Here is a 60,976-nt window from a genome sequence, read left to right on the forward strand (position 1 = left end):
CAGCATTACCAGTGACACAAGACGTAACTTCAGTGTTTTTCTATGGGAAAAATGTTGCAAATAACCTTTCAACAATTGAAAAATTCCAACCATATCTGCAAAGGAAGCCATATTGATTGTGACTCTGTTAGTCAGGGCTCCCAGATCACCTGACATGTGTTACATTAACGTGAAAGAAAGCAGTATAATACTATAATTTCCCAGCATGCAAATGTGTGGCCTCCATAGCAGGAGACTATCTCTTAAAGGGGGGGGGGATTGTCCTGATGACTCTTTGATGTCTAAAATCTGGAAAGCAGGTGTAGGAGAATGTTTCCAGTGTGAATTGCTGGAATCTTATGTGCATATCAGGATTCAATGCCTATTGATAATCTTAATAAGTATGGGGGAGATTTATCAAAACCTGTCCAGAGGAAAAGTTGCCCAGTTGCCCATAGCAACCAATCAGATCGCTTCTTTCATTTTGCAGAGGCCTTGTTAAAAATGAAAGAAGCGATCTGATTGGTTGCTATGGGCAACTGGTCAACTTTTCCTCTAGACAGGTTTTGAGAAATCTCCCCCATGTGTCAGTACTCACTGTTCTGTTCTGTTCTGTTGTGCGGATCTCATGTGGAGACTGGTATAGCTCGTGCTTATGGATATCCAGATCGGTGCACTAGCATATAAGCATAAAGTCCTATATCCATCACGTATGTAGAGAGGACGCGGCAGCTTAATGGGTAAGTATCCAAAATGTATACAGTGACCCCCCCCCCCCCCCTGACCTATGATGGCCCCAACATACGATCATTTCAACATACGATGGCCTCTCAGAGGCCATCGCATGTTGAAGGCAACATCAACATACGATGCTTTTGTATGTCGGGGCCATCGCATAAACGGCTATTCAGCAGCGCAGACTGCTTCAGCTGCCACCGGATAGCCGTTTACGGTGCCCCGTGCCCTTTGCTGATGATCACTTACCTGTCCTCGGGGCTCCGACGCGTCCTCTTCAGGATCCCCTGCATTGTCGGCGCTATCCATCGTCATCATCACGTCGCTGTGCACGCCGTCCCGTCATCCAATAGGAGCGGCGTGCGTAGCAACGTGATGGCGGCGACGGAGAGTGAGGATGCCGGGGAAGCAGAGGCCTTGCCGGAGCGTCGGGGACACCTCAGGGACACAGCGACAGCGATGGAGGGCGACATCCAGGGCAGTGGTGACGAGCGGTGACGGTGACGGAGGTGAGTATAACCTCCAATACCAGTGGTCTTCAAACTGCGGACCTCCAGATGTTGCAAAACTACAACTCCCAGCATGCCCGGACAGCCAACGGCTGTCGGGGCATGCTGGGTGTTGTAGTTTTGCAACATCTGGAGGTCCGCAGGTTGTAGACCACTGTCCTATACTTTACATTGCACGGATCCCTCAACATACGATGGTTTCAACAAACGATGGTCCATTTGGAACGGATTACCATCGTATGTTGAGGGACCACTGTATTCACTTAATAGAATCAATAGTAAACACCATTTACAAAAAACAGTCAAGCGGGGGAGAGACAGGACAAGAAGACTAGGAGACGTGCAGTTCAGACAGCCATTTTGTGCCCATAATGCACTTCTTAGGATCACTGATAGTGATCTAAAGTAGTGCAATTTGGGCACAAAAGATTTTACTTTTGAAATTTTTTTTTTTTTTTGTATATTTAAAAAAAAAATTTTTTTTTTTTTTTTTTTAAGAAAACATTTTCTTTTTTACGGAGTGTGTTGTGCTTTAGTACATATGGGAGTTTGCAGTAGTACATATAAGTTTGTGATGAAAGGCAGATGATCATGGGATGTACTGTAAAGTATACAACTTACAACTCTGCACAGGCTGAGAACAGATGTTATAAAGCAAAGACAGGATATTGAAACGGATATCATAGAGGAATTATGTTTATTCAAAGACACAAGAAAAATAGGCATACTTTATAAATAATAGTTTAAAGAGGATATCCAAGATAAGAACACAGGGTGGGTTTTCTTTTCAGAAACAACTGACCATCATTTTTGCTCTAGAACCCACATAATAATACCACACAGTGCCCAATGTGATTGTACTCCACCATTTTCAAGAACAGGAAACAGTCCCTAATCCCCCCCCCCCCCCCCACTATATGCCTGTCGACTGCTCCTAAAACATTCAGCATGACCAGGGAATAGCCTAGAAGCTGCGCGCGCGAGATTATTACTGCTAGCCAATGGTATGTGAGTTCTCTCTGGAGAAGGAACATGATCTGCCATACTATTTGCAGCAGCAGTGCAAGATGCTGCAGTTATGTTCAGGGGAACAAAGCGACACTGTGTGGTGACCCGGTACAGAACATGTTACTCTGCCTGTCCTCTCAGGTAGATGTTGCCTCCGGTGTCTGTTTCGGCCCATAGCTCCCTGGCGTTAAGCAATTCTGTGGATGTTACGGGAAGTACCCCAAGTCTGTGTTAGTTGTCTCCCAAGTCAGTCCAAAGCCAGTTAAGCCAAGTTAGGTTGTCACAGCTGCACCACAACAACAAGTCCCTCTGATTTATAAGTGACATCCTATGCACCGTTACCACAATTATTGCACTAAGAATGTTTGCTGCTAAAGTGCATGGACTGTAACATATGCCTGCAAAGACTTTTAAGTTAAAGTTTCCATAACCCTGAATCTATGATATTTATTGCTCCAGCGCTTGACCCAGAAAGCTTCAATCTTGAATTTTGGAGGTTAACACTACCCAGGCGTCACAAACTCTATTTCAGTCACAACACCCTGTCAATTCACTACACGTGCCACCCTGTTAGCCACCACAACAGAAGTACCCTTCCTGTCCGCTACTAACAGTACAGCGGTGCATATACAGGTGTGGAATCTGTTATTCTGTATACCTGCCCATCCTGTGTGGCAGCTTCTATCCCAGTGTCCCCCTGGGCCCACATGCCTCCTAAGGACTATAAAATCTCAGGTTATGTGTTGGTTAATCTTTTTAGGCGTTTGCCACTTTAAATAATGTTCTTTGGTAACCCTGATGTGAAGGGGAGTATGCAAGGTGAACAGGTGGCTTACCAGAGACCAATGGGAACTCTCTAAACTGTCCCCCTTGTATAGTGAGGTCAGGGTTCAGCTCACACTCTCTCTCTCTCTCTCTGGTAGCTGAAGTACAGTGGAGTGAAGAGCTGAGGAGTTTGTCTGTGTGATCCAGAAGGAGGCCTGAGGCCTAGTCCTGCAACCATGCTGCTACTGCAAGTTAATCCCTGCCCCTGTAGTGAAAGTAAAAGCTGCAAGGTAGGACCTGAACCAGTGGGGATTCTAGTCCAATCCAGTCCAAGCAAGTCAGTCAAGTCTGTTAACATACGTGCCTGCCTCAGTCAAGTCAATTACAACTATAAGTCTCAACAAGCTGATAAGCCTCCTGAAGTTCACCCTGTATCTCCCTGGTGTTGAACTGAGCTTTATAGACTGTAACACGTTGTCTGCCTCAGTAAGGAGCCATTGTTCCGTAACCTTAGTCGGAGTGATTATTTGCCCTGTGCCTGGTCCAGGAATAATCGTCTATAATCGGGTTGTGAGATAGGTAAACCACGCCCTGGCGTCACAATTACAAAGGGTTAATAACATCTGCCCTTCCATACCCATCACCACACAGGAAGAAATAGACTTTGAAGTTGTTGCACTCACATGAGTGCTGCAGCCCATTCAAACAGCTAAGCTGATCCATGGGGTGCTGGGAGATTGGTATGTTCAGATCTCCGCAGCAAATACCGGGTTCAGTGCCACCTGAACCAGCCCCGCCGGCACATGCAAGCGCCCACAGGTCAGCCCACCACAAGGGCCCTGTGAGGGGTATTTCTTTGCATCAAATGTTGGTGTGTATTTTTTTTATAATAAATTCATTCATTTTTGATATTTTAGGCACAGTCTCAGCCTACTGTCCTTGAGGTGTAGGCTGCTCTTAGGCTGTTTTCCAGTGGAGTACCCCTTTAACATATCTTAGTGGGTTATCTTTATCATGGGAGGTCTCATGGGATATTTTGACGCATTTAGACTGCAGCTTTTATTATTTTAAATGGGTTGAATGTTCGGTTTTCTCTCCTTTTAATCGTCATAAAATAGTTGATGGGTACAGATAGCTCCCCTAAATATTATGAAGGGCCGTTTTTACATATGCATGATGTACCGTATTTTTCGCCGTATAAGACGCACTTTTTCTTCCCCAAAACTGGGGGGGAAAAGTTGGTGCGTCTTATACGGCAAAAACACATTAAAACCTGTCCTATCGCGGCCGGTACCCGCGGCTAATACAGGACATCACCGATCGCGGTGATGCCCTGTATTAACCCTTCAGATGCAGCGATCAAAGTTGACCGCCGCGTCTGAAGCGAGAGTGACACTAACCCGGCTGTTCAGTCGGGCTGTTCGGGACTGCCGCAGTGAAATCGCGGCGTGCCGAACAGCTTGCAGGACACAGGGAGGGACCTTACCTGCTTCCTCAGTGTCTGCTCCGTGCCGGGATCCCCTGCATCCGTGCCGGGATCCCCTGCATCGTCATCACGTCGTCCCCTTCGTCGTCATCACGTCGTCGCGCACGCCGTCCCATCATCCAATAGGAGCGGCGTGTGTAGCGGCGTGCATAGTGGCGTGAGTAGCGACGTGCGTAGCGACGTGATGGCGGCGACGGAGAGCAAGGATACCCGGCAGCAGAGACGTTCCGGAGCGATGGGACACCCCGGGGACGCGGTGACAGTGATGGAGGGTGTCGACATCCAGGGCAGCGGTGAAGGGTCCGGAGCAGCAGGGACACGTGAGTATTACCTCCTATACCAGTGGTCTTCAACCTGCGGACCTCCAGATGTTGCAAAACTACAACTCCTGGCATGCTTGCTGGGAGTTGTAGTTTTGCAACATCTGGAGGTCCACAGGTTGAAGGTTCAGAATCTTTTCTTTCTAGATTTTCACCCTTTTAAAATTGGGTGCGTCTTATATGCCGGAGCATCTTATATCGCTTTGAAGCTACTCTTCAGCATAAACTTTTAGATTTTTTTTTGTGGGGGCCAATGCTCCCAATGACAATAAAAGGTTTGTTGGTCCTCAGCTCTTGCACGTGTTCTCTGTGGTGAGGAGTTGAGAATTCCTCTATCCCCCTGGGGTTGGCGGCCATAGATGTAATAAGACACAGTCCTTCAGTAGGCGCAGACAGTGTGTGATTCAGCTGCAGACCTCACTACCTCCATTCACTGCAGCACAGCTAGTATCCTGCGCCTGAGCCTGCAAACTTCCTTCTCTTCTCTCCATCTTCTTCTAAGATGTTTTTTCTTTGGGTTTCTCTTCTGCTGATGTCGTGTCATCTTCTCCCTTCGGAATCTGAGCCTGAAAACCAAAGGGTGAAGCAGAGAGCGTTGCGACAGAAGGACCTGGAGATCATAGATAGAGTAAGTTCAACTTTCTTATATATCCCCATCAACCATCCATCCTATCCTAAATGTATTTCAGTCTTTCCATATAGAATATCTTTAGATGGTCATTTTTGAAGATGTTGATAACTTCTACGGCCTTCGGCCGTAGAAGTTATCAACGTCTTCAAAAATGCATACGAGAGAACAATGTCCACAATGCATCTTTATTTCTTCACAACAGAATGTCTAGTATAATGCGGCCTTGCATGCTTCATACACATTAGGTATGTATAGGGATACGTGGGTGGAGGACGTGTCCTAAGTAAATGCAGATGTGGTTATCATCCTACTCCTTCACGGTGCATAGTAAGTTTCTGGCTACTCAACAACTTCTATGCATTTGCTGATCCTCTTCCCCCACTATTAGTAGTCACTTCCATGAAATAAAAGGATTGGACCTTCTAGAGTTCCCTGAGACTGGAACATATCAACCTTCACAGGGGCTTTACCATTAACCCCTTTACTAACCTAAACTACTTAAATTGGCCCTCTTATTAAAACTCATTTTTGCTATTGCACTCCTTATGGTAAATTAAAAAAAAAATTCTAATGTTCTTTAAGTTTTCTATGTTTTATTTGTGTTTAAAAAAGATGCCACCAGGTGTCTCCCTACTTGTCAAGAGCACATTTCCCCCCATCTCTTGCACAAACTTTGGACTCCTGCTGGCCTGGCAGAAGTACAAATGAAGGAAATGCAGTCTGGAGTGCTGAGGGGGGTGTGAGCAGCCTTAGCCAATCATAGCTCATCTCATACTGAACTGCTCTGGGATGTGTGTAGCAGGGTGAGGGAGGAAGTTCTCCCCTGTATGGCTTCAGATGATGTCCCGTCTGCTGGGTAACGCCCCTTCCCAGTCTGTGAATCTGACTGAGATTGAACAAAAAATACAGAGCAATATCAAGGTAGAAAAAAAAAAAAAGACAGGGGGTGGTTTATCATGATGGGTGCAGTGAACTGGGAGGATTACAAAATTTAACAAGATCATGAGAGGTACACTTTAAAGGGTAACTTTTATCAAAAAAAGCTTTTGATATATTATGGATTAATGTATGCAGAATAACTTTCCAATTGCATGTTACATAAAAATATTTGAAAAAATGACCACTAGAGGTCTCCCTACCAGTCCTTTTTTTTATAGATTTCAGACTCAAGCTGGAGTCCTAAATCTCAGACTGCAGCCGGGACACAGACAAGCTCAGCACTGCTCCCTGCCTGTCAATCAGACAGGCAGGAGCCAGCACTGTGCTCATAGCACAGCAGGGCATACTCCTGACTCTGCCTTACTGCATGCCCTCATTCATTTTACTGAGATCCAATCTTTCTTCTCTCTGCACATGCAGTTGTAAACAGAGGAGAAGATTCAGAGCTGCCAACTGAGCTTGTCCGTGTCCCAGCTGCAGTCTGAGATTTAGGACTCCAGCATGAGTCTGAAATCTATAAAAAGGACTGGTAGGTCATTTTTTCAAAGTGGAAAATAAAATAGAAAGAAGCATATTTTTTAATAACATGCAATTGGAAAGTTATTCTGCATACATTAATCTACAATATATCAAAAGTTTATTTGATGAAAGGTACCCTTTAAGTATTTATAGGGGATTCAGAGGTTACAATGGCACGAGGACTGTAGAAACCCAAAGATCTCAATCAAAAAAAAAACATTATTATAAACGATACTTTGTAAATGGGCGTCCCTGTTAACAATTTTGTATTGCGGCCAAGGGGCTTCAAGCTCCCCCACTGCTGTAGACCAGCAAACCTTTTACGACGTACCTCTACAATAAGCAATGTATAGGAGTATTGTGTGGGGAATTTATGGTAGCATTAAGCTGGCACTGGAGTATGGTGTTCTTGGTTGACTACCATATACAGTAATTATTCAGGTGTAGTATGGTGGGGTTGTTTAGGCACTCTTGTATGGAGGTATTGTGTAGGTACTACTGTATGGGGTATGTGCAGAACGTTTCGCCACATATCTGAATCATACTGCACTATAACAACTCATGTTATGAACAAGCATTAACACATGGATGTAAAAGGGCACCTTCCTGTGTACAGTATTCTAATTATTGTAAAAAAAAAAAAAATGGAGGTAATCTTTTTGATTGTTCATTGAGTTTTAGTATCTGGTAGTTTATGTATTGATGTATGGAAGATGGAAAGAGGTCATAACTTTAGGAGTTGTTAAATAGAAAAGTGATTATAAGGCTATCACACTTGATGACTATGGAAGAAGATAATGGTGGTTGTCTGAATTACTAGTAGAAAAAGCGTAGGAAGCTTACATGGACACAGTCTGGGGCAAAGTAAAAATATATTAGGGGTACTTGACTGGAAAATTGGTGCCAGAAAGTTAAACAGATTTGTAAATTACTTCTATTTAAAAATCTTAATCCTTCCAGTACTTATCAGCTGCTGTATGCTGCAGAGGAAGTTCTTTTCTTTTTTAATTTGAATTTATTTTCTCTCTGACCACAGTGCTCTCTGCTGACACTCTTTTTATTAGAAAAATACAAAACTTATCAAATACAAAACACAAAGCAAGCTTAACCAGCTATAACATAAATAAGAAATACTCTAGAACCAAAAACAAAACCTCAAACAAAACCCTGCCTAACCGGCCAGCCCAGCTTTACTAAGATACTAAAATACTAAGATATTAAAATATACCCAAAATATCTAAATCAAACACTCACACGCTTACCGAAAATGAACATAAGAAAAATAAATAAATAAATAAAATAGCACAACTTGGCTTGTCAAAATATAAACATAAAAGTTATCATTACCCGACTATAACTCAAAACCATCCATACTTGGGAACACGCAACAAGAAAACTAAACAGAAACCTCAAAAAAAAAAAAAAAAAAAATTATTATGTTTTTTTACTTTTTTTTTTATTTATATATTTTTTTTACTTATTTTTTTACATTATTTATATTTTTTTTATCTTTTTATATATATACATATATATATATATATATATATATATATACATATATATATATATATATACACACACACACACACATTTTTTTTATAAACAAAAAAAACAAAAAATAAAAAATAGCAATAATAATAATAATCAAAATAATCATATCACACATACATTCACTTACAAAATGTCCAAATTAACTGGATCCTCTATCCGGGACTAATGAAAATACCAAAGAAAACATAAAACAGACCAAATAACTGAAATAAACAAAATAAATCACATATCAACACAACAACTGGTCCGGCTACCATAACGCTATAACATGAAACAATATGAAACAATATAGATATAACAATATATACGTACAAAATTACTAAATATACTATATAAATAAAATATAATATAAACAAAATATATGCACTACAGAAAACACCTACAAGATCAATAGAAAACCCTAGGAAAAACCCTACACTAAAACTGTACCCTCACCCATACCACCCCTCCTGTACATGGGTCAGAGTCCATACCGTTCTTACAGTTCACAAAGTCCAGTCCTTAACTGACCCATGTCAGGTCCCCCAAAGATGAACACCACCACCCACAAGCACACCCTCCCCACCTAGCACTCCTCCCAACCAACTTATACACAAACTTATACACACTGAACCACAAACCACTTTAGGCCCAAGTTTGGTCGCCTGTAAGCCCTTCATACCATATCAGCTTAAAAACAAAACAAAAAGCTAGCGTGCACATGCATCAGCCCACCACCAGGGAGAAGGATGGCAGACTTGATACATTCAAAATAATTTTACACTCTTTCCCTAACTCCCCCTACAATTCTCCCTAATCCTATCCCTCCATTCAAACTAACCCTGTTCTCATCCTATCTCTATCCCTATAACACTGTCCCTAACCAAAATAAAGGTACTCTACCTAAAAGGTCTAGTACCTAGGGCACATCAAAAGAAAACCCTCTCCATAGGAGAGAAGCCCTACTGGTACCAAGACTGCCATACTCCAAAGACCTGATCTTCCCGAGGTCACCAGTGATGTTCCTACAGACCTCCACCTCGGAGAGGATTTTCTGTTGGGTCGACACTAAACACCGTGCATTCCACGTGTAGTACCTAACCACTAAACTAACTAAGAATAAAGTGCCCCGATCTCGGCCACCCAGGTTCCTGAATGCCCCATAAGCCCACTCCTGATAGGTAAGGCCGGCAAGTTGACTCCAGCCGATGGAAGCGCCCACCCTGTTGTAAACCCCTATATTAAAGGGACAATGAAGCAGGAAATGGTCCATGCTTTCCAGCGTGTCCCCGCACTCTTCTCGGGGACATCCCCGGTCATCAGAGTTCCTACACTTCAAATTGTCCCTCACATATAGCTTCCCCTGAAAGCAGCGCCAGGCCAAGTCCCAAAACTTCTGGGGGATCCTTTTCATGTTTAAAAGGTACAACCCCACCCTCAGATCCCGACCTGGGCAGTCCCTGAGCGCCAGAGGCTTCTGGAAGTGGGTCAACAGAACCCGTTTGTCAAGGAACTGCCTTGACTGGGTCCTGATCTCCCACACTCCCAGACCCCACCGACGTATCACCTTCAGAGTCGGGGTACCGTAAGCCGGAAGATGCCCATGGGCCGTACGGAGGTCCTTCACTTGCCCTCCTGTCTCCCATTCCTGGAAGAAAGGCCGAAACCATTCCCTGCAGGAGAGTACCCACGGAGAAGCCCTCTCTGACCAGAGGTTTGAGATGTTAGCTTTCAAGAAGGTGTTGGTTAAGAACACCACAGGGTTTACCATAGATAAACCCCCTAGTCTCCTCGTGCGGTACGTAACCTCCCTCTTGACTAGGTTCATCCTGTTTCCCCATAACAGTTGGAAAAACAGGCTGTAGATCCTAGTGTGGTAAGCCTCTGGCAAGATACATACGCTGCCCAGATAGATAAACAAGGGGAGCAGGTACGATTTGATCAGGTGTACTCTTTCCCTGAGGGTCATAGACCAACTCTTCCATTGGTCCACCTTCTGAGCGGCATCCTGGAGCTTACCATCCCAGTTTTTGGTGGGATAATCATCCTTGCCGAATATGATGCCCAAAACTTTTGCTGACTCTTGGGGCCCTGGAAGGGTGTCCGGGAGATCAAACGTGGGATCTCCCCCTCCCAGCCAGAGACTCTCACACTTATCCCGGTTGATCTTAGACCCGGATGCCTCCGAGTAGCGGTCCACTTCCGACATCACCACATCGACCTCCTCTCGCGAGGACACGAAAATGGTGACATAGTCAGCGTACGCCACCACTCTCTGGGCGACATCCAGCTCCGCCAGACTCATCCCGACTCCCGCCAACGGCCCACAATCTACCCTCCGGACGAAGGGATCGATTGCGAACACATATAAAAGCGGGCTCAAAGGACAACCCTGACGGACTCCGGACCCCACCTCAAAAGAGCGGCCAGACCAACCGTTCACCAGTGGGAAACTCTCTGCCCCTGCATACAAGATCTTAAGCCAATTAACAAAAGGACTCGGTAAGCCATATCTCAGGAGGACGGACCAGAGGTACTCGTGGTTCACCCGATCAAACGCTTTGGCCTGATCCAGGGACAGCAAGTACCCCTTCCAGAAACCCGCACTACTCCGCTCCACTGCCTCCCTGACACTAAGGACCGCACTTAAGGTGCTTCGGCCTGGAACAGAGCAGTGCTGGGCCCGCGAAAGGAGCCGGGGTGCAAACTTCACCAGCCAGAAGCTTCCTGTCCGTATTGAGAAGAGCTATGGGCCTCCAATTCTCAATACGGCTGGGATCTTTACCCTTTGACAAAAGAATCAGGGCTGACCTCCTCAATGACTTCGGCAGAGTGCCCGAGGAGAGACACTCATTGAATACCTCAGTCAAGAGGGGAGCTAAAGACTCCTTAAAGGTCCTGTACCACTCGGATGTTAAGCCATCCGGACCTGGCGACTTCTTAGGGGCAAGCCCCTCGATCGCCAGTCTCACTTCCTCTTCCCTGATTTCTTCTGCCAAAACATCAAGAGAGGGGTCTACCCCTGGCTCAGGAATGGTTTCAGTCAGGAAAACCGACATCTTGTCTCGATCTAGATCCTTCCTCCCCAAGAGGTGCGAGTAGAAGGATCTGACGACCTCCAAGATCCCTGATCTGGACCGATTCAGAGATCCTGTACTATCAATCAGTCCTGAAATGACTTTACTACTAACTGACATCTTACAGTTTCTGTAAGGGTCGGGCGAGCGGTACCTCCCGTAATCCCTCTCAAAAACCAAAGATGCGTGCCTATCATACTGACACCCCATCAGCAAGGATTTCACTCTGGAGATATCCTCTCGGCTACCTCCAGTGGAGACGAGAAGCTCGAGTTTCCTCCTCAGTCCCTGATACAGGCGATACCTGTTCAGGGACCTGAGGCTCGAGAGCTGGTGGAAGAACCCCGCAACCCGCTTCTTGAATATCTCCCACCACTCTGACTTACTACTACATAGGCCCAGTAAAGGTACCTGACTCTGAAGAAAATCCTCAAAGGACTGTCTTACCTCCACTTCCTCCAGGAGGGACGAATTCAGCTTCCAGTAACCTTTACCCATCCGGGGGGTCTCTGAAACATTCAGGGAAAACAAAATCATACAGTGATCGGAGAACTCCACCTCAACCACGGACACTGCGGAAGAGACGGCTTCCTCCTTTAAATAAAACCTATCTATTCTAGACCTGCGACTACCTTGATGATAGGTGAAACCCGCGTGGCCCGAGGGGTTCCGGATGTGGGCATCCTCTAGGCGAGCTTCTCTAGCTATGCTAATCAGTGCCACACTATCACAAGTCAGCGGACCATTGGAGCCTCTCCTATCTTGGGACCTCGTGACATTATTGAAGTCCCCTCCAAAGATCACCTGCCGACTCGTAAAAAGAAAGGGCTTAATCCTCATAAAGAGATCTTTACGGCCCCGCTTAGTTTGCGGGGCATAGATGTTAATGAGCCGGAGCTCCTGCCCCTTCATGAGGACATCTAGGATCAGGCACCTCCCCATTTCTAATTCAATAACCCGTCGGCATTCAACAGGAGCGGTAAAAAGGACCGCCACCCCACTATACGGCTCAGCCGCAAGAGACCAGTGGGAGGGACCGCGCCTCCACTCTCTCCTGGCTTTTACCAGGGAGGCTAGATCTGACAACCTGGTCTCCTGTAAAAAGAAAATGTCGGCTTCAACGCGGCCGAGAAAATCAAAGGCTGCAAATCTAGCCGTATCAGATTTTATGCTGGCACAATTAATAGATGCCAGCGTCAATGGGGTGAGTGCCGCCATACAGGGTGATTGAGTTAGACGGCCTTCTATCCCTTACACCTTCTTCCTCTCCTTTCCCCCACCCCCATCTGAGTCAGAGGAAGACCCCTTACCCCTTTTAAGGCTGTGGGATAAATCCATCCCAGGATCTTTACCTTTGGAATCCAGAGTTGCCTTTCCCCTTGAGGAACCCACCTCAGGGGTGGAAGGCTCGGCGCCCCCTTGAGGCTGCACCACTTCCCGCCCCTCTTCCTCCCCCTCAAGAGGAGGAGGCGAGATAGTATCCCCGAGGGCCTCATACCGATTCGAGAGGACGATCAGAGGGTCGGAGACTGGGATGTTCCTTTTCAGGTCTGGGGCTGTAACAGAAGAGAGGAACAGAACCTCCTTACTTTTTCCCCTTTTCCTCCTCCTCTTCTTTTTACGGTCACCATTTAGTTTCTGCCCTCCCTCCTCCTCCTCATCCACTGTTTCGTATTGGGAAGAACTGGAGGAGAGGGCAATCTCACCCTCCTCTCTGCGAATTCTCCCGACCTCCTCATCCAACTCAGTCTCACCCAAAACCTCAGATTGCTGACCAACTGAGCCCGTGCCTGGAGAGGGACCCAGAGCTACCCCTGGCACCTGGGAAATCTCCTGGACCCTCTCCAACCTGCGCTTCTCCTCTCGCCTCAGCTTAGAGGGGGTCTTGTGCTTCTCCCTCACTGGTTTTGGTGCCCCTTCTCCATGGCTGGTCCCCTCCCCCACTGAGGCAACCGACAGGCTCTCCCCAGCAGGAGTGGTCGCAGCATAGGAAAAGGAGCGCGGACACCGGCTGAAAGGGTGACCTAAGTCACCACACAAGTTACACCTAATCTGCCCACAGGTGGCTGCCAGGTGACCCACCCCACAGCAGAGGGCGCATATCTGCTGAGTGCAGTTTGCACTAAAATGGTTGGGGTCACCACACCTGTGACACAGCTTCGGCTGCCCTTGGTAGAAGACCTGAATCCTGTCGCGTCCAAGGAAGGTGGCCGAAGGGATGTGGGTGACTGTGTTCCCTGAACGCCTGAGACGGACGGAAAACGTCCAGGCCCCAGACCAGATCCCGTGTTCATCAAAATTCTTTCGGGGGACGTCCGTCACCTCCCCGTACCTGCCCAGCCAGGTCATGAAAGTGACTCATTACGGGTTAATACGGTCACCTTCTTCAGCATGCTTTGGCGGGATACCGCTTTTACAGCAAAATCACGCCATCCGGGCTCGTTCTTCATCAGCTCATAATTAGACCAGAAAAGATCAAGTCCCTCTGGCCTAACAAAGCTGACGTCAAACTCGGAGGAGCCGAAGGGGTGAATCAGGGCAAAGATGTCCCTAGCCCTGAAACCCATCTGGAGCAGAAGCTCCACCACCTTGCCCCTTTGGGGGCACGCATCATTGCCAGTCCACACCAAACGGGCCACATTCCTGCGGCCAGCCTCCTGCCCGGGTGTATGGAGGGACCATACGATCTCCCCATCTTTTTCTCGGAATGCTCCAAGACCATGTCTCTCCACCCAAAAAGACAGGTCCACCTCCTTTCCCTCTACCTGGAGCGTCCTCTCTCCTAAGCGCCTCCAGGAGGCGCCGCTGCAAGTGACCATTTCCAGATTCCAAAGGTAAAGAACTCCCTGAACCTCCCGAACCCCCAGCCGCCACACTTGCATAACTCCTGGCGACTGGGGGGGCAGCCGGACCAGACCCCGACACACCAGAGCCACCAGCACTTACACCACAATCATTCCTCCCATCCATGACACTCCTCCTATTCATACCACTACCATTCCTCTCATCCACAGCACTACCACTCCTCCCATCTGCACCACTACCACTCCTCCCATTCACACCACTACTCCTCTCATCCACAGCACTTCCATTCCTCCCATTCACAGCACTACCACTCCTCCCATTCACACCACTACTCCTCTCATCCACAGCACTTCCACTCCTCCCATTCACAGCACTACCACTCCTCCCATTCACTCCACTACTCCTCTCATCCACAGCACTTCCACTCCTCCCATTCACAGTACTACCACTCCTCTCATCCACACAGGTATTACTAAACCCTTTCAGTGCAGTAACTTTTTCACTCTTACTTTTGGCTGAGCTGGCCGGGATAGACTGTAATGTTGCTGGTGCCGATGTCACTAACTCTGCCTCTGGCATCACATCTCTGCCACTGATGTCACTAGTTCCATCTCCTGACGTCACTTCCATGAGCAGGGCCGCCCCTCCTCCTTCACCATGTGACGTGTAGGAAATCCCCTCCCTCATAGGGGAAGTTTCCATTATGTCAGCACTTGCACTGAATGACCGCATGGACTGTCCAGCTGATGCCCGGACACTCCCCCCCCCTCACAGGGGAGTGCCCTGCAGCACCAGCAATGCCCAGGGGACCGCCCCCCACTTCAAGCCTGTCCTGCCCTTCCCTACCGACAGGACAGTAGGGCTTCTCAGCATCTCCCTCCGCCATCTTGGATTTCACACTGTACCCCCCGTGCTGGCCCCGCTCCACCTCAGAAGTGGGGTCTTGCAGAGTGGGGGGCCCAGCAGCCTGTACCGACTTCTCAGCCGGCCCAGACTGCTGGAAAGGACTAAATACAAAACGGGTGACTTCTCCCACTTTCCTCTTCTTTTTGCTCCTCTGCCCTTTCTTCTTCCCTCCTTCAGGGCCCAGATCATCACCAAAAGAAAAGTTCTGGAAATGAGTGGGGGATTCCTGCAGGATGATGGCCCGGAGCACCCCGCCATCACTGTCCTCCTCATCAGCAGATGACACAGGTAAGGCCACCATTTGAGCAGCAGCAAGGTGGTCTTCACTGAGGGGGGGGCTAGGGGTGACACAGACAGCAGGGGCCCCACCATCCAGCACCACACTCTCCACCCTCCCCTCAGCCTCTCCGACAATCTCTGACTGTTCCACCTCCTCCTCCTCACCGCCACTACTCTCCCCATCATCCACCACCTCCTTACCTGGGGATTTCATGGCGGTGAATCTGTCCTTGTTTAGCAATTTTTCACGGAAAAGTCCACAGCCTTCCAAAAGGACCTTTCTCCTTTCTTCCAACGCCTTAATCTCTGTTTTCCGGGCTTGTATTCTCACCCTCAGCTCGGGTCGTTTTTTCTTGGGACCCCTGTCAGCCAGGTTTTGGGCCAGGCGCAAATCCTCCCTGGCTGCCTTTAGTTCTTTCCCACAGCGGTCGTACTCTGTAAACCGAGCCGTCATCCTGGAGCAATATATTTCCGTGGACTCTTTCGGGTCTCGGTTGCCCCACATCTCAACATTCTGCAGGCTTTTCTTGGCCTTCCTGCCACTAGTGGCCTTTCCACTACTCGCCGTTGCCTGGGGAGCAGGGACCACATTACTGCGGTCCCTGCTAGATTTTCTCACACAGGCCGGAAGACTGGCTGTAGTTGGCTTCTCTCCACCCCCCGCCAGCCTGGAACGGGAAGTGGAGCCCCGAGATTCCCGGGGCTCCATGCAGTGAGGCTCTCCCCAGGAGTCTGCCACCCTCCTGGGAAAAGCTGTTAGAACACCTGCCTCTGTAGTCTGCTTGGAAGTCCTGGAGAGCTCAAACAGGGACACACCCGCACGCTTCTCACACTGAACTGGTGTGTTTCACAGGAAGTGCTCTCTGCTCACACCTCTGTCCGTGTCAGCAACTGTCCAGAGCAGGAGAGGTTTGCTATGGGGATTTGCTCCTGCTCTGGACAGTTCCTGACATGGACAGAGGTGTCAGCAGAGAGCACTGTGGTCAGACTGAAGAGATCCACACAACTTCCTCTGGAGCATACAGCAGCTAATATGTACTGGAAGGATTAAGATTTTTAAATAGAGGTAATTTACAAATCTGTTTAACTTTCTGGCACCAGTTGATAAAAAATAAATAAAAAGTGGGAAGTGGGAATTCAGAAGTTTGAATGTGAGTGGGGAATCCCATAGAAGTCTATGGGCTTTAATTTAACCCCTTAAGGACCAATGCAAATAAACCTGTACGCCCCTGAAAGACCAGGCCTGTTTTTTCAAATCGGGGATTTCTGTCTTTATTAGAGAATAACTCTGGTAAGGTTTTGCCAATCACGATAATTCTGACATTGTTTTTTTGTCACAAGTTGTCCTTCATGTACATAGTAAAATTAAGACGATATCATTTGTAGTTTTTTTTTACAATGCAAAAAATCATGAAATTTTTACAAAAAATTAAGATTTTTTGCTATTTTAACACTAATTGGTTGCATATATTTATACATACTGACCAAATAGTTCATGAAACTTATACTTTCAGATATCTACTTTATTTTGACGTCATTTTTTAGTTTTTAATTAACATTTTAAATTAGTTAGAAGCCTAACAATTTTACTTGAAATTTAGAAAATTTAGAAAATTTTAAAAGTACATCTTTTTTTGTGTGCTATGCAAGGTTTGCAGAAATTAAAAGGTAGTAGAACATAGGAACACCCCCCTAATGACCCCATTTTAAAAACTAGACCCCTCAAGGTATTCGCTAGGGGGTACAGTGAGTATTTTAACACCATAGTTTTTTGGCAGGAATTATTACAAAGTCAGTGTTAAAAATTTGAAATTTGCAATTTTTCACAAATGCATCATTTGGGGGGCATATTTTTGTACATCACTTCTGATAATAAAAGAAATGCACCCTATATTTTATTTAGCTGCTTGTCCCATGTTCGGAAATACCCCCGCTTTGGCCATATATGGTTCCTTGGCCGCGTGGTAGGACTCAGAAGGAGAGGAGCGCCATTTGGCTTTCAGGGCAGAACAGTACCCCCACCCCCACAAGTGACCCCATTTATATACCGCACCCCTACAAGTTATTTCCTGGACCAGGGACCTCTCTGATTGGTCCTTGGTCGGCTGGCAGTATAACGCGTCTGTCTGTGACAGTTAAGGCTCCTGATGGATATATCCGCCATGTTGTGGGAATAAGCACCCGCTCATGGCGAATATATCCATTACTGCTGCGGCTGGGTAGCTCAGTGTGTCCGCTCATGACTGCTGGCGGGAAAACCGCCGCTATGAGTGGACACACAAAGCTACCCAGCCGCAGCAGGGAGCTCATTACCGTGACTGCTGCATAATGTGTAGGATCACGTGGCGGGCATCCGCAGCATATTACATGCTGCGGATGTCCGCCAATGCGATCCTACACATTATGCATTTTTTTTTATTAGATTCATTTAATAAATGTATTTTTAATATTTTTTTTTTTACACTTTTATTAAATTTGTATTTATTTTTACACTTTTATTTTATTTATTTATTTATTTTTACACTTTTTAATGCTTTGGAATACTTAGTATTCCAAAGCATTGCAGTTATATGCTGCCTGCCAGTTTTCACTAGCAGGCAGCATATCAGGACGTGCCTCTGGCACATCCTACAGGCAATACCCAGGGCAGACATGGGGGTCTTTGTAGGACCCCCGGCTGCCCAGGTATGCAGCAGCACCCCGCGATGTTCCGGGGTGCTGCAGGAGAGACAGAGGGAGCCCCCTCCCTCTGTCAGAACTCCTTACAGCGCGCGGTCACTTCTGACCGCGGCTGTAGGGGTTAAACTGTCGGGAGTGAAGTGAACTTCACTCCCGGCAGTGTGGCCACACACAGCACCCTGCGATCGCGATGCGGGGTGCTGCAGAGGAGACAGAGGGAGCCCCCTCCCTCTGTCAGAACTCCTTACAGCACGCGGTCACTTCTGACCGCGACTGTAAGGGTTAAAGTTCACTTCACTCCCGGCAGTGCGGCAGGCCCCGGCCAGCCGCGTATTACACACAGCACCCCGCGATCGCGATGCGGGGTGCTGCAGAGGAGACAGAACACTTACAGCCCGCGGTCACTTCTGACCACGGCTGTAAGGGTTAAAACTGCCGGGACCGAAGTTTTGGGGGCATTTCCACTGTTTTGCGAGTGCTCCTGGAGCTTATATGTCCCTATATTGAGAACTGGCAACAATACAATAGTCCAATGTACAGACATAAACAATCTCTTCATCTGGTATAAGATATCATTTGTTGGCCTGGATGTATCATGAGATGCTGTCAGAGAGAAAGAATGAAGGTGGAAGAGGGACATACTAGATAGTACACATGGCTGTGTACAGCAGATCCGAGAGTGCTGTGTACAGGGATTACTTTTAAAATAACTTTGTCAGTGAATGCCAATTTAACTTACATGTGCCCATGTCTAGTTGAGGTGGTATCAACCACTTACCATAAAATGGGTCTTCTTTGGGTCCTTCTTCAATTAGCTACCACCATTGATTTCAATGGGATTCTGTGCTATTTGTTAGCAATTAGTTGGGTTGCGTTCAGGCATTCATCGCCTGTGATGTGCAGAACAGGGAATTCATATGTGTCAATTGAAGTCTGTTATTAACAGTTTGATTAAAGTTATGTCTTCCATAATAATCCATTAAATACATATCCTTCATGGACTGGACATAAATAAACAGTGTGAACACGACCTTAATGCCCTTTTACAAGGTGAAATTATCAGTTGAAGAAACCGTTCATAGGAAGGTCCATTCCAGATTATTGTCTTGTGTAAAAGCTGACGAAAGAGCAAACGCTCATATGTTGGAAGCATCTTCCCATGTAAACAGAGGATGTGCTGCCCACAATAATGGGTCTTAAAGTGTACCTGTAAAATCACAGAAAAAAATGTTGCTTCTTTATGTTACTCACTAGGTCATGCAGATGCTTTACATGTATTTCTTGTGTGTCTAGCTTCTGTATTTGGCTCACAAATTCCTCTGTTCTGCTGCTCACTCAAGCAAGCACTAAGCCTGCCCTCATGCACCATGCATTCACTTCCTCCCTAAGTCTGCTGTGCTGTGCTCGATCTCTTTATCCAATCACTGCAGGCTGCTCTGTAACCCTCTCTGTTTTCATGCTGCAGTCTGATAGGACAGGAGTGAGCACAGGGAAGTGCTTGTCCCACCCTCACTTTCTGGACTATTTCCCAGCCTGTGCTTCAGCTGGGACAAAGATGATGCTACAGCCAGATGGGATTATGTTCTGCATGGTATGGGGACCCCTAGTGATCTTTTTTTTAATGAAGTATATTAGAAAGACTAATGTTTTGCCAAGATGTACAACGTATAAAAAGTGTTTGATTACGACAGTGTCCATTTAATGGCATAGATAGTACATGCTAATGTTTACTCCCAACAAATGGTCCATCATTATGGTTTCCAATCAACTTGAATATAGTTAAATGCCTCTTGTAAAGAGCAATAATGTGCCCCTGTAAATGGGCACTTATAGTCCTGGACACTGACACCTCTGTCCATGTCAGGAACTGTCCAGAGCAGGAGAAGTTTGCTATGGAGATTTGCTCCTGCTCTGGATAGTTCCTGACAGGTGAAAGCAGAGAGCACTGTGGTCAGACTGGAGCTTTGCATGGATCAGTGTTATAGGGGGTTGATTGCTCAAGCCTGTAGCTCAGGCTTGGAGCAATCAAATGCCGATCGGACGCGACGGAGTAAGTTAAGGGGACCTCCACTCGTGTTCTAGCTGATCGGGGCATTGCGATTTTATTGAGATAGTCCCAATCAGCCCGACTGAGCTGCCGGGAAGCTTTTACTTTCATTTTAGACGCGGCGATCAACTTTGATCGCCGCGTTTAAAGGGTAAATAGCACGCGGCACAACAATCGGTTTAGTCCTAAATTTCTAATAAGAAAAACGGAAGAGCTATGAGAAACAATTTCAGAATTGTTATTGCATTTAACTCACAACCTGTTAATACATCTTATCTAGTCTTTTGTATTGTTTTCAGGTTATATATGAAGATCTGATAAGTTCATTACATATTGATATAGGATTTTTGTTATATATTTGGTGTATTCTAATATGTTCCACAGTCATGATTTTCATAGAAGCTCAGAAATTTATTTTCTTGGCAGTTTTGGGCACATATATTTTATCCTAAGAAAAATCAAGTTTTAGCTAATGCATATCCTCAATACTTACTCGTGGTCTGATGCGGAGGAATGTTTGTAACTGGGGAGCAGCACCTTAAATATGTGTGATAGCCTGGGGTAGTTGTGTATATGGGATGTAGCTGTGCGGTGACTAAAGGGTGTTTGGTTAACCCTTGCTATTCATTACGCCAGGGTGGGGGCTCCTCTGTAATGCTTGTCCTACCGCCACCCTTCCCAAGAGCGATAGGGAGGTATGGAATAATGGAATGTCCACAACCGGAGAGTTTGCTGAAAACAGTTGGAACTTTTACTGCAGATTTTATGCAACTTCACAACAGGAACAGTCTCTACAAATGCAAATTCTCTTGGAGATTGACAAAGGTTGGGACCTTAAGCAATTTAGAGTCTTTAGATTGATATGCGCTGTTCCACTTTATTTAGGGAAATTAGTTGCGGTCCAGTAGTCACGCTAGCTTTAGCGGGGATTAGATTAGAACTCACGGTTTAGGTTCTGCTGAGGCCGTTAGGTTGTTAGGCCTAGTATGTCTTTGAAAGTTGCGCAGATCCGTCCTGCTAGTCCGGCATCCACGAGAGCAGCAACCCAAGAGAGCGATAATTGGCTACAACTCTCTGATATGGGCAGGGGCTGGACTAGTGCTAATTGGTCCAATACTGATGTCAATCACCTTCACACAGGATTATGGGTAACATGTGACCCAAGGACCTCCAAAGGTCCTCTAACATACCATAGAGGATTTAACATGGTCACATGACTGAATGTCCTGCAACGCTAGACAAGGTAAGCATACTATACATTATATTAAATATACATTATTGTTAAATATGTACATATGTAAACATTACAGAATTAGAGTAGAGAAGAGGCGACTAGGGGCTGTCCCACCTGGGGGACCCTACCTGAGCGTAGTTACTCTGACTTTGGGGACCACCATACAAGGTACGGTATGCAATACGGTAACGGGACACCACATATGTTTAAAACTATCAATATTTGTGAAGTGTTGGTGTGGCACCATGGTCAATCTACTCTGAGGCATCTGGCATTGGTGGCTGGAAATCCTGGCTGATCCATGCCTGACTCATTTTCACAAAGGACAGTCTCTCCATATTTTTCATGGACAGACGAGTTCACCTTGGGGTTACTATGGCCCCCGCAGCACTAAACACCCGCTCTGATGGCACACTACTGGCTGGGCAGGAAAGCTTTTCCAGGGAAAACTCTTCTAGTTGCAGCCAAGAAGTCCAGCGGATCTTCAAGGTTTGTTGGCATGGTCATGTCAAGGTATGCCACCATCTGCTGGTTCAGGTCCTGCTCCAGGTCTACCTGCTGCTGATGAGTTGCTTCACTATGTGGGTGAAGAAAGCTACTCATCAGCGACTGTAGACTCAGGCTGCTGCTGATGGAGCTAGTACTGCTCCTGCCACCCCAGCAGCCATGGCAGTGGAAGGTGAGCGCAGAGGGCCCCCTGAGTCAGACCTGCGAGAGGACAGACGATGGCGCAGATAGGCATCGGCCAACTGACTACGTAGGATGTCTCTGTAGTACAAATATACTCAGTGAACAATTCCAAGATTTTGCTAAGGAGTATTTAAACTAGGAAGCTAGTTCTGCCAGGAGTACAGATATTCTAAATTCCCTACTGGGATTATCAACAAGTGGTTGAGGAGCCAACGCGGAAGGAGGCCATTTTGGATTTGGTGTTCACAAATGGGGATTTGGTATATGATGTTATCGTTGGCGAAAGCTTGGGATCTAGTGATCACCAATCAGTGTGGTTTAATATGAGAACAGTGAAGGAGTCACACCACACAAAAACAAAAGTTTTAGATTTTAGAAAAACAGACTTTTCAAAAATGAGATTAGTCATAAATGAGTCCCTATCAGACTGGAACAAATTACATGGAGTTCAGGAGAAATGGGACTACTTAAAAGACGCTTTATTGAAGGCAACAGAAAATTGCACTAGATTTGTCAGTAAAAGCAGAAAAAGGAAGAGACCACTGTGGTAATCAGCAGAAGTGGCCAAAATCCTAAAAAACTAAAAACTAGCATTTAGTAATTATAAAACAACCCCTAGCAATGAAGATAGGGAAATCTACAAGACTAGGCAGAAAGAGGCCAAGCAAGTTTTAAGAACTTCTAAAGCACAGGCAGAAGAAAAACTAGCTCAGTCTGTGAAAAAAGTGGATAAGACATTCTTCAGATATATAAATGAAAAAAGGAAATTAAAACAAGGAATAACTAAATTAAAAACAAAGGAAGGAAGGTATGTAGAAGAGAATAAGGGGCTAGCCGACTGCCTTAGTGAATACTTCTGTTCAGTTTTTACAGAAGAAAAAGAAGGAAAAGGACCTCCATTAGAGAGGAAAACTAAGGAATCATTTGATGCATGTGTCTTTACAGAGGAAGAGGTTCTGCGTTTGCTTTCTAAAGTGAAGACAAATAAATCACAGGGGCCTGATGGGATACACACAAAATTATTAAAAGAGTTTAGTGGTGAACCAGCCAAACCGTTAACAGATTTATTTAACCAATCAATGGTAACAGGAGCCATCCTGGAAGATTGGAAATTAGCAAATGTTGTGTCCATTCACAAGAAAGGTAGTAGGGAGGAATCAAGCAACTATAGGCCAGTAAGTCTGACATCAATAGTGGGGAAATTAATGGAAACCCTACTAAAGGATAGGATTGTGGAACATCTAAAATCCAATGGATTGCAAGATGAAAAACAACATGGGTTTACTTCAGGGAGATCATGTCAAACAAATCTTAGTGATTTTTTTGACTGGGTGACTAAAATAATAGATGGCGGAGGGGCAGTAGACATCGCATATCTAGATTTTAGTAAGGCTTTTGACACTGTCCCACATAGAAGACTTATCAATAAACTACAGTCATTGAGCTTGGACTCCAATATTGTTGAGTGGATTAGGCAGTGGCTGAGTAACAGACAACAGAGGGTTGTAGTCAATGGAGAATATTCAGAGCACAGTCTTGTCACCAGTGGGATACCTCAGGGATCTGTACTGGGACCAATATTGTTCAATATCTTCATTAGCGATATTACAGAAGGTCTCGATGGTAAGGTAGGTCTTTTTGCTGATGACACAAAGATATGTAACAAGGTTGATGTTCCTGGAGGGATACGCCAAATGGAAAAAGGATTTAGGCAAACTAGAAGAATGGTAAGAACTCTGGCAACTGAAATTTAATGTGGATAAGTGCAAGATAATGCGCCTGGAGCGTAAAAACCCTCAGGCAGAATATAGATTATTTGACACAGCCCGGACCTCAGTATCTGAGGAGAGGGATTTAGGAGTAATTATTTCAGAAGACTTAAAGGTAGGAAGACAATGTAATAGAGCAGCAGGAAACGCTATCAGAATGCTTGGATGTATAGGGAGAGGTATAAGCAGTAGAAAGTAGAAGTAGAGGTATAAGCAGTAGAAGTGCTCATGCCGCTGTACAGAACACTGGTGAGACCTCACTTGGAGTATTGTGCGCAGTACTGGAGGCCGTATCTCCAGAAGGATATAGATACTCTAGAGAGAGTTCAAAGAAGAGCTACTAAACTAGTACATGGATTGCAGGATAAAACTTACCAGGAAAGGTTAAAGGACCTTAACATGTATAGCTTGGAAGAAAGAAGAGACAGAGTGGATATGATAGAGACTTTTAAATACATAAAGGGAATCAACACGGTAAAGGAGGAGAGCATATTTAAAAGAAGAAAAACTACCACAAGAGGACATAGTTTTAAATTACAGGAGCAAAGGTTTAAGAGTAATATCAGGAAGTATTACTTTACTGAGAGAGTAGTGGATGCATGGAATAGCCTTCCTGCAGAAGTGGTCGCTGCAAATACAGTGAAGGAGTTTAAACATGCATGGGATAAGCATAAGGCTATCCTTCATATAAGATAGGGCCAGGGACTATTCATAGTATTCAGATTATTGGGCAGACTAGATGGACCAAATGGTTCTCATCTGCCGACACATTCTATGTTTCTAGTAGGTCAGTTGTCCTCCCTCTCAGTGGGTGTGAAAAAGGCTCCCATTTTGTGCTGGTAGCGAGGGTCCAATAAGGTGGAGAGCCAGAAGTCATTCCACTGCCGAATGGTGACAACCACATGGTACACCACTTAGATGTACGTATGTGGTATGCACTTATGAAGGGAGGACAATGCACTCCAGTACGCTTAAAACAGTATTTGTCTACAACACCAGCAGGTGTGTACTTTTGCCTGGCCTTTCACAGTATCTAGGCCCTTAAGACTTTAACAGGAACAAAATGGTACACCACTTAGATGTACGTACAGGTTACACTTAATAGAGGACAAAGCACTATTAGTGCTCTGCTCACCCTAACTGGCTGTCTAGTATTAGCTTTCAGTTGTTGTACACATCAGAGCTGCAGCACACAGTCGCTGTGTACTACACTCAAAATTGCACTCTCTCTCGCTCTCACTCAAGGGGGCGAAAGAGGCCATGTGCCACTCTCCGAAGAGCATAGCTTCTGACTTCCCGCAGTTGACTTTTGCCCCCAAAGCTTTGCCGAAGTCCTCGCTGGTCTGGACGAGTGCTGTCACCGAACGCTGGTCAGCGCAGAAGACGGTCACGTCATCCATGTAGAGCAAGCACTTGACCTCGTAGCTATCTGGTCCTGGTGCGGTGATCCCTCTGATCTCTCCATTCTGCCGGATAGTCTCAGCGAAGAGCTCTATAACACAAACAAAAAGAAGAGGTGAAAGAGGGCAGCCTTGTCTAACCATGAAAGAATTAGAAAGGGGTTAGTCTTCCAGCCGTTTACCAACACCGTGCTGCAAATATCAAAGTACATTTTTACAGCAGCGATTCACCTCCCACTTCGTCTCAAACGCCTGTTGTCTGTCTTTTGCCTGAAAGAAACAACGAAACTCGACTTTAACATATTCCCACCAAGCGCTGATGCAGTTAAACAGACATTTATCATTATGCCATACAAGGTACGCATCCCTGAGTTCCTCCATGACCTCCCTCCACGCCAACAGGGCACAATTCAACTTCCAGGAGCCTGGGCCAGGTGGAAATCCATGGCCCAGAGTTCCCCGAAATAGAATGGCCCTGTGGTCAGAGAAGAAGCAGGGGACCATAGAGTATGACACCTTTCTAACTGCTCTCGAAGTGAAGATGAAGTCTATCCGAGAACGGAGCGAGCCATCGGGGCGGCTCCACGTATAGTTTACGGAGCCATTCCCGATGGACCCCACAACCATCTCGATCAGCAGCTTGGACGTCACGTCAAGGTTGGCAGATGTGCCAGAACTGCGCCCGTCCACCTCAATGGGGCAGTTGAAGTCACCACCCAGCACTACTGCCCTAGTGGTGGCGAGCTGAGCCCACAGGGCCTGGAGAACCTCCAGTCGGGCACCCCTCTCAGGGGAGGCATACACGTTGATGAGCCGCACGGGCTCACCCGCCCAGGAACCATCTGCGACAAGAAGTCTGCCACAGACGAGCTCCCGGACAGAATCAAGTGCAAAGTTTCCTCCCCTGATCAGGATGGCCACCCCCGCAGAGCTACTGTCACTCCCACCAGACCAGTAGGAAGGGCCATGAGACCACCGCCTGGCCAGATGGTTGTAAGACCTAGAAAAGGACAAAGCACATTCCTGCAGCATGTAAACATCACACCTCTAAGAGTCTAAGAAAGTAAGAACAGTCTGAAATCTAAACCTATCGCTAATACTCCTCACATTAATGCTAAAGATGTTAAGATCAGCCATGGGAATAAAAAGAGAGGTTAGTTCAGATATTAGTTACCACTCTGGTCAGGCAGATCCTCTTCTCTGGTGCCTGTCAGCTCCTGTGGCTTCTCATAGCACCCCTCCAAGAACACGTCATAGACCGGATTGGACGGTGTGTCTAGGATTTCCTTGACCTCTGGGTCCTGCAGCAGTTCCTCCATGGACTGCGCTTGGACCTGCTCCACTTGGACCGGGTCTATCTCCTCTTCTTCATCTGAAGGCTGAAGGTTCTTGCAGGTCTCAATGATCTTTTGAAGGACTCGGCTGATGCGTTGTCCCTTCCTTTTCTTTTGCTCTGTATGGTACCTTGGGGAGGAAGCACAGAAAAATCCTCTGAAGAGCGGGCACCAGCAACTGGATGGAGGTTAGGTGCTGCTGGGCCAGGAGAGAAAGGAGGCTGGGTGGGGCAGGGGGCAGGAGACAGCGGCCCTGAAGACAGGGTGGGAGGGGCAGGGGTGGGCCGGGGAGGGGTGGCCGGAGCAGGGGAGGACGGGGTAGGGGTAGGCCGGGCAGGGGAAGCCGGGGCAGGGGTGTTCTAGGCAGGGGTGGGCCGGGATGGGGCAGGGGTGGGCCGGGTTACAGGGGTGATGGCTTTCGCCTTCTTACCCTCCTTGGTCGGCTTGGTCTTCTGTGCAGCTGACTCTGGAGATTTGGCTGGGGGCAGTCCTTGTAGCTGTGGGCCACCAGTCCGCAGAGGTTGCAGGTCTTGCTCTTCTGGCAATCCTTGGTGGTGTGGCCTGTCACTCGGCAAAACCTGCAGGCATCTTCCTTACAGTCCTTACTCTCGTGGCCACATCTCCTGCAGGTCTGCAGCATGTCCGAGTAGAAGATAAGTGCTGTGGAGTTGCCCAAGGAGAATGTCGGTGGCAGGTGCTGTAGTCCATCTGGAGAGGCAGGGTCCTTGTTGAGTCTGACGACCACAGACCACTTGCAGGTCCAGAATCCGAGGGAGTTCAGGATGTGGGTGGGCTCCTTCACCACGGTGCAGAAGCACCTCAGGAATGTCGAGATATCCTTGCCTGGGGTGTGTGGGTTCCGCATTCAGACCGTCACCCACCTCTCCTCTCTTTGAATAGGGCAGTTGCCCACAAAGTGAGAGAAAGGGGATTCGGGACTTGCCGCTTTTACCGCCCTCCAGTATCTTCTACAGGTGCTGATGGTGGCAAAGGTGATTTAGAATATCCCGGACATGAAGGTTGCAATGCCGAGGGTGTCTGCTGAGGAGAAGCCTTGGTCCACCAGCATCTTCTTGCAGAACACGTCGTGGTTCATGTCCGGCACCCTTCCATCCACTGTCTTGAGCTTCAAGGCAAAAGTCTGCCTCATCCAGGGCTCCAGGGCTGGAGCTTCTTGGTTTTGGGCTCAGCCGCCCTTCTGCCTTGCTGTGGTGGAGGTTGAAGCTTGCTCTGGTTGGGGCTGGACCTCCAGGCATTGCCCTGCAGCCTCCTGGGTTGACTTGCTGGTTGAGGCCATGGCTTCTTTCAGCAAGCTCTTTTCCGCTTCCTTGCTTATGGAGAGTCTTCGCAAAGTTTTCTTTCCCGGGTGGGAGGGGCTATGCAAATCTCCTCCTCCCAGTGGGAGGAGCTATGCAAATATTCTCCAGAGGCGGAAAGCTTCTCTGAGAAGATTCTGCGCCGCTTTTGTCTTTACCAAAGTTCCGGAATTCACCACAGATTCCCGTATTCAAAGTTCTTTGTCGGCTTCTTCCGGAGCTGGAGTCTTCAAGATCTTCTCCTTCTTCAGATGTTCCGAGGCAGCTCCAGGAGGAGATATTCAGGTGGTATGCTCTTGAGAATTGCGGTTCTAATAAGAACAAAAAGTACTGCAATCGTACTACGCAAAATCTCCACCACAATGCTGGGAGTTCTTCAGACCTTGGTGATCATGGTATCTCCCCTGCCAGGTAAGTAATCACGCCTCGGTACGACCTCATGGGCTGCCCCATGATGCTGCCACTGTGCAAAGCCCAAAGAACCAGACAACACCAATCGTCAGGTATAAAAATCAATCTCTCTTTATTGAGGAACCAGTGTCTCCTTTTATAGGAAGGACATCACAGGGGGGAAGGGGCAGTAAAGACAATACAGGTGACAGTAAGTCTGGCAGATAATCCAATAAAGGTATCTCCCTAGGTAGTGCCTTGTGCAGAAGGTGGACCGTGTGCAGAATTAGTACCTTGTGCAGAATGTGGACCGTGTGCAGAATTAGTACCTTGTGCAGAAGGTGGACCGTGTGCAGAATTAGTACCTTGTGCAGAAGGTGGACCGTGTGCAGAATTAGTACCTTGTGCAGAAGGTGGACCGTGTGCAGAATTAGTACCTTGTGCAGAAGGTGGACCGTGTGCAGAATTAGTACCTTGTGCAGAAGGTGGACCGTGTGCAGAATTAGTACCTTGTGCAGAAGGTGGACCGTGTGCAGAATTAGTACCTTCATGAAAACAGCAAATAAAGTTATTTTAATAAGATATCCAACTAGGAGCTTTAGGTCACTGGACAACATTAATTGAGGGGCACAAACTGTGGAAACAGTGATGTCCTTAAGTCCATCAAAGTCCCATTTTTTCTCGTGCCCACCCCTAAAGCTAGTCCAAGTTCCACTCAGTCACTCTTCCATAGTCCATAGTCACTCTGGGAGCCCAGGCAACAATAGCAAAGGGGTAGGGTGACTCTAGGAACCGTCACATACAGTTTATACAATCTGCCTTTAGGATGCTTTGGTTTAAGCCCCTTTAGAACGGCAAATGCATTTCCAACATTAACATCACCTCTAAACAGTGAAGCCATTATGGTCGTGTCATCCCTAGGAGGCAGGACTGACGCAAATTGTTGATTCTGCCCTAGGAGGAAGGAGGCAGAAGGAAATATCTTGGGTTGTGGATTTCAGTCTCTGAGCTGGAAAATGTGAGTCAATCAACTGTGAAATAAGAAATAATGAAAAGAACAGTAAATCTGCCAGAAGACAGAGTGAGGGCTGAAGCGTCTCTCCTGGCCAAAAATCACTTATGATACAGTGAGCCAAGATATGAGTGATTCTATACAGTCCCCGGTGCCAGACATCTCATTGACTGCGCGCATTGTGCGGCCATAGACGTACGTCTACTCTGAACGCCTGCAGACATTCTGGGCTTCTCTGCCAAGTCTTTTCTCTGCCTACAATCAATTAGAAACTTTACAGTGATTTAAGGTGAAACTACAAAGGATTAGATGGGTTATAAGCAAGTTATTAAAAAAAATATATATAAAGCTATGAGGGAAATTTCAAGAGACGACTGAAAAATAATGAGTTTCTCTGGTTTTACTATTCATAGGAATGTGTTTGAGAAAAATAAATACTGTACATTTGTTTTAGTCTATAGACTACTGACAACATTTCTCCCAAATTCCAAATGAAAATATAAAATAACATATTAAATAACAACTGGTCAAAATAACCCCAAAAAAAGATAGTTTTCAGACCTCAAATAACACAAAGAAAACATTTATGTTAATTTTTCAACAACAAAATATTAATGTTTTAAAGGAGTAGTGTGGTGACATTTTTTTTTTAAACCCTGTCCAAATATGGTGGCCCAGTACAGGAGATGTTGCTGTCCTGTCAGGCAGCCTCCTTCACTGCCCCCAAGGCCCCCTGCACTATTTCCCCATTGTATATATGTTTTACCATGTAAAGTGTTAGAAAATATAATGTTGCTTTAAGAGTTATACCATGTGGTATGTCGTGATTGTTACCCAGGATGCACCAGTGACCAGGTGATCCCAAGAGTGACCTATGGACTCCCTGCTAGTCTCCCCCATACAAGCCCTGGGTGGAGCTTTTCTCTCTTTGAGCTCTACTCTTCTGCTGAGGTCCAGCGCAGTCTTGTCTAGTGTGTGTGTAGTCAGTGTTGGAGACCTCAAAGTCCAGTCCTGCAGCCACCATCAAGTCAAGTAAGATAAAGTCACAGCTTTCTGAGTCAAGTCAAGTCAGTCCCTGGTCTCCTCCTTGGGCCCTGGCTGCACTGTATAGACTTTACCAACTGTCTACCCTCAGTAAAGCTACCGTTGTCTGTAACTTAGCGTCAGAGTCTTTATTGCCACCATGCCTAGCCCAGGATCCAGCTGTATACCTTCGGGTGGTTAAACCATGCCCTGGCGGCATGAATACAAGGGGTTAATGCCATCTGCCCCTAGGGTACCAACATCTGCCCTGCACCACACAAAGAATAGAGGACAAGTTATAGACCCCGGGGGGAAGGGTGTTTGAGTGTCTGACAGCTGGGACTCCACGTGATCTCCTGCACGGCGCCCTGGCGATCCACAGGAAGGGGGCGCCGATCCCGCATGTAGCGGCAGCCAACACGCAGGACACGTTCCCTCCATGTATCTCTAAGGGAGACATGGAGGGGCCATGTCTCCCTTAGAGATACATGGAGGGAACGTGTCCTGCGGACTGCCGGGACACAGTGCAGGAGATTGCAGGGGGTCCCACCGGTCGGACCCCCCGTTATCTATAACTTATCCTCTATCGTTAGGGGATTTTTTTTTTTTACTACACTACTTCTTTAACTTAGGAAGAGTCCAGAAATCAATATTTGGTGGAATAACCCAGATTTTTTTATTATACTCTTTATTCATCTCTACATGCTCTCCACCAGCCTGTCATACTGCTATTGGATGACTTTATGCCACTCCAGACACAAAAATTCAAGTAGCTCGGATATGTTTGTTGGCTTGTGACCATTCATCTTCTTCTTGATCAACTTCTAGAGGTTTTCAATGGGATTCAGATCTGGATAGTGGACTGGCCATGACAGGATCTTTATATGGTGGTCCTCCAACCGCACCTTGACTGACCTGGCACTTCATGTATTTGTAAGATAAAAGCAACCTGACACTCACTGTAACCCTCTGCCAGTAAAGTCAGAATTGCACCCTTCTTTTCCTAACTCAAAGCTTTTCTTTGGTCATGCTGAATAGTTTTTTTTTTGTCCAATTACCTTAAAGGGGCACTCCGTCCCTAGACATCTTATTCCCATAGACTTGCATTGAGGGGGCATGGCCGTGATGTCACAAGCCTCCGGCACTGCACCCGATGCTCTAAATGAATGCCGGGAGCAGCAGTGAGTTCGCGGGGGTCCCCAGCGGCAGGACCCCAGTGATCAGACATCTTATGGGGCGGAGTACCCCTTTAACCTGTTCAGGACGCCGGGCGTATGCATACGCCCTGCATCCCGAGTCCTTAAGGACATTGGGGGTATGCATACGCCCGTGGGAATTCCGGTCCCCACCGCTAGCCGGTTGGGGACCGGATTGGAATGCCTGCTGAAATCATTCAGCAGGCACCCTGGCACATCGCCCAGGGGGGTCCTGAGACCCCCCCATGTCGGCGATCACAGAAAATCGCATGTCAATTCAGGCATGTGCTTTTCTGCTATTCCGGGCTGATCGGGTCTCTGGTGACCCGATCACCCGGAAAATAGCGATGATAGGAGCTGTCAGGGACAGCCCCGATCATCTTGAGGGCTAGGAGTGAGGTCGCAGACCTGCGATCTCCTCCTATCCCCTGCCATTGGTCAGAACTGATTCTGACCAATGGCAGAGCAGGACAGTGGGTTGCCATGGCAACCCCCCGTTCTGCCCTCCCCTGGATGTCGAGGGGATCGTGGGAAGAAGATGGAGGCCGGTACCTGTAGGAGAAGATGCCTGGAGATCCCCGATCGTCGCTGGAGACTGCTGGATCCTGGGTCAGGTAGGGAAACTACAGTGGGGGGGGAATTGAAAGTGAAAGTAAAGTGATCTTTACTGTGGCAACCACTAGGAAGGCCAAACTGCAACTCCCAGCATGCCCAGACAGCTAAAGGCTGTCTGGGCATGCTGGGAGTTGTAGTTTTGCAACATCTGGAGGGTCACAGTTTGGAGACCACTGTTACAGGGGTGCCCAAACGGTAGCCCTCCAGATGTTGCCAAACTACAACTCTCAGCATGCCTGGAGTGCCCACTCCAACATCTGTCCCTTCAGATTTAGCAATTTTCATGAATTTTTTGAAAATTGCTTCTCTACTTTGAAGCCCTCTAATTTTTTCAAAAAGCAAAAATATGTCCATTTGTATGGTAATGTTGCTTTTTGTATAGCAGTATCATTTGGCGTTTTTTAAAGAGGCAAATTATCTGTATCACCACACTGACTTTTATTATACGGTATTTTAGGGAATAATGCACTGCTGAGGTTCTGTATCTAAGCCTCTGCTGGCTGGGTACCCAATGCCCTGATGTAAGTAGGATTTTGGGGTTGGTTACATTGAAAACTTTACTATGGGGCCCTGCCTTTTCTAGTTTCATCCCTGCCTCACATGAGTCTTTGCCAAGCATTTTACACTATCTAGCATATACAACATAAATACGAGGCTGCTGTCTGATTTTCTTCTTCTACCCCAGTGTTTCCCAACCAGGGTGCCTCCAGCGGTTGCAAAACTACAATTCCCAGCATGCCCGGACAGTCTTTGGCTGTCCAGGCATGCTGGGAGTTGTAGTTTTGCAACCGCTGGAGGCACCCTGGTTGGGAAACACTGTTCTACCCACTAATTTACTTCCCCATGTTGTACTGCGTATTATTCTTATTATTATTATTCCATGATGAAAGATGTTTTTCCTTATAATTGTATGGTTATGTGAGAAAAAGTAGAGGATGTGGAGCTTTTACTGTTATAACAATATATTGTGAAATAATTCAAATGAAAAGATGGGGAGCGTTTATTTATTTTTTTGTATTTATTTTTTAATTAGTTCTGTTTTTCTATTCCTGGATGACCCCTTTAAAGCACAACTGTCATGAAATCTGGGTGCAATAACCTGCACACAGCATTTTTTTTTACCTAATATTTGCAGGCTTTCATGACCCCAAAAAATGCTTTTGACCAAAGCCACTGACGGTCGAATAGGCGTGGCGCGTGGTAAGCGATGCCCTGCCGCCGCCATGCCCACCCCCTGTATGTCAGCGCTGGGACCACTGTGTGATTGACACACGGGTCCCAGCGCATGCGCCCTTCAGCTCACCTTTTTTGGCTGGTTATTATACTTGTGCCCGTTATCTGCTTTCTTCTCTTCGGTGGAGACTCTCGCGCAAGCAGGACAGTTCCCGATACTAGCACTAGCACTGCGAAAGCGCACTGAGGAGGAAGACAGCGGCGGGAGAGAGCGCTTGCCTGGATGACACGCAGCGGCGCGCACGTTACATGAGCTGAAGGGCACACTGAAGGGCGCTGACATACAGGGGGTGAGCGTGGTGGTGGCGGGGCATCGCGTACCTCGCGCCACGCCTATCCGACCGTCAGTGGCTTTGATCAAAAGCATTTTTTGGCATCATGAAAGCCTGCAAATATTAGGTAAAAACATTGCTATACTCATCACCTGCAGTGGCGTTGCGACCCGGGTGCGGGGGGTGCGGCCCGCACCGGGTGACACCAACCCAATGGGGTGACACCAAGACGCTCCGCAGCACCCCTCCCCTCCCCCTCCCCAGCTACACAGACACCCCCCTCATCTGTGCCCGACCGGCCTCGCATCCGTCAGCACCCCCCCCCCCGCTGTGTGTGCGGTGCGCCCGTCCGTCAGCAAACCCCCTCTTTCACCTTCACTGTGCGCCCGACCGTCATCACACCCCCCCTCACCTTCACCAGTACTGTGCCCGTCCTCCGCTCCCACGTCTGCGCCGGCCTGACGTCACACCGCATGGCCGCGCAGGAGGACGCAGGAGTTGCGTCACTCGCACGGCGCCCGGTGAGAAGGAGCGCTGCGCTGGATGGGTGAGTTTGTATGTCTGTCTCTCTGTCTCTATCTATGCTTGTGTGTGACTGTGTGTGTTTGTGTGACTCTCTGAGTGTGTGTGTGTGACTCTGTGTGTGTGTGACTGTGTGACTCTGTGTGTGTGTGTCTGTCTGTCTGTCTGTGAGTGTGTGTCTCTCTGACTGTGTGTGTGTGTGTGTGTGTGTTTGTCTCTCTGTGTTGTATGTGTTTTTTTTTTTTTTTTGTGTGTGTGTGTGGGGGGGGGGGGGGTATAACCAGCGATCTATTGTGGGGAAACTCTGACCCATTGTGGGGAACCTGCAAGGGGACCTGCGGCCTAATGTGGGGAAACTACTACCAAATGTGGGGAGTCTATGCTACCTAATGTGGGGAGTCTGTGCTACCAAATGTGGGGAGTCTATGCTACCTAATGTGGGGAATCTGTGCTACCAAATGTGGGGAGTCTATGCTACCTTATGTGGGGAATCTGTGCTAGCTAATGTGGGGAAATTGCTACCTAATGTGGGGAATCTGTGCTACCAAATGTGGGGAGTCTATGCTACCTAATGTGGGGAATCTGTGCTACCAAATGTGGGGAGTCTATGCTACCTAATGTGGGGAATCTGTGCTACCAAATGTGGGGAGTCTATGCTACCTTATGTGGGGAATCTGTGCTAGCTAATGTGGGGAAATTGCTACCTAATGTGGGGAATCTGTGCTACCTAATGTGGGGAAATTGCTACCTAATGTGGGGAAACTGCGACCTACCTAATGTGGGGGCACTGCTGCCTACCTAATGCTCCCCCCCTGGCAGTAGCACCCTCATCATCCACCAGCAAAACCCCCCCCCCAGCAGCACCTCCATCAACATATCCTGATGGTGGATGATGGAGGTGCTCCTGCCAGGAGGATGATCCTGCCGATGGATGATGGGGGTGATACTGCCAGGGGGGATGGCCAGTAGCACCCTCATCATCCTCCAGCAACACCTCCCCAGTAGTAGCACCCCCATCATCCACTAGCAACACCACCAATACCCCCCTCCCGTGGTAATAGCATCAGCTAACGGATGTTGAGGGGTGTTACTTTGGTTGTGGTATTATATTCAGACGGTGCACTGTATGGCAACGTTATATTCAGAGGGCGCAGTGGGTGGTAGTATTATATTCAGAGGGTGCACTGTATGGCAACGTTATATTCAGAGGGCGCAGTTTGTGGTAGTATTATATTCAGAGGGCGCAGTTTGTGGTAGTATTATTAGAGATGAGCGAACTTACAGTAAATTCGATTTGTCACGAACTTCTCGGCTCGGCAGTTGATGACTTATCCTGCGTAAATTAGTTCAGCCTTCAGGTGCTCCGGTGGGCTGAAAAAGGTGGATACATTCCTAGGAAAGAGTCTCCTAGGTCTGTATCCACCTTTTCCAGCCCACGGGAGCACCTGAAAGCTGAACTAATTTATGCAGGAAAAGTCATCAACTGCCGAGCAGAGAAGTTTGTGACGAGTTGAATTTACTGTAGTTTGCTCATCTCTAAGTATTATATTCAGAGGGTGCAGTGGGTGGTAGTATTATATTCAGAGGGTACAGTATGTGGCAGATTTATATTCAGGGGTACAGTATGTGGCAGATTTATATTCAGAGGGTACAGTATGTGGCAGATTTATATTCAGAGGGTACAGTATGTGGCAGATTTATATACAGAGGGTACAGTATGTGGCAGATTTATTTTCAGAGGGCGCAGTTTGTGGTAGTATTATATTCAGAGGGCGCAGTTTGTGGTAGTATTATATTCAGAGGGTATAGTGTGTGGCGGTATTATATTCAGGGGTACAGTACGTGGCAGATTTATATTCAGAGGGTACAGTATGTGTTGGTATTATATTCAGAATGTACAGTGTGTGGTAGTATTATATTCAGAGGGTACAGTGTATGGCGGTATTATATGCAGGGGTACAGTATGTGGCAGATTTATATTCAGAGTGTACAGTATGTGATAGTATTATATTCAGGGGTACAGTATGTGGCAGATTTATATTCAGAGGGTACAGTATGTGATAGTATTATATTCAGGGGTACAGTATGTGGCAGATTTATATTCAGAGTGTACAGTATGTGATAGTATTATATTCAGGGGTACAGTATGTGGCAGATTTATATTCAGAGGGTACAGTATGTGATAGTATTATATTCAGGGGTACAGTATGTGATAGTATTATATTCAGGGGTACAGTATGTGGCAGATTTATATTCAGAGTGTACAGTATGTGTTGGTATAATATTCAGAATGTACAGTGTGTGGTAGCTTTATATTCAGTGGGTATGGTGTATGGAAGGTTTATAATCAAAGAGTATAGTGTATAGTAGTATTATATTTAGAGGATACAGTGTCTGGCAGGTTTATAATAATAATTGTTTTCATATAGAGGATGAGAATGTGCTGACATAGTGAGGAGACGTCTGGGCATCACATTCTACAGAGAGAAGTTTTAGCTGGAACAAGTCCTGGCGGTATGTACCATCTGAATTAGATAAGGAAAGACTATATAGAGAAGACGTCACCGGTAGTCACTGATATCATTGTACATTCTCCTCTCTGTGTCCTGTAGTCACTTGTCCGTTCTACAGTTAGGTCAGTGAAACTACAACTCCCAGCATAACCTCACCACTGCTCAAAGGGGTACTCTACTGGAAAAAAAATGTTTTAATCAGCTGGTGCTACAAAGTTAAACAGATTTGTAAATTACTTCTATTTAAAAATCTTAATCCTTCCAGTACTTATTAGCTGCTGTATAAGCGATTCACAGGAAGTTATTTTCTTTTTAATTTATTTTCTGTCTGACCACAGTGCTCTGTGCTGACACCTCTGTCCATGTCAAGAACTGTCCATAGTAGGAGCAAATCCCCATAGCAAACCTATCCTGCTCTGGACAGTTCCTGACATGGACAGAGGTGTCAGCAAATAGCACTGTGGTCAGACTGGAAAGAACTATACAACTTCCTGTGGAGCATACACCAGCTTATAAGTACTGTAAGTATTAAGATTTTAAATAGAAGTAATTAAAAAATCTGCTTAACTTTCTGGCACCAGTTGATATAAAAGTAAATGTTTTCCAGTGAAGTACCCCTTTAAGTAATTCTGGGAGCTGTATATTTCAATGGTGAAAACTTCTTTAACACTTTCCTATTCTGTGGCAACTGGTATATCTGATTATTATACTGGAATTTCTCACAATGCGCTACAACAGTGATGTCTATCACAACAGGCTAAAAACTTACTGGGGGGAGGGGGTAGGTATGGGGTGACACCATTTTCTACCGCACCGGGTGACACCAACCCTAGCAACGCCACTGATCACCTGCACACAGTACAAAGACTGTGTGCCGGTTATTGCACTCAGATTTCATGACAGTTGCGCTTTAAATACTTTTTGAATACTTTTTGAATACATTCCAGGAGTTAATCATAGACATGTAACACATAGGAAGAATACACATCATTCAGCATATTAAAATATTGCATATTGGGTGTAATAACTTAACCTGTGTTCAGATATTTGCTGTGTAATGTACCATGACATGAGATGAGATCTCGGCTTAATCATATGGCATGTTCATGTCAAAACACCTATTGTTGGGTTGTTTATACTGCTTACGGATTATCCTCACCATAGCAATGCATGTAACATGGAGTGACAGCGCCCATAGGACTCCAGGTCATACATTAGGAGACGTGTAGTGCAGCGCAATTATAATCATTAGCTGGCATGTCATCACTGGCTGAATCAGCGGCCTGGAATGTGCTGGCTGGGAGACGAAGGAGGAAAGCACCCTCCAAATGTGTTATCCCAACAAAGGAGGTGAATATTTGGTGTTGAGTGAGACCCTTGCATTCTGCTTATTGTACCTCTTCACATTCCTTTATAGTTCACATCACCAGAGTCTGGAGTGAAGTGGGAGCATCCAGTAGTTCTTTTCATTATTGAAGCCTTTAATGGTAATGGGGTTTTTCAGGATCTTTAGAAAATTGCTTGTGAACTGGAGCAGGCATGAAATAGAAAGAATACAAATAAACCTAAATCTCTGACACTCTGGTGTCCCTTGCAGGAGGTGCCATTGCTCCGGCGCTCTGGTGTCCCTTGCAGGAGGTGCCATGGCTCTGGCGCTCTTGTGTCCCTTGCAGGAGGTGCCATGGCTCCGGCACTCTGGTGTCCCTTGCAGGGGGTGCCATCGCTCTGACGCTCTGGTGTCCCTTGCAGGAGGTGCCATCGCTCTGACACTCTGGTGTCCCTTGCAGGAGGTGCCATCGCTCTGGTGTCCCTTGCAGGGGGTGCCATCGCTCCGGCGCTCTCATGTCCCTTGCAGGAGGTGCCATCGCTCTGACGCTCTGGTGTCTCTTGCAGAAGGTGCCATCGCTCTGATGCTTTGGTGTCTCTTGCAGGAGGTGCCATCACTCTGATGTTCTGGTGTCTCTTGCAGGAGGTGCCATCGCTCTGACGCTCTGGTGTCTCTTGCAGAAGGTGCCGTCGATCTGACGCTCTGGTGTCTCTTGCAGGAGGTGCCATCGCTCTGATGCTTTAGTGTCTCTTGCAGGAGGTGCCATCGCTCTGATGCTCTGGTGTCTCTTGCAGGAGGTCCCATCGCTCTGGCGCTCTGGTGTCCCTTGCAGGAGGTGCCATTGCTCTGACGCTCTGGTGTCTCTTGCAGGAGGTGCCATCGCTCTGACGCTCTGGTGTCTCTTGCAGAAGGTGCCATCGCTCTGACGCTCTGGTGTCTCTTGCAGGAGGTGCCATCGCTCTGATGCTTTAGTGTCTCTTGCAGGAGGTGCCATCGCTCTGATGCTCTGGTGTCTCTTGCAGGAGGTTCCATCGCTCTGGCGCTCTGGTGTCCCTTGCAGGAGGTGCCATTGCTCTGACGCTCTGGTGTCTCTTGCAGGAGGTGCCATCACTCTGACGCTCTGGTGTCTCTTGCAGGAGGTGCCATCGCTCTGATGCTTTAGTGTCTCTTGCAGGAGGTGCCATCGCTCTGATGCTCTGGTGTCTCTTGCAGGAGGTGCCATCGCTCTGGCGCTCTGGTGTCCCTTGCAGGAGGTGCCATTGCTCTGATGCTCTGGTGTCCCTTGCAGGAGGTGCCATCACTCTGATGTTCTGGTGTCTCTTGCAGGAGGTCCCATCGCTCTGGCGCTCTGGTGTCCCTTGCAGGAGGTGCCATTGCTCTGACGCTCTGGTGTCTCTTGCAGGAGGTGCCATCGCTCTGACGCTCTGGTGTCTCTTGCAGGAGGTGCCATCGCTCTGATGCTTTAGTGTCTCTTGCAGGAGGTGCCATCGCTCTGATGCTCTGGTGTCTCTTGCAGGAGGTGCCATCGCTCTGGCGCTCTGGTGTCCCTTGCAGGAGGTGCCATTGCTCTGACGCTCTGGTGTCCCTTGCAGGAGGTGCCATCACTCTGACACTCTGGTGTCCCTTGCAGGAGGTGCCATCGCTCTAACGCTCTGGTGACCCTTGCAGAAGGTGCCATCGCTGTTTACCAGCCTCAGCGAGTATGTGCCATACATGCTGGAGGAAACCACCAAGCCAGTGATTGACCAATGATAAATGAAACTTCATTGCTGCATCCATGGCAGGGAACAATGGAGAAGTAGTGGAAGTAGTAGGATCTATAGAGCATCTGTACTACTATAAGCTAGCAGGGGACATGAACAATGAAGCCTTCCTACCCAAGGACCCCTGTGCATATATGGTTCTTGAGCCCCTGTATGTAACATATCAGCCACAGTATAAACAGTATCATTATGTCAGCTATAGTATGCACAGTATATGATATTAGTCATAGTATATACAGTATATGATATCAGTCATAGTATATACAGTATATGATGATCTCAGCCATAGTATGTACAGTATATGATGATATCAGCCACAGTATGTATGGTATATGATGATATCAGTCATAGTATGTACAGTATATGATTATATCAGCCATAGTATGTACAGTATATGATATCAGCCATAGTATGTACTGTATATGATGATATCAGTCATAGTATGTACGGTATATGATGATATCAGTCATAGTATGTACGGTATTTGATGATATCAGCCATAGTATGTACGGTATATGATGATATCAGTCATAGTATGTACAGTATATGATGATATCAGCCATAGTATGTACGGTATATCATGATATCAGCCATAGTATGTACGGTATATGATGATATCAGCCATAGTATGAACGGTATATGATGATATCAGCCATAGTATGAACGGTATATGATGATATCAGCCATAGTATGTACAGTATATGATGATATCAGTCATAGTATGTACAGTATATGATGATATCAGTCATAGTATGTACATTATATGATGATATCAGCCATAGTATGAACGGTATATGATGATATCAGCCATAGTATGAACGGTATATGATGATATCAGCCATAGTATGTACGGTATATGATAATATCAGCCATAGTATGTACAGTATATGATGATATCAGTCATAGTATGTACGGTATATGATGATATCAGCCATAGTATGTACGGTATATGATGATATCAGTCATAGTATGTACGGTATATGATGATATCAGTCATAGTATGTACAGTATATGATGATATCAGTCATAGTGTGTACAGTATATGCTGATATCAGCCATAGTATGTACAGTATATGATGATATCAGTCATAGTATGTACGGTATATGATGATATCAGCCATAGTATGTACGGTATATGATGATATCAGTCATAGTATGTACAGTATATGATGATATCAGCCATAGAATGTACGGTATATGATGATATCAGCCATAGTATGTACGGTATATGATGATATCAGCCATAGTATGTACAGTGTATGATGATATCAGCCATAGTATGTACAGTATATGATGATATCAGTCATAGTATGTACGGTATATGATGATATCAGTCATAGTATGTACAGTATATGATGATATCAGCCATAGTATGTACAGTATATGATGATATCAGTCATAGTATGTACAGTATATGATGATATCAGCCATAGTATGTACGGTATATGATGATATCAGCCATAGTATGTACAGTATATGATATCAGCCATAGTATGTACGGCATATGATAATATCAGCCATAGTATGTACAGTATATGATGATATCAGCCATAGTATGTACAGTATATGATGATATCAGCCATAGTATGTACAGTATATGATGATATCAGCCATAGTATGTACGGTATATGATGATATCAGCCATAGTATGTACAGTATATGATATCAGCCATAGTATGTACGGTATATGATGATATCAGCCATAGTATGTACGGTATATGATGATATCAGCCATAATCCATACAGTAAAATCTCTCCAAAAGGCCATCACTTTGACATCCGACTTCTGAGCTAGACCAGATTTTTTTTGTTGTATTTTTAATGGTCCTCTAAAAAGACCAGTATGGTAAAGGACTATTTGTCCCTGCAGCCAGGTGCAGAGAATAGTTGGCGTGGGAGATGGGAGATGAGGTTGGAATATAAAGTTGGTATATGAGGATAGGAAATAAGGACAGGATATGAGGTCAGGATATGAAGTCGAGATATGAGAAGAGGATATGAGGACGAGATATGAAGTCGGAAAAGGAGGATGAGATTTGAGGACAGGAAATGAGGTCAGGATATGAGAACAGGATATGAGAACAGGATATTAGGACAGGATATGAGGTCAGGATATGAGAACAGGATATGAGAACAGGATATGAGAACAGGATATTAGGACAGGATATGAGGTCAGGATATGAGGACAGGATATGAGGACAGGATATGAGGACAGGATATGAGGACAGGATATGAGGTCAGGATATGAGGACAGGATATGAGGTCAGGATATGAGAACAGGATATGAGAACAGGATATGAGGTCAGGATATGAGAACAGGATATGAGGACAGGATATGAGGACAGGATATGAGGACAGGATATGAGGACAGGATATGAGGACAGGATAATAGGACTGGATATGAGGACAGGATAATAGGACTGGATATGGGGACTGGATATGGGGACTGGATAGCATATGAGGACAGGGTATGAGGTCAGGACTTGAAGACGGGATAAGAGGATGGTATATGAGGTTGGCATAGGAGGACATGAAATGTGGTTGGGACATGAGAACGAAAGTGACATTGTTGCTTTCCCTCTCCCACAAGGTTAGGGAGGGAGACTGGACAAAACCTTGGGAACTCTGCTAGAAATAGTATAAAAGCAATAGTGCACAGAAGATAGCAATATTGTTCATGTCCGTGCAATCCACAGAATGACCGGCATAATGTAGAAATGTACATAATTGCGCCTACATAGAGATAGACTGCAGCATTGGGCAGCATTTCAGCACAAGTGTTGGGCCCACTGAGAGACCAATCATGTTGTTTATTATGTTTTGTACTTTATTAAGAAATTAATATTAATCTCATTGTTATCTTGTTGTTATTTTGATGTATGTTAAATATGTTACTGTACCCTTAAGAGAGGAGCTGTGTGAACCCCATGTGACCCTGCTTGCCAATGGGAACCCCTAAATTCTTCCCCAAATAGTGTAGTGGACTGAGCCACAGTTTGTTAAAGGTGTGTATTGTGTTGTCTGGATCACCCGCATGGTGGAAGTTCATGCCCCGGTGGAGAAGGCTACAAGACCTTGACAGAACCCTACCTACCAGGATTCATCTACCCATCTTACAAGTCATCAAGTATCAATTCATTCGGTGAAAGCACCACAAGTCCCAGCAAGGCAACAGGGCTCCCAAGGGGTTACGCTGCATCCTCCCACTCTGCACCATACTGTCCGTGTAATACCATCTGCACCCTGCTCAGTAAAGACAGTTATCCATAACCTGACATGAGTGTGTTCATTCACTCCCTGTGTCTGGCCCAGGAGATGCTGTCTCTAATCTTGGAACTTGTATAGGATAACGGTGCCCTGGCGTCACAAGATGATAAGGTATTTCTCCTAACACCCCCCTGTGGTACCACAAATGTAGAAGTAAAAAGTAATACTCTTATGGTACAGTCACACTGAAGTAAGCATTGTTGTTCTCTTTTGAATAACACCAAGCAGAAATCTAGAAAACCTTGTGGAATTGATCTAGAGATTATATTGGAATAATATTTTTATATAGACAGCATTTGGCTGTCTGGGTATGCTGGGAGTTGTAGTTCTGCAACAGCTGAAGGCAGAGGCGTAGCTTGTAGCTTCTGGGCCCCGATGCAAATCTGCAACAGGGCCCCGAATACCAATTATAATACTGGTCTCTTCTGAGGCAGATGTGCTATGGGGCCCCCTTAGGCACCAGGGCCCTGGTGTGACTGCTACCTCTATAGCTATGCCCCTGGCTGAAGGAACACTGGTTGGAAAACGCAGCTCTATGTCTTCACTGTGCAAAACTTTAGCAAGGATATAATTTAAGGTTGCTATTCCCCAGCATCATCTCAGTAGTTGGTAAAAATAGCCTCAGATACTGTAGGATGCTGCCATGGCGTCTGCTTCAAATTACCGAGCCAAAAATGTTATTATTGCTACACATTGAATATGAATTTTTTTTTTTGTACACTGGAAATGCAATGAGGAGAATGATTATCTGTCGGAGGAAATGAGAATTATTTACTGTCTGTAATACACCATGCATGGGATAGACAAGGTTATCCATCATATAAGATAGGGATAGGTGTAAGTCTATCCTTCATATAAGATAGGGATAGGTATAAGGCTATCCTTCATATAAGATAGGAATAGGTGTAAGGATATCCTTCATATAAGGTAGGGATAGGTATAAGGCTATCCTTCATATAAGATAGGGATAGGTATAAGGCTATCCTTCATATAAGGTAGGGATAGGTATAAGGCTATCCTTCATATAAGATAAGGATAGGTATAACGCTATCCTTCATATAAGATAGGGATAGGAATAAGGCTATCCTTCATATAAGATATAAGGTTATCCATCATATAAGATAGGGATAGACATAGGGCTATCCTTCATATAAGATAGGGATAGACATAAGGCTACCCTTTATATAAGATAGGTATAAGGCTATCCTTCATGTAAGATAGGGATAGGCATAAGGCTATACTTCATATAAGATAGAGATAGGCATAAGACTATCCTTCATATAAGATAGGGAAAGGTATAAGGTTATCCTTCATATAACATAGGGATAGACATATGGCTATCCTTCATATAAGATAGGTATAAGGCTATCCTTCATGTAAGATAGGAATAGACATAAGGCAATCCTTCATATAAGATAGGGCCAGGGACTATTTATAGTATTCAGATTATTGGGCAGATAGTTCTTACAAATAGTTCTTATCTGCCGATACATTTGTGGTGTCCCGGTACCGGATTGCATCCGTTACTTTGTGGTGAGGTCCCCAAAGTCAGAGTCTCTAGGTACCGGTGGGGTCCTCATCTATAGTTAGCCCCTAGTCACCCCTTTAGTAGTTAAAATTATTCAAATTCTAAGTGAAAATATGTAAATAAAGTGTACTTACCTTGTTGTAGTGTCGCAGGACCTGCGGGTCACGTGATGCGTTACAGAACTCTATGGTTTTCTAGTTAAGGACCTTTGGAGGTAGTCAGGTGATCACCCACCATACATTGTAACGGTGAGTGACAGCTGACATTGGACCAATCCAAAACGGCCCTGCCCCTGCCCATATAAGGGAGCGGTGGCCATTAATCTCTCTCTTGTTCCTGCGATGCTGATGAGGACGGATCTGCGCGGCTGTCATCAGCAGTGACTAGGCCTAAGCCTTGCGGCAACGGTCATCTCTCAAAAATTGTGAGTTACTACAATCCCTGTTGACTCCGCAAGATCACCGGACCTAAATACTCCCCTAAATCCGGACGGATCTCTGCATCAATCCTAATTCTAATAATTTCTGGATAACTCAATGACCCTCAGCATCTGTCAATCACTGCCGTGCTGAATAGAGACTTTGTTAGTAAGACTGTTGCTGTTATTGGATGTACCGCAAATACCTCAGTAAAGTTCATCTTTGCTGTGGACATTCAGTCATTTATGCACACACCTATCGTTTCTGGGAAGGGTGGCGATAGGCCGAAGATTTACCTCAGCGTATTAACCCCTCACCCTGGCGTCACGAGTGACAAGGGTTAAATTAACCCCTTATATACCAACACAACAACACCCCAACTACACTACACCCCAAGGCAGTTACCACACATTCTATGTTTCTATGTATCATATATATGAGATTAAATTGCCAGTGCAGAATTGTGCCCAATTTTAGATGGCCTAGTGCCTCCATAATAGTGATAGCAATGACACATACCCCACCTTCCTCCTTTATACGTAACCCTACTATTTCCTCCCTACCTCTGCTGGAGTGCATACGAGCCATCATGATGTGTGTATGAGCCACATCGGCTAATAGCCCTGGAATTTCTAGAGGAGAACAGCCTGATGGCCCAACATTGAGATCCCCTGGTCACTGCTCTGGGGTCTACTGAGAGATCACAATCTGAATGGACTCCAATTTATCAGGCTAAAGCAACAGATTTCTGTATCTATATAGATATAAAACTCAATGGGGGAGATTCATCAAGGGATTTAAAGGAGTAGTCCAGTATGGAAAAAAAAAAACATATCCCCTATCCTCAGGATAGGGCATAAATGTCAGATTGTGGGGGGTCCGATTGCTGGGCAATCTCCTGCCCGGTGCCCCGGCTCTCCACATGTATGATGCTGTCAACCAGCCCCCTCCATGCATCTCTATGGGAGAGCCAAAGATACATGACGGCTGTATTTCCAGCTCTCCCATAGAGATGTATAGAGGGGGGTATCGGCCACCAAGATCTGACCACCAAGATCTGACACTCATCCCCTATTTGCTTTTCTATACATTAGAGCAGTGGTCTTCAAACTGTGTCCACAGCTTGGAGACCACTGCATTACAGCAATACGGTTGCAAACGTGGTCTTACTTTACTCAGTGCTGCCCCCTTAGCAGCCCATCAAACCACTGGCCGGCCTAAATACATTTGTATATACGAATTAGATTTTTCCTAGAATGTAGGATGCACTGACATTCTCATGTATAGAGGTACATCCAGTCCACCATGATCTTGGGTGGAATGTGCTCGGCCTGTGACCTTGTTGCTATAATACTGTATGAATGATCTTTTTCTTTTTTTTTTTTTCTTTTGCAGTATAATGGTTTATGTATGCAAGGCAGCATGGGTCCTCCAGGCCGAGATGGGACTCCAGGAGTGAACGGCATCCCAGGAACCCCAGGAATTCCAGGACGGGATGGGGTTAAAGGAGAAAAGGGAGAATGTATGAGAGAGAGCATAGAAGAGTCCTGGACTCCAAACTTCAAGCAATGTGCCTGGAGTGCCCTCAACTATGGCATTGATCTGGGGAAAATCGCAGTACGTGAGGATTCGTAGTAGAACATTAGTGCTTTCTAGCATGTTATTTTTTTTTTGTTTTTTGGGGGCTTATTGGTGAAGGTATTACCTCAGAAATCAGGATGCTGGCAGCGGTTGCAAAACTACAACTCCCAGCATGCCCGGACAGCCAACGGCTGTCCGGGCATGCTGGGAGTTGTAGTTTTGCAACAGCTGGAGGCACGCAGGTTGGGAAACACTGTCCTAAGCATCCAATACAATAGTGTGAGATGCTGATGGAGGGACAGAACAGTTCCCACTGTTAGCAACGCTAAGGTAACACTTTTAGGCAGGGACAAAACTTGCATTAGAACTGCACTTCATGAGAATCACATTCAAAAACAAGTTTAGAACACGGAAAGCATATTCTCCTTAACCCCTTAAGGACTCAGCCCATTTTGGCCTTAAGGACTCAGACAATTAAATTTTTACGTTTTCATTTTTTCCTCCTCGCCTTCTAAAAATCATAACTCTTTTATATTTTCATCCACAGACTAGTATGAGGGCTTGTTTTTTGCGCGACCAGTTGTCCTTTGTAATGACATCACTCATTATATCATAAAATGTATGGCGCAACCAAAAAACACTATTTTTGTGGGGAAATTAAAACGAAAAACGTAATTTTGCTAATTTTGGAAGGTTTTGTTTTCACGCCGTACAATTTATGGTAAAAATGACATGTGTTCTTTATTCTGAGGGTCAATACGATTAAAATGATACCCATTATTATATATTTTTATATTATTGTTGCGCTTAAAAAAAATCACAAACTTTTTAACCAAATTAGTACGTTTATAATCCCTTTATTTTGATGACCTCTAACTTTTTTATTTTTCCGTATAAGCGGCGGTATGGGGGCTCATTTTTTGCGCCATGATCTGTACTTTTTTTTGATACCACATTTGCATATTAAAAACTTTTAATTAATTTTTTATAATTTTTTTTAAATAAAATGTATTAAAAAAGTAGGAATTTTGGACTTTTTTTTTTTTTCGTTCACGCCGTTCACCGTACGGGATCATTAACATTTTATTTTAATAGTTTGGACATTTACGCACGCGGCGGTACCAAATATGTCTATTAAAAAAAAAATTACGCTTTTTGGGGGTAAAATAGGAAAAAACGGACGTTTTACTTTTTTATTGAGGAGGGGATTTTTCACTTTTTTTTTACTGTTACTTTTACATTTCTTTACATTTTTTTTTACACTTGAATAGTCCCCATAGGGGACTATTCATAGCAATACCATGATTGCTAATACTGATCTGTTCTATGTATAGGACATAGAACAGATCAGTGTTTTCGGTCATCTTCTGCTCTGGTCTGCTCGATCTCAGACCAGAGCAGGAGACGCCGGGAGCCGCACGGAGGAAGGAGAGGGGACCTCCGTGCGGCGTTCTGAATGATCGGATCCCCGCAGCAGCGCTGCGGGCGATCCGATCATTCATTCAAATCGCGCACTGCCGCAGATGCCGGGATCTGTATTGATCCCGGCACCTGAGGGGTTAATGGCGGGCGTCGGCCATTGCCGGCGGGTCCCTGGCTGCGATCAGCAGCCGGGATCAGCCGCGCATGACACGAGCATCGCTCCGATGCCCGCGGTTATGCCCCCCCCCCCCCCCCCAACTTATCCACTTATTATAGGGGATAAGATGTGTAAGGACGGAGTACCCCTTTAATGCACATTCTGTCTCAGCAGCTTTCTGCACTGGCTCATAGGAGGCTTTCTCAGCAGGTTGCTTTTATGATGTCCATGTGCTAAAATAGGGGGTCATCTTCCTGAAAAACCAAAATAGACCATTCTACTATAGTGGCCAGGACCGGGACCAACTCATTCTCAGGACTGATGGCCACTTCCACTAACCTGATATTTGTAACATATCTAAGTGAGATGCCGTAATATTTTGGAACAACCCCATAAATCTTTATTTCCCCCTCTGTATGGCCGACATGTAGCTACTACTGTCCCTGACTCATGATATGATTGCAGATTCGTTGACTCAGCTGCCACAGGCTACAACACCAGCCCTAGTCTCACCTACTTACATAATTGTCACTTGTCCTATGGCCGCCAGCTAGGCTTCTTCTGGACCGACACTCCCAGTTTATTGTGTGCCCTGAAAAAACACGATGGTTTAAATTTAGCAGAAAAAAAAATTGTGCCATTTGCATCCAACTCGTTTCAGGGTCTGTTCGGCTCAAGGAAAAAAAACAAAAAAAAAGAGCTAAGCAGACAGAATACGGGTCGGATGCAAAAGGCAATGTGAACATAGAATTAGTTGATTTGATCTTAAACGAATGCAGAACTACAGATCCCAGCACCATTGTCTCGTTTTCATGCTACAAGTACCCAATAGACCATAGGTCTCAATAGAAGCGAAACATCAAAAAGCAGTGACCATTAATAGGCTCTGTCTGCCAGAGGGCCAACTAAGGCTAAGTTCAGACTACGGAATCTCCGGGCAGAAAATTTGTGCCCGGAGAGTCCGAGTGCGGCCGGCGCTAGGACCGCACAGACACTGCAGTCTCCAATAGACTGCAATGTGTTCCGCGCAAATTTCCGCCTAAAGAAAGAGCACCACCATTCTTCAGGCGGAAATTTTCAAGCGGATTTTCCGTTCACAAATTCCGCTTTACAAATTCCGCAGTGTGAATTTATGAACGGAAAATCATTCACTACACTATACATTTTAGCAAGCGGAATTTCCGCCTGCAATTTCAAAGCGGAATTGCAGGCGGAAATTCCGTAGTCTGAACCTAGCCTAAAGGGTCCTGGAGGCCAGCAGGGCATGTGGGGGAAGGTGTGGAGAACAGCAGACTTGAAACTAAATAGTTTTTCTCAATAAGTCTAAGTTCACATCAGCGTTTGAGGTTTGAAAAACTGATGCAAACTGTCAGTTTTTTTTTTTTTTTTTTAAAGGATCCATTTGAATTGTCCATGAACATAACTAACTGTTTGTATCAGTTTTTTTTTAAATCAGTTTATGTCTGTTTTTGTGTTTTTTTTTTACCCATTTCAGTTTTTTTTTTATTCATCCTTTCCTAGGTACAGGAGGTACCACCACCATATTTTACCAGAGTGCCACATAATGGCCGACATTTATCATTGTCTTTAGACTGTTTTTTGTGTCTAGAAAAGGTGCAAAAAAGGCGCAAGCAGCGTTTATTTGCGCCTTTTGGTTTACACATTTCTGCTGATTTTGAGTTGCAATCCACTGATTTTGGCAATACACATGATATGGAAGGGATTTATGAACTGCGTCTTTTTGTGAAAAGGCGCAAAGCCACTGAAAAATCTCTAAAACTACACCAGCCCAGACTTGGCTTAGCTTTTTGGTGTATGTGCAGATTTAAATTTCAAAAATTGTGACCTGCACAACATTTATCAAATGCTTTGTGACCATTTAAAGGGTACCTTTCATCAAAAAAACTTTTGATATATTATAGATTAATGTATGCAGAATAACTTTCCAATAGCACGTTATTAAAAAATATTCTTCTTTCTATTTAATTTTCCACTTTGAAAAAGTTACCACTAGAGGTCTCCCTACCAGTCTCTTTTTATAGATTTCAGACTCATGCTGGAGTCCTAAATCTCAGGCTGCAGCCGGGACACAGACAAACTCAGCACTGCTCCCTGTCAGGGAGTTTGTCTGTGTCCCGGCTGCAGTCTGAGATTTAGGACTCCAGCATGAGTCTGAAATCTATAAAAAAAATAAAAAAAAAGGACTGGTAGGGAGACCCCTAGTGGTCATTTTTTCAAAGTGGAAAATTACATAGAAAGAAGCATATTTTTTAATAACATGCTAATGGAAAGTTATTCTGCATACATTAATCTATAATATATGTCAGTATTCAGCAAGCTGGTGGTGGATCCTCTGTATCAGAGAGGGATTGGCGTGGACCGTACCGGTGGACCGGTTCCAAGTTGCTACTGGTTTTCACCAGAGCCCGCCGCAAAGCGGGATGGTCTTGCTGCGGCGGTAGCAACCAGGTCGTGTCCACCGGTAGCGGCTCAACCTCACTGACTGCTGAAACTGGCGTGGTACAGGAGGACTAGACAGAGGCGAGGTCAGACGTAGCAGAAGGTCAGGGCAGGCGGCAAGGTTCGTAGTCAAGGACAACGGCAGAAGGTCTGGAAACACTGGTAAAGGCACTCACAAAACGCTTTCACAAGGCACTAAGGCAACAAGATCCGGCAAGCACAGGAAGGGGAAGTGGCTTTATATAAGCCTGGAGCAGATGGAAGCTAATTACACTGATTGGGCCAGGCACCAATTAATGGTGCACTGGCCCTTTAAATCTCAGAGAGCTGGCGCGCGCGCGCCCTAGAGAGCGGGGCCGCGCGCGCCGGGATGTGACAGCCGGGGAACGGGACAGGTGAGTAGATTGGGATGCGACCCGCGGGCGGGTGCGTCCCGCTACGCGGATCACATCCCCGCCGGCAGTGACAGTGCAGCGCTCCCGGTCAGCGGGTCTGACCGGGGCGCTGCAGAGGGGAGAACGCCGCGAGGGCTCCGGGGAGGAGCAGGGACCCGGAACGCTCAGCGTAACAATATGAAAAGTTTTTTTGATGAAAGGTCCCCTTTAATCTGGTGCTCCTACACATTATCAGCACACAAAAAAAAGGTGTAGAACAGTGGTCTTCAACCTGCGAACCTCCAGATGTTGCAAAACTACAACTCTCAGCATGCCCGGACAGCCAACCAACCCGTGTCAGTTAAACACATTGCACCATTTTTTGGAAACAGATTAAAGGTCCAATAATGGGTTCTTTGCAGCAGCCACAGATGCTGCACACCTCTTGCACACTTTTCTGGTGTTTTTGGGGTGGCAGTGATGCAGGTCACATAGTCTGGTCTCATGTCTTGGAGCTCTTCCACCTTCTGGGTATGCTCAGTTTGACAAATGGATTTTAACAAATTTTGGACTCAAAGGGAACACATTTCCATTTTTACCTGTCATTCTAGACTTTAATGTAAAAATTTTAAGTTCCGTTTAGTTGTTTATTCGTTTTTTTTGGCCAGAAAAACAAAAATATTGCATGTATTGTTTGTTCTGAACTATTGTAAACTGAAAGGAATTCATGATGATAATGACCCATTAAAATGTCAATAGAATGGGTTAATTTCTATTTTTCTGACTCCTGAACAGACGGACTAATGGAAATGAAGCAGTGAGTAAAAATGCAGAGGTGAACCTAATATGGTTCCATTAAAGAGTAACCCTCACTGACTTAAATTTCCCTAATCCCCCTCCCCATCTATCCCTGTATTTATTTTAATCTAATTCCCCATAAAAATTCCTTTTTTTAACCAGCTTCGGTAGCTCAGAGTCGAGCAGTCTCCGGAGGGCAGGAAGTGGGCTGGCGTGACGTCATCTGAAGCCTGGCCGGGGCTCGCTTCCGCCCTTCTTCCTGTATTCTGCGCTCCCTCTCTCCCTGTGCCCGTCTCCTCTCTCTCCTGAGATAGACTGCAGCTCGCACGCGCTGCAATGAATGAGGAGAGCGTGATGCAGGGCGGGGATACTAAAATTTTCATGTGCCGCGCGCGCACGAGCGCTGTGCTCGCTCTCTGCCTGTTTCCTATACAGGCAGTGAGCGCGCTGCGAATGCGCACTCCGGACCACGCTGTGCCACGCTGTCCGACCAGCAATGGTCCGAACGTGCTGAAAGTAAGGGGGGGGGGTAATCCTGAGCCATATAGGGTGACACCTAGTGGCCAGGTTTTCAAATGTAAAAAAAACACATAACATTTTTTTTAAATAGAATATATCTGAAACATTTTTATTCTTAAATAATCTATTTAATTATATATATATATATATATATATATATATATATATATATATATATATATTTTTTTTAATGAGAGTACCCATTTAAGAGTGATGTTAAATGTCAGTTATTTTGGACAGAATGTCTGAAATTTAAGGTGCCAAATTAAAGGAATTTTCTTGTATTCTGTTTCCCATCTCTTAGGAATGTACATTCACTAAGATGCGCTCCAACAGTGCTTTGAGGGTCGTGTTTAGTGGTTCCTTGCGTCTTAAGTGTAAGACTGCCTGCTGCCAGCGCTGGTACTTCACTTTTAATGGAGCGGAGTGTGCGGGTCCCCTGCCCATCGAGGCCATCATCTATCTGGATCAGGGCAGTGCTGAGTTTAACTCCACTATAAATATCCACCGCACCTCCACAGGTAAATTGAGGCTTGGCTAAAGAGATGTGAGGAAATACAACCACCAGAGTATGAATACACATATTCTGGGGATTAAAAGGGGTACCCCGCTGCTCAGCGTTTGGAACAAACTATTCCGAATGCTGGAGCTGGCGCCGGGTGAGCTTGTGACGTCAAAGCCCCGCCCCCTCAATGCAAGTCTATGGGAGGGGGCGTGACGGCTGTCACGCCCCCTCCCATAGACTTGTATTGAGGGACGGGGCTATGACGTCACAAGCTCCTGATGCCAGCTCCAGCGTTCAGAACAGTTTGTTTCAAACACTGAGCAGCGGAGTACCCCTTTAAGTTTAACAAACAGAGTGAAAACAATGTGTCACCAAAAATAGGATTTATAAAAAAAAAAAAAAGTTTTTTTAATCAACTGGAACCAGAAAGTTATATAGATAAATAGAGGTAGATTATCTTTGTTTAAAAATAATAATAATAATAATTAAAGGAGTACTCCAGGGGAAAAAAAACAACTGGTACCAGCAAGTTGTTTAGATTTGTAAATTACTTCTATTTAAAATTCTTAATCTTCCTCTAATAATAGCATAGGCTGCACTGTATAAGCAGGGAACAAATTCTGGAATGCTTCCTTAAATGTCTATATATCTTATTTCTTGATTTGCTTATTTTCATGACATCAATGTAACCTGGCAACCAAGGACTAGTCAGCTGGGGCGATTACCAGCATGTATACTATGTGGCCATTGCATTCAAAATGACTGACCTCAAGAAAAGTCATAAAAAGAAATGAAGTTTGGGTTTACAACTTTAATCTGGAAATAAAGGCACAGCTGAATAAATGGAAATTGTCTGGCTCTCCATGGCCAAAGAAAATGCGACAATGTCAAGAACGAACCATGTTAAACTTGCTTTTTATTGAGAAGGTGTTGGTACTCAAGAATACACTCCCCAAGGACGTCTTCTTTATAGTTAGGAGAATACAGGCGACATCTTCTCTATAGTGAGGAGAATACACAATAATATCAGTGATTACAGGTGACGTCTTCTCTATAGTGAGGAGAATACACAATGATATCAGTGACTACAGGTGACATCTTCTCTATAGTGAGGAGAATACACAATGATATCAGTGATTACAGGTGACGTATTCTCTATAGTGAGGAGAATACACAATGATATCAGTGATTACAGGTGACGTCTTCTCTATAGTGAGGAGAATACACAATGATATCAGTGATTACAGGTGACGTCTTCTCTATAGTGAGGAGAATACACAATGATATCAGTGACTACAGGTGACGTCTTCTCTATAGTGAGAATACACAATGATATCAGTGACTACAGGTGACGTCTTCTCTATAGTGAGGCCAATACACAATGATATCAGTGACTACAGGTGACATCTTCTCTATAGTGAGGAGAATACACAATGATATCAGTGACTACAGGTGACGTCTTCTCTATAGTGAGGAGAATACACAATGATATCAGTGACTACAGGTGACGTCTTCTCTATAGTGAGGCCAATACACAATGATATCAGTGACTACAGGTGACATCTTCTCTATAGTGAGGCCAATACACAATGATATCAGTGACTACAGGTGACATCTTCTCTATAGTGAGGAGAATACACAATGATATCAGTGACTACAGGTGACATCTTCTCTATAGTGAGGAGAAATCACAATTATTTTAACACTGTACCCTCTGAATATAATGCTGCCATACACTGCACTCTCTGAATATAAACCTTCCACACTGTACCCTCTGAATATAATACTGTCACACACCTACACTATGAATACTATAATACTGACACACAATGTGCCTCCTGAATATAATACTACCACACTGTGCCTCTGAATATAATACTACCAAACACTGCACGCTCTGAATATAATACAACCACACACTACGCTCTCTGAATATAATACTACCACAAAATGCACTCTCTGGATATAAACCTGCCACACACTGTACCCTCTGAATATAATACTACCACACACTGTGCTATCTGAATATAAACCTGCCACATACTGTGCCCTCTAAATATAATACTAGCACACTCTGTACCCTCTGAATATAATACCACTACACACTGTGCCTCCTCTAAATACAATACCACAACATATTGTGGCTTATGAAAACCCCACCACCCCAGAAATTGCTTATAATATGCACCATACCTCTGAAATGCAAAATACGCTGTGCACCATAATAATTCCCCCTGTCCTGTGCCCCCCACATAATAATGTCCCCTGTCCTATACCCCCACATAATAATAATGCCCCCTGTCTCGTGCCCTCACAAATAATAATTATGCCTTGCCCTCGGCTTCCCACATAATAATAATGCCCTGTTCTGTTCCCACCACAAAATAATAATAATGTCCCGTCTTCTGCCCCTCATATAAGGCCCACGTTCTATGCCCCTCACATAAAGAGCCCCCTGTCATGTGCCCCTCACATAAAGAGCCCCCTGTCATGTGCCCCTCACATATAATGCCCTGTCATGTGCCCCTCACATTTAATGCCCCAGTGTCCCCTCATATTTAATGCCTGTGTCCCTCAAATATAATGCCCCCTCACATATAATGCTCATGCCCCAAACATATAATGACCCAGTGCCCCTCACATATAATGCCCCAACATATAGTGCCCCAAACATAGTAAAAAAAATAATAATAATAATTATACTCACCTAATCCACAATCCCATGAGTAACTCTCTTGCTCAGTGTATGAGTCGCGGGGACGGGATCTCAGGCGGGTGCAATGACGTCACGTCATCGCGTCAGCTCCCCTGCCAGGGATCGCGTCCCCGTGGCTCACACACTGCAAGCAGAGACTGACTGCAGCGTGTGAGAGTGAAAGGTGGAGCAGGAGCTGACAGCTCTCGCTCCACCATTCTAATGTACTGTCTCTGCGGACAGAGAGGCAGTAAAGCATTGCTGGGGTGACACCATCGTGGGATTACTTCCTGCTTGGTGGTTTCACCCCACTTGGGGGGATGTCACCTGGTGCGGTCCGCACCCCCTTAACAACGCCACTAAATAATGGGTATTAACTCAATCTTTTCTATCTGTTGAGAGATGCAACAAGACAATGAAGATCACAGCTATGGGCAACTGGCTATTGGCCGCTTCATTAGTGGAGGAGACACTGGGAGAAGTGTGTGAGGTCCCAAGGTGCCCACTGTGAAGGGTCTAAGGTGTCATTGTCCCCCCCTTTGTATTTTAATTGTTTTTTATTTTTTAATAAATGTTTCATGGCTGGATACTTACCAGCAGGGCTCAAGTCCTGCAGGAACACATTGGAATGGAGTTCCTGCACTTTTTCCACAGCAGGAACACTGTTCCCATTAGCAAGAGTCCCTGTAGGACCAGCCCATGAGAGGAAATCTTGGGTGAGTTCACGCACTTTTTTCCCCAAGACTTGACCCCTGCTTACCAGACAGACCATGTAGAATAAAAAGATTGATTTGATAAGATTAAAAGTACAATCCAGTAATTAATTAATCTGATCAATAAAGTTTATTTTTCTGTATTTTCCAGTGGAAGGACTGTGTGAAGGAATCAGTGCAGGGCTGGTTGATGTGGCTGTTTGGGTGGGCACCTGTTCCGACTACCCCAGAGGAGACGCCTCGACAGGATGGAACTCTGTGTCACGGATCATCATCGAGGAGCTGCCTAAATAAAATAAAAAAATATCTAAAAATTTTTTCCTGTTACAATACAGTGAAACCTCTTTGAGAAGCCTTTTTTACGTTTTTAATGGGGGGTGGTCTTCTCAAAGAGAACCGTCACTATGCATAATAAATGGATGTATGGTGGACTTAAAGGGGTACTCCGGTGGAAAACTTTTTTTTTTTTTTTAAATCAACTGGTGCAAGAAAGTTAAACAGATTTGTAAATTACTTCTATTAAAAAATCTTAACCCTTCCAGTACTTATTAGCTGCTGAATACTACAGAGGAAATTCTTTTCTTTTTGGAACACAGAGCTCTCTACTGACATCACGAGCACAGCGCTCTCTGCTGACATCTCTGTCCATTTTTAGGAACTGTCCAGAGCAGCATATGTTTGCTATGGGGATTTTCTCCTAATCTGGACAGTTCTTATAATGGACAGAGGTGTCAGCAGAGAGCACTGTGGTCATGATGTCAGCAGAGAGCTCTGTGTTCCAAAAAGAAAAGAATTTCCTCTGTAGTATTCAGCAGCTAATAAGTACTGGAGGGATTAAGATTTTTTTTTTTTATAGAAGTCATTTACAAATCTGTTTAACTTTCTGGCACCAGTTTATAAAAAAAAAAAAAAAAGTTTTCCACCGGAGTACCCCTTTAAAATCGTCACACAAAATCTGGTCTAGATAAGGGGGTGTCATCTCCAAGAGGTGGTCTTTTGGAGAGGTTGTACTTTTTTTTTTTAAATTGCACATTATCTGTCCTAGGTGCAGGAATTCGTACCTCTAAAGAGGACCATCTATACTGTATACCAGTGTTTTCCAACCAGGGTGCCTCCAGCTGTTGCAAAACTACAACTTCCAGCATGCCCGGACAGCCGTTGGCTGTCCGGGCATGCTGGGAGTTGTAGTTTTGCAACAGCTGGAGGCACCCTGGTTGGAAAACACTGCTGTATACATACAATGAGTTGGTGCTTCTTACTTATATACTGTCACTAATAAACATGTTGTCTGAGAGGGCTCCTAGTAAATTGCAGGACAATTTTACTTTATTGGCTCCTATCTATTAGAATCTCAGTATGGAATCCTCACATCTTGTATCTTTTATAGTCATTCTTTCATTAATTTTATTTTATTTTTTATTGTTTTATTGTTTTTTCTTTCTTACAAGTTTGTTTTTAATAAAAGAAAAAACAGAAGCCAAGATGTAGCGATTAGTGGATGTGTTTAATATACATATCAGGGTATTACATAGATACTAAATAATTAACATTCAAAACTGGTGCCGGAAAGTTAAACAGATTTGTAAATTACTTCTATTTAAAAATTTTAATCCTTCCAGTACTTATCAGCTGCTGTATGCTCCAGAAGAAGTTGTGTAGTTCTTCCCAGTCTGACCACAGTGCTCTCTGCTGACACCTCTGTCCATGTCAGGGGACTGTCCTGAGGAGGAGACAATAAGCTATGTTAACAGATTACATATACTTTAAATATTATACGATAACATTATTATTTGGTTTGTTTGTTAAATTGAAAAAGAAAACAATAAAAATGTATTTAAACAGGATTTGCTCATGATCTGGACACTTCCTGACATGGATAGAGATGGCAGCAGAGAGCACTGTGGTCAGACTGGAAAGAACTACACAACTTCCTCTGGAGCATTCAGCAGCTGATAAGTACGGGAAGGATTAAGATTTTTAATTAGAAGTCATTTACAAATTTGTATAACGTTCTGGGCCCAGTTGATTTGAATTTTTTTTTCCCTCTGGAGTACTCCTTTAATATGAGAACTACTGGTGTTCGGCAACTAAGACCCCCCCCGCCCGCCCTCTCATGATGATCCTTATGATGATGGTCCTATGAGGCCTCCATACACATACAATATATCCATACACCCTAACAGGACATAAGGATAGTGCTTGTAGAGGGGATAACTGCTTACTACTTTAAATGTGCACTGTCAGGAACTTTTTTTTTTTTATATATGTTGTAGTACTGATGTACTACAACATATTTCTAATATACTTTAAATATTTTTTTTGTCATTAAAATACTTTATTTTAATTTTTAAATTTGGCCACTAGTGGTCTCCCTCCTAGTGGCCGGCTGCAGATGAGTTCGAACCGATCTCGGCCGGGCATCGGTCCGAATTCAGTCAGGCTGCGCTCTGAACTATGAGGATGCGCGCAGGCTCCCTGGCCTCGCACGCCGCTCCCGGTGTGAGTGAAAGCCCTGCACTTTAGTCTTTTTTATTTTATTTGGGGGGATAGCGGGTTGCACGGTGGGGGGGGATGGCGGTTTGCACGGCGGGGTTCGGGAGAGCGAGATGTGCGGCAGCCGTAACACACATACTGTTTTCTCCACAGGGTGCCTCCAATTACTTCTCCACTACAACTCCCAGCATGCCCTGACAGGCAATAGAGGTCAGGGCAAGCTGGGAGTTGTAGTGGTGAAACAGCTGGAGGCACCCTGTATAGGTGAAGTAAGGGTGGAAGTGTCAGCCCCAGCAGGCATCAATGACGTTGCGCCTGCTGGGGAAGTCTGCCTGGTAGTGAGCACACTACCAGGCAGACAAAAGGCATATTTAATCTAGTAAAAAAAAAATCTAAAGGCAGGGAAGGGGTTAGGGATAGATGAGCATGAGCAAAGGATGGTGGGAGCTACTCTTTAAAAAAAATAAAAACACACATCTTCTGACACGGCTATGGGTTTGTATAAAGGCACAACTAGGTTCTTGTCACGTGCATCCACATCTACTTTGATGCTTCCCATAATTTTATTAGCCTTGGCAGCAGCTGACTGGTATTGGGCTTGTTAAAGGGGTTCTCCGGTGCTTACACATCTTATCCCCTATCCAAAGGATAGGGGATAAGATGCCTGATCGTGGGAGTCCCGCAGCTGGGGACCCCTGTGATCATGCACGCGGCACCCCGTTTGTAATCAGACCCCGGAGCGTGTTCATTGCGGGTCTGATTACGGGCGACTACAGGGCCGGCGGCGTGTGATGTCACGCCTCCGCCCACGTGTGACATCACGCTCCGCCCCTCAATGCAAGCCTACGGGAGGGGGCGTGATAGCTATTGAGGGGCAAAGCGTGACGTCACACGGGGGCGGAGGCATTACGTCACACGCCGCAGGCCCTGTAGTCGCCCGTAATCAGACCCGGAGCGAACACGCTCCGGGGACTGATTACAAACGGGGTGCCGCTTGCATGATCCCGGGCATCCCCAGCTGCGGGACTCCCGTGATCAGGCATCTTATCCCCTATCTTTTCGATAGGGGATAAGATGTGTAAGCACCGGAGAACCCCTTTAAAGCTTCACTTTTTCACGCACTAGCGCAGTGTTTCCCAACCATGGTGCCTTCAGCTGTTTCAAAACTACAACTCCAAGCATGCCCAGACAGCCAAAGGCTGTCTGAGCATGCTGGGAGTTGTACTTTTGCAACAGCTGGAGGCACATGAAGGGTTGGTCAGGGTTTGAGTGTTCAGAGAGTGGGGAGAGAAATGCGCTACTGAGCACTTCACTCCCTGCTCTCTGGCTAAGTTAGACGGTCACATAGACTTACATAATAAGACTGTCTCAGTTATGTGACACAGAGTTGGAAGAAGAGGTGCTAAGCAGGCATTTCTCCGGGCTCGTTCTGCCAATTACAACTTCTCTACGACATATGAAATGTTTTTTAAATGACGTCCATATAAAGGTGTTATCTCAATATTAAAAGTGACCCTCTATCCTTAGAATAGGGAAATGACTAGCTGATCGGTGGGGAGAGGCATACCTAGCGCCCCTGGTGAAGTGCAGCAATGACCTATCCGCCATGTCCTCTAGCTCAACGCACGCACGCGCACACACACACACACACACACACAATTAAATTAGGTGACTCACAACTGAGGTCTTTTTTTATTGAAGTTGTCTGTACTTTTCTTCTCCATTCAGATCAGACCATCGTGTTGACTTCTTCCAGACGAAAGTCTTCTCTTTAGCATAGCCCCAAAAGCTAAATACACTGCTCAAAAAAATAAAGGAAACACTTAAACAACACAATGTAACTCCAAGTCAATGACACTTCTGTGAAATCACACTGTCCACTCAGGAAGAACACTGATTGACAATCAATTTCACATGTTGTTGTGTAAATGGAACAGACAACAGGTGGAAATGATAGGCAATTAGCAAGACACCCCCAATAAAGGAGTGGTTTTACAGGTGGTGACCACAGCCAATTTCTCAGTTCCTATGCTTCCTGGCTGATGTTTTGGTCACTTTTGAATGCTGGCAGTGCTTTCACTCTAGTGGTAGCATGAGACAGAGTCTACAACCCACACAAGTGGCTCAGGTAGTGCAGCTCATCCAGGATGGCACATCAATGCGAGCTGTGGCAAGAATGTTTGCTGTGTCTGTCAGCGTAGGGTCCAGAGCATGAAGGCGTT

General features: G+C 45.5%; 1 protein-coding gene across 5 annotated transcripts; it reads left to right on the forward strand.

The window, feature by feature from the left end:
- The first annotated feature begins 536 nt into the window (after nt 1–536).
- Nucleotides 537–56,734, forward strand: CTHRC1 (collagen triple helix repeat containing 1). 5 transcript variants are annotated; one of them, XM_056518627.1, is made up of 5 exons: nt 537–719; nt 5,368–5,430; nt 46,433–46,654; nt 52,653–52,869; nt 56,413–56,731. In XM_056518627.1, exons 3-5 carry the CDS (start codon nt 46,448–46,450, stop codon nt 56,553–56,555), a joined length of 567 nt encoding a protein of 188 aa, XP_056374602.1. In that variant the 5' UTR covers nt 537–719; nt 5,368–5,430; nt 46,433–46,447; the 3' UTR covers nt 56,556–56,731. The 5 variants fall into 5 exon arrangements, with proteins under 5 accessions (XP_056374602.1, XP_056374601.1, XP_056374600.1 ...); XM_056518626.1 differs by lacking the exon at nt 5,368–5,430 and having other exon boundaries at nt 56,413–56,730; XM_056518625.1 differs by lacking the exons at nt 537–719; nt 5,368–5,430 and adding an exon at nt 3,174–3,286 and having other exon boundaries at nt 56,413–56,733.
- The last annotated feature ends 4,242 nt before the right edge of the window (nt 56,735–60,976 follow it).

This window comes from Hyla sarda, chromosome 5 (genome assembly GCF_029499605.1).
Source record: "Hyla sarda isolate aHylSar1 chromosome 5, aHylSar1.hap1, whole genome shotgun sequence".
Lineage (NCBI taxonomy): Eukaryota > Metazoa > Chordata > Amphibia > Anura > Hylidae > Hyla > Hyla sarda.

What these genes read in the sequence shown, in the direction of transcription:
- CTHRC1 (XM_056518624.1), top strand. Translation starts at nt 5,305, where the DNA reads ATGTTTTTTCTTTGGGTTTCTCTTCTGCTGATGTCGTGTCATCTTCTC. An exon ending in ACCTGGAGATCATAGATAGA is followed by an intron (nt 5,431 to 46,432) that starts GTAAGTTCAACT and finishes TTTCTTTTGCAG; the next exon opens with TATAATGGTTTATGTATGCA. An exon ending in TTGATCTGGGGAAAATCGCA is followed by an intron (nt 46,655 to 52,652) that starts GTACGTGAGGAT and finishes CCCATCTCTTAG; the next exon opens with GAATGTACATTCACTAAGAT.